The 72,089-nt window shown below is 38.5% G+C and overlaps 2 protein-coding genes and 2 long non-coding RNA genes across 6 annotated transcripts in view; 3 read left to right on the plus strand and 1 right to left on the minus strand.

Annotated features, from left to right (window-relative positions):
- Nucleotides 1-3,365: 3,365 nt before the first annotated feature.
- On the minus strand, nt 3,366-7,592 carry LOC119701712. Of its 2 annotated transcripts, XR_005257153.1 has the most exons (3): nt 7,348-7,549; nt 4,856-5,196; nt 3,366-3,953 (listed from the first exon to the last, which is right to left on the minus strand). It is a non-coding gene; the product is annotated as an uncharacterized LOC119701712 (long non-coding RNA). The 2 variants fall into 2 exon arrangements; XR_005257152.1 differs by having other exon boundaries at nt 3,366-5,196; nt 7,348-7,592.
- A 1,256-nt stretch (nt 7,593-8,848) lies between these two features.
- Nucleotides 8,849-14,070, plus strand: ACTC1 (actin alpha cardiac muscle 1). Its single transcript, XM_038138784.1, has 7 exons — nt 8,849-9,004; nt 9,568-9,716; nt 10,541-10,865; nt 11,530-11,691; nt 11,804-11,995; nt 13,215-13,396; nt 13,741-14,070. Exons 2-7 carry the CDS (start codon nt 9,588-9,590, stop codon nt 13,882-13,884), a joined length of 1,134 nt encoding a protein of 377 aa, XP_037994712.1. The 5' UTR covers nt 8,849-9,004; nt 9,568-9,587; the 3' UTR covers nt 13,885-14,070.
- Nucleotides 14,071-33,103: 19,033 nt separating this feature from the next.
- Nucleotides 33,104-35,655, plus strand: GJD2 (gap junction protein delta 2). The gene is made up of 2 exons (XM_038139367.1): nt 33,104-33,775; nt 34,447-35,655. Exons 1-2 carry the CDS (start codon nt 33,705-33,707, stop codon nt 35,288-35,290), a joined length of 915 nt encoding a protein of 304 aa, XP_037995295.1. The 5' UTR covers nt 33,104-33,704; the 3' UTR covers nt 35,291-35,655.
- A 25,058-nt stretch (nt 35,656-60,713) lies between these two features.
- The window catches only part of LOC119702101, a 23,110-nt gene continuing 11,734 nt past the window's right edge, over nt 60,714-72,089 (plus strand). For both annotated transcript variants that reach the window (XR_005257251.1, XR_005257252.1), the window contains exon 1: nt 60,714-63,022. This is a non-coding gene — a long non-coding RNA (uncharacterized LOC119702101). The remainder of the gene's footprint in view (nt 63,023-72,089) is intronic.

The raw sequence follows: 72,089 nt of genomic DNA on the forward strand, positions 1-72,089 counted from the left end.
TTTTTGTCTTAATGTTCAGGCTTTGAGAACTCATTTAGTTTATATGTAAACTTCTTAGTGTATATGCTTCCAGGCCAACAGGAATTTTCAGAGTATATTTAGACATGATATTTTCAATATTCATCCTATTATTTATTTAATATTGAATTTATTTTATGCTTGTATAGAAATGCATCTCCTTCCTGGTGTTATGGAAATTGACTCAGCAAAATAATGTGTCAGCTGCTTAGTTCAACACTTTCTGCTGTGGTTTGAACTCTTCCAATATTCTTTCAAGGTGACAACCTAAATTAACAGTTTTGTAGGGTACACAATGATTCATAATTAATGGCCAGAGTAAATATGCTAGTTATATTTCTATCAAACAAATATTTCTTTATCCTTGGGCATTTATGCCTTCTATTTAACTATAAATAGTTGTTGTGTCCTTCTCAAATTGATATGAAAGCAATATACCCTAGACAATTCTTGGGCTTATTCCAAAGCAAATAAATTCAGTGAGAGTGTATTAAGAATTTTGGTGCAGTTTTTATGAGCTCCTTAAGCTTTCTTCTAAAGATTTTCTCTCAAACATATCTGGTTTTGGAATTTCCTGGAGTTAATTCCCATTTTTCTTGGACTGGAGTACTTAGAAGCTGCATTCTGAGTGCAGTAGTTAAATTCTTACAGCAGCCATTCTTACAGCAGACAACTCAGATAGTTTCCATCTGAGTTGTCATAGAGTTCTCACTGGGAATCAGCTTGACCATGAATGACAGAAAAAGGAAACGATGCAGATGAGTCTTACAGAAGACAAAGTATTTCTTTTCAGTTTCGAAAAGCTTTAATAAAATTTACATTTCAGAAGAGATTCTGTATTTAAGGCCTTTACCTTCAAAATGGTATCATTTTTGAAAGCATCATAGATTTTAACTGTTACTTTCAAAAAAATATGTGTAGTGTGCTAAATGTAAGGAAGGCTGGAGGTTCTGCATACCTAATTCTGTTGCCTCTCACTCAGCAGGAGTCTAGAGAATTGGCAAAGGTGTGTTGGTTCCACCTGCAATATGTGAGATGGCTTGGAACCCTCAGCAAGCAACTTCTTTTTTACTAGTTTTTGCTGAATCCTTTGTCTTAAGGCCATTTTCTCTCATTTTGAAATGCAGTATGCTTTATTTGAAATTTTCTTCATGAAAAGCTATGCCATGAAGACAATACAACCCAAGACAAGACATTTTGGCACTGTGAAACAACTGCTTATTATGAGAGCCATTCCTCTGAGGGCAACCTTGTGGCCTGGTAGTTTAGATACCATTTTGCAAAGTAGGAAAACATTTAGATTTTCCTTGTGGTCACTGCCTTTGGTTGTACTATGTGTATTATTTTTGAAAATATTTTGTGGGGAAATAATTGCTTTATGAACCATTGAATTGACCTTTTTTTTTTCCCCCGAACATCTACTCTGCTTAAGGCAACCTATTAAAACTGTGTTTTCAGCAACACTTTCCCCAGTTGACTAAAATGATGAACTTTTGCCAGTGAGATTTTACTGAGTTCCATCTGGTACTTTCTCTGATCTTGAATTACTGAGATTTTAGGTGGATTACCTGCTCCTTGAATATGCATTTAACCTTTCAATTTTGACCCTTTTTCCCCAGAAGTTTTCCAGGGTTTTGAAATGATTCAAACCCCCATCAGCAATGGATCATTGTTTCTAAGCTTAGAATACTTCCTGTTTGTCAATTCTTTACTGGATGACTGACAATCAATAGAAATTTTAGCTGTGCCTTAACAGTATTTTAAATAGAAAATTCTATTGCTGCTGTCTACAACTCCTACCTGCAGTACATACTCGACAACTTTATACAAAATGTTAATTGAAATTTGAATTTTAGATACCTTTGTAGCAAGCATTAATAATTACTTAGTTTGATGAGCCAATAAGAAAACTTCCTATGCTAAGGATGACAGTACCTCAAATAAAGTATCCCAATACACTGGAAATCCAGTATTCTGTTCTACAATTAACTCAGAAATGCCTCGTTTTCTAGCATGTTAATGAAATCTTGGTAAATGCTTAGTCTTACATAAAACAGGGCTTTTTAGCAAGAAAAATGAGGGACATCCTGACTTTTTTTTTCTATAGTTTGGACCTTGAAAAAATAAGTGACAAAATAAGTACTGGTAGGAAATATTTCCCACTGTCATCCTAGAATACTATTTAGAAAGTTATTGAACCCTGGATGTAATCCCCTTTTAGTCCACTGAAATTGCTTTCATCACCAAGCATTCTATAATGGCTTAAAATGTGGGTTTGCTATTCTCATTTCACTCTGATTTTCTGTTGTGGTATTGGTTTTCTTAGCCTGTAGGTACTTAATAGGAGTAACTTAATAAATGCTGTCTGAGATGTTAAAAGTCTGTCAGTACGGTTAAAATGTTGCACATATATTTTATTGGTAAAATGAAAAATGTCAGTCTGCCATGGATTCTTATTAGTTGTACTGAATATATTACGGAAATTCTGGACTGGAATTAAGATTGCCTTACTGAAGACAGCTCATTGTAGGACATGGATTTTGTAAATATTTGGGTGTTCCTTATAAAACACACTATGCAAGTAACCATTGATAAAATCTGGTAAAAAGCCTAAGCCATACCTGCACAAAAAATGTAGCCATATTATAGGTTCCCTGTGAAAACAAAATTTGTGATCCAGTGGCTGAGTGAAAATTCAGGAAATGGAACTCATATTACATAATGATTCCTTCCCTGGTAAGTGAAGATTTTTGAATTATGCTTTCTCTCTCAATCTCTCTTTCTCTCTCTCTCACTAGGCATAAAGAGAAATGAATGGCAAAAGTTGGATAAAATTTACATTTGTAACATGATATGCAACCACAATATATGAATTTACTCTTACAAGATTTTGGTTTTCTATTATATTTCTCTTTATAGGTAACATTGTGGAAGCTTCTTCAATCTTGTAGCCAGTTCCTTAATTGCTGATTGCTCAATTTTCAAGGGAATTTAATGGTCAGCAAGATTCCAGGGAATTTTCATTTTGGTTATCAGAGTTTTAGTTTTGCTTAATAAATATTAATGTTTATTATTAGTAATTATTATTAATTATTATTTTCATCTTTTGAAAACAGTGAGACAAAAATAATTTTTCTACTGAATTTTTCCGGGGGACAAAAAATACTGAAAATACTTAGAAACAAAATTTGGCAAAAATAGTTCCCATCAAATAAGTGTTTTTCTTCGTAATCCAGATAGTGTTTTTCTGCAAAGTAAATCTGTAGCTTTGTGGATTTTTTTAAACTGTAAGAAAGTAAAATGGGCTGACTTGAGAGCATTCTTTGAAAAATGGAGTAGCAAACTTCTGGGGTAAATGTATTTTAATGCAGCTTTGGTTTTCTAGCAAGATAAATAATTTTTACAAAAAGTTCCAAGACAGTCTCTGCATCATCCGGTTCTACACCTGAATCCAGTTACTTCAACTCCATGTAACACAGTGCAGCTACACCATCTGTTAGTAATTGAGAAACTACACTCCCTGTTATTAATTGAGATTTTTAAATCTAAATCATCTCACAGCTTTGCAAAATTCTATGTGGGAACCATCGCAATTTTATAAGACTCATCAAATATCTTTGTATTCCTCATAGCATCAGCAGTGTCCATGGGTCTTGTAACACAACACTTCTTCAGAAAGATGTATCTGTGAACTGTGGCAAAGCAAACTCTTTGCATAGACCACAGATTCAGAAAATCTTATGTACTCATATCTGAGAGCAATGGAGTGCTTCTTATTCCATGGCAGAACTGGTCTTCAGGAGCAGGATTCAATTCTCACAGAAAATGCTAATTTCCAGGGTGACTTCATCCTGCTGAAGCTTAGCTTCTCATCTGTAAAGCATCGCTTCCTTCTCTTCTTAGTCTGTGCAGATTAAGAAATGTTGGTCCTCCTGCTTTCACACACAGCATAAGCAAATGCACGTAAAAAAGGTTAACACAAAAGAAAGGATTTAATGGTTTCCTCTATTAAAGGGTAATTCATTAGTGAGAATGCAATTAAAATAGACTGTTAAATTGCTGCTTTTGTTGTAATCATGAGACATCTGTCTCTGATTCTGGAAAACTAAAAAGCAGCTGAGAAACAATCTGGATACTCTCACCTTACTTTGCAGCAGCTGGTAGATTCAGGGTCCTTTCGTTTCAAATTAAAATAATTTCTTCCTAATGTCTAATCTAAATCTACTCTCTTTCACTTTGAAGCCATTCCCCCTGTCCTGTCACTCCAGGCCCTTTTAAGAAGTCCCTCTCCGTTTTTCTTGTAGCCTACTTCCAGGTACTGGAAGGCCACAATTAGGTCACCCAAAGCCTTCCTTTTTCCAGGATGAACACTCCAAATTCTCTCAGCTTTTCCTCACAGGAGAGATGCAGAATGGATGTAAGAATCTCATTCTTTCTTTGGAACAGACATGTGGCAAATAATACTCCTGGAGAGTGAGAGACTTAGAAGAACAAACTCCTTTGACTGCCACTCATCTCCACTTACGCTGCCCGTGCCTAAACCTCTCAGCTTCGTAACAAGATGTTTTAGCTGCACGTCTGACTCCCCGTGCCCACCATGATTTTTACCCTTTCAGCGCACACTTAAGATGTTTTAGGTTAATTATAGAAGTGCAGCAGCACATGAGTGAGTGAGAGAGACTGGCAGGGAGATGATAAGAGCCTGCAATTATGCGAAGGGTTTAAATGCTGAGGAGACAAGGAATATATAAAGCATGAAACATGGGCTAGTACTAGGGTGGATGAGCATAACTAAGAAAAGGGAACACCCAGTAAATTCTCTGGAAAAGTTTACCACACAATGTAATTATTAAACTGGGAGACTCTTCTAGGAGAAAGATTTCTTGCTTAGAAGGTTCAAGACTTCAATAGTTTCACAGAGAATAACTTCAGATTTGTGGTGACTGCAGAACTGTCTTCTCTGGCTTCTCTTGGTATGTCTGCATACACAGGGAGATTCATAACTGCACAGACACTGAAAACAACACATGGCTCCTTCGTGACAGTGACTCCTTCATGACAGTGATTTTCATCATATATTGCATGTTTGGCATTCTTATCTCATCAGGACTTCTGCCCATCAACAAGACTCTGCTGCAATACTGCTTATATTTCTAAAGACCATATAGCTCCAAACAGCTGTTGTGAGACAAAAGAGACAAAAGAAAACCTGTCAGAATGGCATTTGCTTTTTATTCTTGAAAATGTTAAGTTTCTTTCAAAGACTACACTGGCCTGAGGCTTAAGAGAGGTAACATTTGGCTCTGTGCTAGGACAGATTTTATATGTCAACTTCCATTGGATTTAGAAATAGCAGATTTTAAGTGAGAAGTTGCTGTAGAATCTGATAGGTCAGGATATACTGCATATAAAATTGTTTGGTATATTATGAAACATTTTTTGATTTTATTGGGAAATTTACAGAAAAAAAAATCATAAATTGAAAGGCTAAACTAAAAAATACGCAGAGGACCTGATCCTACATATTTCTAATTTCTGAATGCATTGCTAAATACTGTAAATAACCTGGAGACTGTTGTAATAAGTGTTCTATGCTTTAAAGCTTTTAAAGAATCCTGGCTATATTTTTAAGCTTTTGTATTTTTTTTAGTCAAAAGCTGAATAGCAGTTGTGAGGATTTCTAGGCATCATAAGATCACAGTGTGATTTTTGCGTTCACATTTTTACCATGCAGAGGTAAAGCCTCATGTTCTGATTTTGGCTGTAGCCACAACCGTGTCTTGTTGGTTGAACAACACATTCAATATTGCCTATATGCATATGTCTCCTATATATATATATATATATATATATATATATATATATATATATATATATATACACATCTCTCTACATATATATACAGACATACATATATTTAATTTTGCTTTTTAATTTTGCTTTCCTATTAATAATCATGCACATTGAGGCTTCATGCTCCTGTGTGTTCAGGCTGTTCTAGGGACATGCAGATCACGTCCACTGCAGATCTGTCTGCTCTCCAACACCCTGTACTGCCTGTGTTTCCCTTGTCCCTGGGGTCACTCCCAACAGCTAAGTCATGAGAAATGTACACAGCATGTGGGGGCCCTGGTCAGTCAGAGCTCAAGTGTTATTCCTGTACATGACATTGCATAACATACCTCAGTAGGTTTTTGCTTCTCTGGTTTACTTGAGTCCACGATGACACTTTAGGGCAGAAAGCAGAATTATTTTGGCCTAAGGAATAACTTTAGCTGGGCAATTTTCAAGTGGCTGCAAGGAAGGAAATGATATTTTGGAATTACGTACATTGTGTGGCGCCCTTTTCATTTGACCTTGCAATATATGGGAGTGTGTTGGTGTGTGGACTCATGAGTTCTCAAGTGCACCAGGATCCTAACTGTGAGTCCTGCTGGATTAGAAATGTAAAACTTGAGGAGATAGTAGAGAAAGCAAAAATTTAGTTAGGTAGTAAACAAGAAAATACAAACAGTTGCATAGATTTTTCAGTGAGAGCTGGCTCTGTCTCAGTTTCAGGAGAGTCTGTCTCTCCCTAGCCAGAGGGAATGTAGGATGTGTCAGAGAGGGTCTGATTGGGGAGGAATTCAATGCAGCTATCAGCAGTGGACTTCTATGTAAATACTGCAACACCTCTGAACAGAGCAACAGCTGAGATAACACTGTAAACTAATCTCTAGTGCTGGCAAAGCTGGTCAATCCCTCACATTATATGGTTTCTGTAGGAAAGATGTGCTGGGGAAAAAAAATAAGCAGATTTAAACTATATATGGCAACTTACCATGGGGTAAAATATGCTGACTTTTTAAAATTGAAAGCAGCATATGGTGTTTTTTTTCTTTGAAAGGGTGCTCTGTGCCAGGATGTATATGCTTAGAAATCCTTGGATCTGTATGAATTATTGTATAAACAGGCATCGCTATCACCAAAGCATTTCCAAGTGTCTGTTACGTGGGCCTGATCAATTTAGATAAACATATACATGCTTGGGGTCCTTATCCCGCCAGTATTGATTTTGGTTGATTTTCCATCAAGACAAAGCAAACAAAGAGCCAAAGCTCAGAGCATTGAATCACAGTGTTTTGCTGCTTTGACCTTTTGAGGTCACTGCATTTCACAGCCCTACACAGCTTTTCTTAGGTAGCTAAGAAAAAGAAAAAAGCAATATATAAATAAATACATATACACACAGATAAATACATGCATATAAAATATTTATGGGCATATATATTTATAAATACTGATGTATTAAATACACATACGCAGCTCTATACAAAAATAGTGTCTCACCTGGAACAGGTTCTCTTTCCTCGCAGCACTTAAAGAAAAGCAGGAGCTTATCCAAGAAGTTTGCTGCTGCCATCTCTTTCAGAGCTGTGCTCACAATTTGGCACAAACCCAAGATAAACTGGGGTTGGGGTGGAGCTAACCACCTCATTAATTGTGCTAGAAAAAAAGGAAACTGACTCCACAATCTCTGATTTCAGAAGAAATTAAAGTCTTAGGGTCTCTGATGCCCCCTTTGGATATAGTTTAGAAACAAACAGTGATTTCCAGTTGTCACATGCTTTGTCAGAGCTAAACCACTGTGCAGATTGCTCTTCCCTGAATGCTTCTCAAAGCCCCCAGACTGTAGGTTGTGTAGCATTCACAAGCTCTTTCCTTACACATAATTTAAGATGTGATGTCTGCCAGTCTTTGTATGGCGTCTCATAAACTGGACCTACGTTTAAGCAGCTGAGCCACTTGAGTGTTACTCTCTTGACTTTGAATCTTACCATTCCCTCCTGTCCTGAACCTCAGCTCTCCCTGCTGCATCCTACCATTGTTTCACAGGCAGGCATGGGGCATTTTACAAGATGAGCTCCTGGAGGACACTGTACTCCACATTATAATGAGTTTCTCTGGGACATGAGTTGACAATCTCTGCTTTCACATACCAGGCCAAACCCACTCAAGGGATGCCTCTTCAGTCTTTCTATTTTTAACAAACAAAAAAAAAGTCCTGAAGACACATGGATTTTCTAGGTTCCACCGCTGGAACAAATTATCAATGTGGATGTTTCAACAACTGAGCAGGAAAACAACTGTCACATTACATTAATACCATAGCTGGGTTTTGTCCAAGCTATTTCCATATCTTGTCCTCTGCCCTAGACATATCACCATCTCTTATTGATCTGATGTGCATTAAATGAGCAAAGATGAGGAGTTTACATATATGCATATTAACATAAGTGAGCACATCCCATTTTGTGCTATAGGTGTCAGCCAAAAGCAGAGAAACAGGCGATTTTGCTCATCAAAGTTTAAAAGAAATTGAGTGTGCACTGCTCCTTCCTAAGGCAATACAGAAGAGCAGATGCCGCCCCCGTGCAAGAGAGGAGCCTCAGTTGTTGGCACCGAAGTAACCTCATCACTCGTTGATTAAACAGAAGCTCGACTGGCCTTTTCTTTTCGGTGGAAAAATGAAAAGCCGGGGGAGAAAACACCCGTCCGGCTTCCCTCGCACCCTCCGCCAAGCCCGAGCATCACGAGTTTGAGGCGCCGCACCCGGTCGGGCACCGGCGGGTGCTGACCCCGGGGCCGAGCCGGGCTGCGGGCGCGGCGGCCCCTTCCCGGCCCCAGCGCAGCCCCTGCCCGGCGGCGCTGACCCCCGGGGGCTGCGCTGGGCTCCCTATTTGGCCATGCGGCGGCCGGGGCCGCGCTGCCCCGCGCCTGCCTTACATGGGCCGGGCGGCCGCGCCGCGCCGGGGCTGGCCCGGCTCCATTCATGGCTGCGCGGCCGCTCAGTGGCGCGGAGCCGACCAAATAAGGAGAAGGTGGCTGCCCCGGCCCGCCGCGGCCCCGGACGACGCTGCCCCTCGGGGGGTATAAATTGGGGCGTCTCCGCCGAGCCAGCACCCAGGGTCTCCTCCGCTGCCCCCCCGCCGCCGGTGCTGGTCTGGTGAGTGGCGCGGCGGCACCCGCAGCCCCGAGGGGCGGGCCGGGAGGCTTTGGGTGGGACGGGACGGGACGGGACGGAATACATGGGAGGGATGGAATACACGGGAGGGGTGGACGGGAGGCACGCCGGACGGCGGACGCCGGTCGTGCAGCTCCCGGCTGAGCGCTGCTCCTGCCCGGGACGCCGCCCGCCCCCCGCGCAGCATCGGCCGCCGCGCTCCGACGGGGCGCGCCGCTTCGCCGCCCGCCAAACGCTCGGGGCAGGACACATCTCTGCGATTTAAAAAGCTTTCCCTCCCTTTTCGATCTGCGGCCAGAGGGATCCGCTAATGACGCCCTAATTGAGCGTCTTGCAAGCTGCGGCGGCTTTTAAAGCGCGGAGAAGAAAGCGGCTGACGGATCCCGTTTAGAGCCCTGCCCACGAGCCGTCGAGCATCCTCCCGGGACGACTCAAATTTCCCGCTCCCGCCGCAGCGATCCGGCCGTGCCCTCCGGGATGGCGGGCGGGAGGGCGCGGAGGGGCTGCCCGCGGGGCTCTGAACGTGCCACCGTGCTGTTTTCCAGATTCGTGCTTCCTTCCGAAGATGTGTGACGACGAGGAAACCACCGCACTGGTGTGCGACAATGGCTCGGGGCTGGTCAAGGCGGGCTTTGCCGGAGACGATGCCCCCAGGGCCGTTTTCCCGTCCATCGTCGGTCGCCCGAGGCACCAGGTAAATTCAGAGGCAGGACCGAGGCAGGACACTCCATAAAAAATGTTTTTTAAATGAAAACATTTGCAAATTATATTTTTCTTATCCTGGATAAATTACTGCTAAGTTTGCATAGTAATGTGAAGTATCTTCGATCACTAGAATGCTAATTTCCCTCTGAATCGTCCTGTTTACAAACTACTTTTCCTGCTCATGATATTGTGCAGTTTACTTTGAGTCAAATTTTTGGAAATCAGAAAGAAACAAATAAGAAAAAATATTAATATAAGAGGTGTATTATAAATGGGGGAAAATCCATTAATCTCATGGAAGGAAAAAAAAAGATTTTATGAGAACACCTCAGATTCTGTTGACTTAATATTTTAATAATGTTAAATTTATTTTCCTAAACAGCCTTTCAGGGGTGTGACTGCTGGTACTTTTCTTGAAAATAAGATAGTTGGAATTGCAGAATCTTAGAATATCCTGTCTTGGAAGGCACCAGCAAGGATCATCAAGGTCCAATTCCTGGCCCTGCATGGGACAGTCCTGGGAGTCACACCATGTGCCTCAGACAGTCGCCCAAATTCTTCTTGAACCCTGTCAGGGTTGTTGCTGTGACCACTTTCATGGGGAGCCTGTTCAGTGCCCAGTCACCCTCTGGGGGAAGAACCTTTTTCTAATATCCAGCCTAAACCTCTCCTGACTAAGCTTCAGGCCAGTTGTCTGTGATGAGCTGTTTGGGCTCTGTACTAAGCTTCAGGCCAGTTGTCTGTGATGTAGCTGTTTGGGCTCTGTGATGTCATCTTCCTCAAAGAGTGCTTTTCTGTGTTTTCTTCTCTTAGGGTGTTATGGTTGGTATGGGTCAAAAAGATTCCTATGTGGGTGATGAAGCTCAGAGCAAAAGAGGTATCCTTACTTTGAAATACCCGATTGAACACGGCATCATCACCAACTGGGATGATATGGAAAAGATCTGGCACCACACTTTCTACAATGAACTCCGTGTGGCCCCTGAGGAACACCCTACTTTGCTCACAGAAGCCCCCTTGAACCCTAAAGCTAATCGTGAAAAGATGACCCAGATAATGTTTGAGACCTTCAACGTACCTGCTATGTATGTGGCAATCCAGGCTGTCCTCTCCCTCTATGCTTCTGGTCGTACAACAGGTAAAACAAACAAATATACACCATTTAGATTCTGTTTTCTTTCAGGAACTCTCCTTCCTTTCCATTCCAAATAGGAAAACACACTATAACTCATTCAATTTACAGAAAAAATAGGTCTTTTTGGTTTATAGCAATAAAAAAAAAAAAGATAACAGTTGCATAAAAGCCAGTACGAAATATGTCCACACTGGTCTTTCCGCAGACAATTTGCATTGCTTTTGGAGAAGCACCATAGAACTGACTTTGCCACTGCTTGTTGCAGTGCTAATGAGGAGACGTTCTTGTAGGGATACTGCAGTCACAAAAGTGTTACACCAGTTTAAGGGTTTAAACTGGACCAAAAGATGCCCATTATCAGACCAAGACAGTCACTATTGCCAATATTCTTACTGCTCTGTATGGTAGCGGTAGAAGACAGGTTTTATGGATTATCCTAAAATATGTATGGAACAACTATTCTGTGTGAAAATTCACACCCCTCACGAATGTCCAGGCAAGCAAAGGCAGAAAGAATTGGAAAGATCTTTGTGACTGAAAAAGAATGATGCTACTTTATACGCCTGAAAAATCCTTTATTTTGTTGTGTTTCTTGTTGCTTCCTGTGTGTAAGGGCTCTAAGCATTCTCTAGGTGATTCCAGCTGCTCTCTGACATTTCTCTCCCAGGTATTGTTCTTGATTCCGGAGATGGTGTCACCCACAATGTACCTATTTATGAAGGGTATGCCTTGCCTCATGCTATCATGCGTCTGGATCTGGCTGGCAGGGATCTGACTGACTACCTCATGAAGATCCTCACGGAGCGTGGCTACTCCTTTGTGACAACAGGTTAGTGCTTCAGCTTTTCTCTGCTGTGAAAATCCTCACATCTCTCTTGGCCGATCATCTTCTCTAGTATTGTGCTTATCCAGAGCTTGATTTGATTCTCCTATGTCTACAGCGGAACGTGAGATTGTTCGTGACATCAAAGAGAAATTGTGCTATGTTGCACTGGACTTTGAAAATGAAATGGCCACTGCTGCCTCTTCCTCCTCTCTGGAAAAGAGCTATGAATTGCCTGATGGTCAAGTGATCACAATTGGTAACGAACGTTTCCGCTGCCCTGAAACCTTATTCCAGCCATCCTTTATTGGTAAGTGTTCCCAGGAAATTCTCCTTTCTGTAGGAGGTATCAGAAGATTTGGAAGGTGCCCTGCTCCTCTTTCTGATTACCTAAATTTGGCACGAAATCTGACATGAATGAATAATAATTTAGATCATTTGGTTCCTGTAAGATGGGCTTGATGTGAGCTCATCTGGTAATTAGCTGAGTTCTAGGCTCCTGCTGCAAGGTTTAGATCAAGTTTTAGGGTCATATTATTTTAATGATAAAACACACAGTTACAATACCATCATTAAGGAGTTGGACTCTGTGATCTTTATGGGTCCCTTTCAACTCAAGACATTTTATGATTCTGTGTCACTGATGGCAAAAACAGCCTTCAGAGCTGTATTTGTAAGCCTTACACTCGAAAGGGTATCTATTTCCATGAAGAAGTAAAGTGTCAGAGAGGGAAAGGAGATGGAGTGAAGGTGTGTGTATATTTATATACACTGTAATTAACATTGCCATGGTCAAGATGGTAAGCCTTGCTGGTTGTGCATGCAGCTGACGGATACAGCAAATGTTCATACTCTTAAGTCCCAAGTAGTACATGCAGTTGTTCATCAGCTGACTTCTTACTGTGGATCCTGTGTCAGCCCTTTCAGGAAGCACCTGTTAAAATTAACAAATTGGAATGCAACCCACAAACACTTGCTTCTTGTTTCTTTTTTCTTACCATCAAGTACTAATATCTTATTCTGTGTCACAGTTGTGTCTCGCCTTGATGATTCTGAGTAGTACAGAATACATTCTGAGTAGACTGAAGAAGTTACTATTGTCTTCTTTAGTTCTATTTCAACTATTTTTATTGTCTTCATTTTCTGTCTTTACTATATTCAGCTAATGCTTTCAGTGAGACTGACAGAAACCAATACTCGTGTTTTCTGTTCTTGATACCCTTCTTCCATTGCCATATACTAAATGAGTTTATCTCACATTTTTACTTATCTTACTGTATATTTTGAATCTCTTGCCTTTGCACATGCATTATGATTCTTACCTTTTCTAACAAATAATGTTCACTTCCTAAATTAGTTTTGTAATTGTATTTTTTTAATATTTTTCTGTAACACTTTATAATCAGGAAACATTTTTTACAAGAAAAAGGCCAAAGAAGTTCATGTTAATGATGATCAGGAATGCCAACAATTCATGTAATGGAGGCCTCTTGTATAATTCACTGGCCTACTGTCTTTTTTTTCTCAAGGTATGGAATCTGCTGGTATCCATGAAACTACCTATAACAGCATCATGAAGTGTGATATTGATATCCGTAAGGACCTCTATGCTAACAACGTCCTCTCAGGTGGTACAACAATGTACCCTGGCATTGCTGATCGCATGCAAAAAGAAATCACTGCTCTTGCTCCTAGCACTATGAAGATCAAGGTAAGGAATTTGACTCTGTGTTATAAAATGTGGATAAAGATGGAGACAATGTCCGCTTCATTAAACTGGGATATGGGAACAACTCAGAAATGAGATCAACAGCTGATGGGCAGATAAGCAGAAATTCCATTTAATCAGAGTAATTATGTTGGTCAGAAGCAAGTGTTAGAAAAGAAGGGAATATTATTACAGTTTTTTTAACATTACATATATTGTAAGAGCTGTTGAAGATCAATACCTTTACAGAAATGTTCTTGCTTGAGGAAATATTTAGTGGTGTGTAGCATTGACAATATGGATTCATAGTTCAAAAATGAGGATTTTGTTGTTTTTCTTTATCCTAGATCATTGCTCCTCCTGAACGCAAGTACTCTGTCTGGATTGGTGGCTCCATTCTAGCATCTCTGTCCACCTTCCAGCAAATGTGGATCAGCAAACAGGAGTATGATGAAGCTGGTCCATCCATTGTACACCGCAAGTGCTTCTAGGCACTCTCCCCCTCAATTTACTTCCCACTCAGGATGACGACAATATGCTTCTTGGAGTCTTCTGGCAAACCTTCCCGAACTCTTCAGTCATTGTACAGTTTGTTTACACACCCGTGCAATTTATTTGTGCTTCTAATATTTATTGCTTTATAAATAAACGAGATCTGGGACTTGCAACCTACAAAATACTGTCCTTTGTTTTATTTCAAGTATTTTTTGGTCAGAAAATTGAGACTAAACCTCTGGGATTTGGAAACTCCCATCAGACCTATGAATACTTTTACTGCATCCATGTCCTAACTGATGTAGGCATGTTAGGTCATGGTTTTCTATTAGTAAGAATTTACACTTTATAGTTTTAATTTTAAAACTTGGGACAAAAGAAGCAATATATTTCAAGGCTTATAAAGAAAAAGCCTTAGGGTAGACCCAGTAAGTGGAACAAGTAAAAGGAAACCTCTCATACTCACTCACTCAGTTTGGAAAGATTCTTCTATCCCATTTATTGTAACCCAGACATTTTAATATTCATTTATTAAAAGCCAAAGCTTCTGTAAAAGAATTATGTTAATACATTTAGAATATGATTTATAAATAATTAGCTCAATCCTAAAGAGTCGTGCAATTGTTTTCCATGGGCTATAAATATTTATGACAAAACATTAATTGAAACTGACAGCTTACTCATCTTCCCCTATCTCTTTAAAGCCAGAGATAAAGTGAAGTCTTTATTGTACTAATGCACAAGAATCAAACTTTTGTTGGATAAATCCAGAATGGTTACAATTGCAATTATTTTCACATCATCATTTGTATGTCTTAGGCAATTTCTAATCCTTAATCTTTGCTATCCTTTCTTTGCTATTTGACCCAGATACTACAATCATAAACTGCACACTTTCCAGGGGCGTTTGTGTTCCTCACCAAGACTTCTTATAACTGGGCTCTTTGAGTTTTTTTCAAAAAGTAGTATCTAAAAAAGGAAGTACAGAATGATCTGGGACATTTTCATAAAAGAAACGGAACTCGTCAGTGTCTTAGTTTGAACTATGGAGAGTTTGGAATATACCCAAGTTTGATTTAGGAAATCAGTTAAAGCATGTATCAAATTGTGTATGTAGTTAGCTGAGTTTCATTGGACTTGTTTGAAAATATAAGACTTTATGCTAACTTTATAATCCAATGTTTATTTAAAAAATAATTTGCACATTTATTGGGAAACTTTCTTTTCCTCTTTGCAATTATTTTCTTGAAAGGCATTAAAAATAGTCATTAGTTGTGATCTGTAATTATATAGAACCAATTTTTCAAAAAGATGAAGATATATTTAATGTTTGTCTCCAGTTTACTTATCATGAGGAGGCATTTTACTGGGGGGGGGCACTGTAATTTCCTACCATCCCCTTACAATCAAAATATTAAAATATTTCTAGATATTTTTGGGGTGGGGCAGAGAAATTGGATGGAATTGTCAAATATAAAGAACTTTAAACATAAACATGACATGTAAAACATTTTACAATATGGACATTCATTTAAGTATTTTAGGCAAACAAAAATGAAATTTTAATGGTATGAACATTTAAACATAAATGTGAAATACTCATTTTAATAGAGCATACAGTATTACTGAGATGTTGCTGCAAATAGGCCTTTTCATAATAAAATACAACTTTATTAACCTGTAAATCTGTTAAGGCAAAGTCAACAGCCTACACTGCTCTCAAGAAGGTTCCCACCAAATTATTAAAGGTAATTATTCTGAAATTCACACCATGGAGAAATTTTTTATGTCTTGAAAACAAGGGAAGCCTTCCAGATGCCTGACCAACACAGATGTTTGCAAATGACTTTTGCGTATCGTTGTTTAGAACCATTGCACTTTTTTCACTTGCTTGCTAATTTGAAAGATTTGGCTGGGCAGAAGGGTTATCTCAGGTATTAGTGTGAATTAATAGGGTGATACTGGACATAAATTGCAACTAATTGGAGCTTAAAATGTTAAGCAAGTATGCAAAGGGCGTGCTAAGTCAGCCCTAGTGGATGCCTGCCTTGACTGGCTCTGACTGACAGGTCAGGAGTGGCAGGCAACAGTTGGCACCACACTCACAGCTCTGATCAGGGATTCCCTGCTGGGCATGTGGGCATGAGCAGGGAATTGAAGGAAGCCACTGACTACAGGACTGATGGAAAAATTCCTTCCACGGGCATTTCGGGGTTTGTAATTCGCAGTTTGTGGAAATGGATAGGAGCAGCAAGGATTGTACAAAGTAGTCATGAACTTGCATATAGCTAGGACAGGACTGAAAACACGATCAATGCCTTACCCTTTTCCTCTTACAGAGTTTTTCCAGATGCATTAAGTTTTAGTGCAATTATCCTATATTTGGCCATTGAAAATTATGTATTCCCACTCAATGCCGTGAAAATTAGTAATTCATTCATGTGGGAATTATAATAACTATTTCTGGAAGCAAAGCTAGATCTAAATTGATTGAGAGAAATTTGAATGTTAAGTCATAATCTAGGATTCAAAATACTGATACGACAGGCTACTGTTAAACTTTGCCTTCTGTTTACATTTTACAAGAATTAATGTATTATACATTTTGCATGCAAAATGAAGATGGTGAAATGGCATGCAGAAACTAACTGCAGAGCACCTATATGATAGGTAAAACTACTTTGGATATTTCCTTGAAAAAGGTGTATTAAAAAATATCTGTACCCAAGATTGCTGTGGTAAACAATCTTCACCTCTAAAACACCTCACCTAATGAAGACATTGACATTAATTTGAAGACTAAAGGAACCCAGCCAACCTTCACTGCTTCTGATGAGATGCCCTTTCAGTGGAAGAACAAGAATAAATGTTTAGCCAAATTATAGATTCAACACACATATTTTGAAAAGCAGCGTGAATACGTGGCAAAAGGTCTGTCTGCCACACTGAAGGGTGTCTGGTTATTTGACTTTGCAGCTCCTTGCTGCTCTGTATGTAAAGTGGAGAGGAAGGAATTCTGTGGAAGTCAGTATGATGTGATTTTTAAGCTACATAAAGAAGCTTTATTCAGTAGGAAGGGCTAAATAGTATTAAGAAGTACTGACATACATCAGTAAGAGCTGAGACAAAATCTTATTGCCTGTTCTGGCAGCCAGAAAAACACCGCCCAGTACTTATGCTCTTGACTGAAAGGCACTGAGGTATTACCACTGCTGGCTGACCCTCAGATCTTACAGAAAACTTTCCTTGTAGACTGATAAGCATGTTGGCATTTGAGGAGAATTGAGAATTACCATCAAAACACAATGCTTTTAATATCTGTACTAAGTATCTGCTAAGGAATCATTGTGATTCATCCATCTTTAAAAAGATGGATGATTTTTTTTTTTTTTAAACAGGAAATAAAGAGATATTTCAGATGTTTGTGCTTAAAGTTTCCTTAAAAATGGTAGCAAAGTCATAAATTTGATAGAGTTGTCTACTTTGTACTAATCTTTTCTTAAAAGGCTGTTTTAGCTAAAGCTTTAAGAAAGTCAGCCTGAGGGATAGCACTAATAGGAAAAATTTTGGCTTGAATAATTGAGTTCTGTAGAGTGATAATTTTTTTATGTAGAATGAGAGGGTTTTATACTTAGTCACATCAAGTGACTCTAAATATATGTGACAGTCAGATTAACCTACAATACTAACACTAAAATAGAAGACAATAGATAAGTTTCTCCTGTTTGGATAACTATATATGAGGCCTGGGCAGAGAATGATGCTTGCTTCCAGCAACAGCTGAATCCTGTCCTATCCTGAAGCAACCTGTGACAGAAGTCTCTGTCATTATCAAGACACAAGAAAGAGAATAAAATACTATGCAATTGAGTGATTATTAAATCTCACTCGTTACCCTTCAGAAAGAAGCAATTCAGGCAGTTAATGTACTACCAATTACCTTTGCTTTTTATCCTGAGGATGGCTACAATTGCTGAAACATAAAAAATAAGCAATCAGAAATGTTAATTATTGGAAGAATATTCTAATGCTGTTATATATTTAAAGGATGGATTTAATTTATGATTAAGCTGTCTGTTGTGAATAATATTGGATTAAATTAATATAGTAGGCATTAGCACAAATTAATATATCTGGTGGCAATTTTATGTTGCCATTATCATAAAGGTAGAATTCACAAATACAGGAAAGAACTCGCAAATGTTGTCTACCAAATACAGGGTAGTATGCTCTTGTAGAGGAGATGAATTGTATTTTAGAAACATTTTTTTAACCAGTAGATATTTATTCATAAAGAGGAAAAAGTGGATGAGGCATAGCTTAAAGCTTTACTGACATAGATTTGTGTAACATGTAAATGATATAATAAGTCTGGGAAGGTACCAAACAAGATGAAGGTTGCAAGGCAGTAAGAAAGAGCTTAAAGATTAGTTCTGAATCTCTAAGCCCCTCAGGTTTAGATCACCAGAAAGAGTGATTAACATTGTCATTGACATTATCATTGTCAATGATAATGAGGGCTACATGAGCTTTCTTTCCAAAGGATCCTGAATACCTTGGGAGTTACAATGTGGCTTCTGGACATGCTTTTGCAAAAAAAAAAAAAAAAAAAAAAAAAAAAAAAAAAAAAAAAAAAAAAGGTGGCACTCAAAGGGAAATCAAGGAGCTCCTGAATGTTAGAGGGGTCCTCCAACTCCAGCTCTTCTAGAGAGAGTGGAAATGCAGCAGCACAGCGACTCCTGCCACACAGGTATCCCCCTCCGCAGCACTCTGCAGCTGCTTGAGACAGCAAACAGGTGAAACAGGGAGCTGATTGCCTTCTGGGAAGGAAAGGGCCTGGGAGGCACATATTGCTGGGGCAGTAGTTGCGGGGACATCTTCCACAGCATCCAGAAGCACAGTGATTTTACAGTATCTGCTATCAAGGAAAAATCAACATTTAGGGAATATAAGCCATATCCTCATGTAATAGATGCGTTCTGACACTAAATTTCACATTAAATCTTATTTATGTTTAATTTTGATTATATAAATTATTTCCAAGACACAGACTTCTGTCTTCAAAAACAGTCACTATTTTATATTAAAAAAATCAAACCCCAAACCTAAAGAGAATAAGAACCATTGACCTTAAACAAGAAAATTGTCTACTTTAGGTCTGTGTGTGTATGTGTGGTTACAATGCTCTGATTCTCTGATACGTCAGCAAGAAGAGTTCTTGCAGAACTAGAAATCTCAGCAGATTTTAAAGACAAACCACTGAAGAAATCATAAGAAAAAACCACTTTACGTCTTATATGTATATATTAGAAGTATATATATATACATATATATACAGACACATAGACACACACATGCACACAGAAGCATATTTTTCCATATTTGTGCAAATATATGCATAGAAATATTTTCCCTAAGCCTTCTCTTTAACTGTGCTATGGAAGAGCATCTCTGACTTGGTAACAAGTTTCAGAGATCACGTCTATACCACACAGCAAATGGAAAGGAAAATATTTCTGGTCAGAAGCATCCCAGAGGTATTTTAGTAAGACAAAACTGTGAATATTTTGTAGCCTTGTTCCTAAGACAGAAGTAAATTCTTGATTTTTTTTTGTGCTCAGAGGAAAACCTCAGAACTTTGGAATTCTGAGATCAGAGCTTGAGTGTTTTTAGTGACAATGTGAAATACTCTTTCCTTACAATCTACAACTAAAAAGTGCCACGGAGATACTATACTGCTGAAAGTGCAAAAAACGGACAGAGAAAACTTTTGTGATGTCTGGTGTCACATTCTGCATTTTAATGGCTGCAGCAATGGTTTTGCAGATTTTTCCTTCTGATGGAACATATTGTCACCTGTTGTCATCAAACTTTTTCTGCCATTTCAACTAAGATCGTGAATTCTGTCCATCGTACTGGCACCTAACAGAAATAGGAAACTACGTTCTGACTTTATTTTTGTAAATAAAAAGCAAGTGAAATCATCGGGAAGAGTAAGTATCCTGCAGGCTCTTCTTTTTGCAGGAGATACTCAAAGAGTCCCATTGCTTATACAAAGCAAATATCTTGCCATTGAAAGTGCTGTAAGGCTATTTTTTGTATAAGAAATTATACAGAGATAGTGATTGTGCAATCTCCTAATAGGGTCATGTGGTGACAGAGGGACAGTGGGTGCTATTAAAAGCTTGACATTTATCACTCACAGTGTTTAAATTTATCATGGAATTTGTGGCATTTGCCAATCTAAGTATAGAGAATGCCACAAATACCACAGAACAGATAAATACTGCTATGCAAAACCCAACAAACTGCTGGTGCTTCTTTGCTAAATCTACAGCACTCCCCATTCTGGAAATGCAGTGCAGGTGCTACTGGCTGGAATTTCTCTGTATGAAAAAAGAAAAAAAAATGCTTGTTATGATTTTCTTTTCCTTTGACTATTTAGACTAAAAGGTTTTAGGTATAGAAAATTTTTCTGTATGTCTGTCTATAGCCTCCAGAGAAATTGAGTCCCTATCTAAGTTTTAGTTTCCTAAAGCTAACATAAAACAGATCATGGAGTAACCCTTTGTTTTATAGTTTAGTGGTGATATTTGGGCAAAGGCTGTATTTGATGATCTTGGGAGTCATTTCCATCGCTTCTGATTCTATGATGCTATGGCATATCATTTACACAGACAAAAATACATGACAGCACATGAATTTTATGAAATGTTCCTTTGGAATATATTACTTGTGATGAACAATTCTGGAATTCCTGATGGAAAAAATGACTTTTCTGCAGGTAGTTGTTTTCTAGGACTCTGAACTTTAGAGCTCTAAATCCTTAAGGACAGAATTGATATAATCAATCACACTGTACACTTGCTCTAAGAAGCACACAAAAGGCATCATTATTTTCTTTGCAATAACTGCAGAAAAGACATTAAGATAATATAGTGCTTAAAGGAGCTATATTTTCTTCATCTAACAAAGCAGCTTTAATGGTTGGTGGTAGAGGAGATAAAGGCTTTGCTGTTGTCTTATGAGTTTAGGTTTATGGAGTCTAGGCACCCAAATCCAACTTGTGCCTTGGAAGATATTGTTTCTTGACTTCTCTTTCCCAAGCTCTTAGGGTGAACATGAAATTGACAGTTGTTCTCAAGTCACACCAGCAGGTGCAGTTCTGTCCCTGCTTGGCTGGAGGAGGTGTTGTGGTGTGAAAGCAACAATTCTCATGGGTGCAAATTGTGTAAAGGGTTTTTTGCTACAGATTAAGAAATTGAGGCAAAATTTTGAAAGAATGTGTCCATACTTGAGACCAAGTTCTTCATCTTTGACAATGATGTGTGCTTCATTCCTTAATGGGATTCCAGCCTCACAGAACAACCCTAAGCCTAGAGTTCGCTGCCATGCAGCTATTGAGACTGGCTATTGGATTATCTCTTAAATTTTTGAATGCATCTGGTTACAGCAGATGGCACTGAAGAGTATATAATGAAATTCCTGGGCTATCAGCAAGACCTGTGTGTCACAAGTCATTCCTGCTGTTAGTTCATGACATGAACTCTTCACGTTCATTTGCTATTCTCTTCTAAATTCCCTGGTCTTTCTAAAACCACAATTTGCCTGGTGAAAGCAATGGAGGGATTTGGCTAGGGAAAGAGGGTACTGTATCCAACTTCAGCCATTTCTATAATGATTAAAAATTTACACAAATTTACTTTTTGAAAAATGTCTTGAAGAGTCTAATGTATTTTGCTTCAGTGAGTATTTCTTTGGAGGACTAGAACTTCAGATATAACTTAAATGTGGAACAAAAAGGCTGCACTATATGCTTAGGTCCATTAAAAAAAAAAAAAAAGAAAAAAGGCCCAAAATCTCAGGTCATATAAATCTCTGACCTTGCAAACACTGCTCTTGTTTTGAAGCTGACGATACTAGTAAGGCTGTCTAAAGTAGGTGAGGGCATGGCTATTTTCCAAAACAGTTTTTTCCTTCCTATGATGTAAATCTCCAGTGCATGCTTCCAATCAACCACTGAATATGGCAGCTAAAAACAAACAAGTGGATTTTTGTCTCTGTGAAAGGGCATTTTGTGTGGGTATTTCAAACTGTGTGATTCAACCTAGATGCTAGTGCTACCTGATGCATGCCTCTGAATATACTTTTTGACTTCCGAGAAAATTATTTTCATAATAAATATCATACATAAGAAACACTTTTGTGCTCTCTTATATAAGAAGGCAATAATACCCAGTCACAGAAGATCATTTGGAATTTGGGTTATGTACTTCTTTAACTTTGCCTTTTCTGTTTGTATTGTAATTTGGTTTTCTTATCTACACATTCACTTAATGAAAAATAAAAATATTTTAACAAGTTAATTACAGCCATTTTGGCAGCAAGCTTGATTTGTTTCAGGGGCAGCTATGATAGGTCTCTGCAGGACAAACATCATACCTTACCTGAAGTAAGTATGTTGGCATCTTCTAGTTCTGGAAAGACTGTTTTTTCCCCGCTGCTGGGAAAAGAACAATTAAATATATTTAATTTAATTCTTTTGATATATACACTTGATATATTTCTCTGACCAACCCTCCCAGTGAAAAGAAAGCATAGCATCTTATTTATGAGGTCAAAATCAACGTCTTTACATTATACTTCCTCCCGCCCCCACCCCAATCTTAAATACTGAAGAAAATGCCATTATTGAGAAGTGCTGAAGCATGACCTTTCAAAAGGGGAAACTCAGACTCTGCTTCCTCTTTGAGAATGTTTCTACAGTCATGGTACAGGTAGGAGTCTTGCTACCCAATTTAGTTTATCTTGTTGGCCTCATTGTCTTTCAGAGTGAAGGATGTGGTGTTAAGTCGTATTTTCCATTCAGCAGAAGCTGTGCTTACACTGTGTGTATGACTCATCCACCTGTCTAGTTGGTGCTCTTTGGATTAATTGATCTATCTTTGAGCTCATGTTTTCTCTCATGTTTTGTTTGTTTTTGTGGCAGTCATATTTGGATTTCACACATCTTTTTTTGCTGTGCATTGTGCCTTCAAGCCCAAGGTACAGTTTGCACTGACATTTCAGGTAGCATGGCTTGGGACTTTGATAACTAGTTGGTGTAATTAAACTAAATATGCTTCACAAATATTTATTAAAGCCCTGTGGGACTGGTTGGCATTTTTTTCTCTTCCCCATTGCATTAGCATTCCTGTGAGCCTTTTCCCTTTGTAATACAGTTCTGTTCCAAGGCTGATCCCTCATGGCAAGCATATAGTTAAAATGATGAAATGTATCAAAAAACACTAGTGCAACAAAGCAGACCACTAATATATGCTTGCTTTTTTTGACATATTACTGATTGAAATGCATTTTAAAGAGATGGAGCCTTTACGTGCTTATCAGAAAATACTTGAATCACCTTGCCTGATTTTTGTCCACTAAAACTGTAGGATGGATAGACTTATACAGTGAAACCAGGGCTGGAAATCAACTGATTTCTATTTTTTAAGATCAGGAGAGGGTCTGTTTTGAGAAAACACTGGGGAACTATGTCTCACCATGGCATCTTGAAACTCCCATCTGAAAGTTGTGTGTAATTTTCATCTATTTTAAGTGCTGAAAAATCTTAATTAAATCAAAAGCTTTGGAGCCCTAGTCCTTCTGGATTTTTGATTCACTGTGAACCCTCTTTTCTTTTTAGGCAAAGGGAAGTCTCCGAGATGCAACAAGTCCTTCACAGATTCATTCTTAGAAGTTTTCACTAGGAAGAATGTGTTTCATCCTGCCTCTGAGCAGTAAATCAGGATGGGGAAAGGGAGAGTTGCTGTCCCATGTTAGGAGGTGGGATATGACCTCCTTATGGGCTTGAATACAGTCTGAGTGACTCTGTCATCAGGAATTTGTGTGTGAAATGAAGATATTATGTAGAGGGTTATTGAAGAAAATATATTTCTTTTATTCTGTTTTTGGCAGGTATAGACATACAAACACATATAAGTGTAAGAGATGCCTGAAAACCTGAAAAAAAACCAAGAAAACATAGGTAAAACCTGATGCATTATTGGCAATATATCTTAGCAACTGGTGAAAATCAATAGTTGGTAAAAATGTTTACGATATAAAATATTTATCCATTTGCATGGGAATATAAATACATGACATTCACACCCTGTTGCCTTCTTTGAAGTTCAACTGACAAATGTTTTAAAGACTCTGTGGTTCAGGCTCTGGTTTAGGTGTTTAGCCTCACAAGAAGTGTGTAATCTAGGGTGTGTAATGTAGCCCTTCAGTTTCCTTTGATCCTCAGGAAGGTGTGGAGCTGGGCAAGCACAAGTGGGAAACGTATCCAGGGGTGACTCAAAGAGATGCTTGGTGCTGCTGGTAGGGTGAGCCAGCCTGCCCAACCCAGGCCCCAGCTCCTGGGAATGTGGTAAAGGTGTGGACAGCGTAATGGAAGATACATCTCTCCATGTTCTTTCATACTTGTAGAACAGACACAGCTTTAGATTAGTGATGTCATGAAGCAAGGTACCATGACAAATTTTCCTTTTCTTTTTTTTTCCTATAAATCAGTGATAGCTTGGTTGATCAGAGGAAAACAATCCTCAGGTTCTTGCAGGAAATGTGTGAAAAGGGTTGCAAACTCTGCAGAGCAGAATTTCTAAATCTCAAATGCCAAGTAAATACTTGATTCAAACAAGGACAGATTTGCATAAGGTGTACATAAATCAGACCAGCCCTTGAGCAGCTCTAACCTATGCAAGAAATTATGTGGGTTTCAGTATCATCTAGAAAAATAAACTGTAACTTCCAATCTACATAATGCTGATTTATCCTTTTCTTAAAAACACATAAATAAATCACACACATTTGCAGCTGTCCTACAGTGTTTCATAAATGATTGAATTTATCTTTTTCTCTTGTTGTGTCACAGATTCCTGCATTATAGTTGAAAGTACACCATTTCTAATTGATTCTGAAAAATATAGTTATGACTTGAATATTTCAGAACATGAAATATTTTGCAGAATCTATAGGTAAGCATTCAATTTCCTGTGGGATAAGAGAAATTGATATTCTGAATTTGATTTTGCTCCATTTTGAAATGGAAACATTACAAAAATTTACTTCAATACTCATCCTGGAAATTTTTTTCTTTAGGAAAGATTAACAAATGGTGTTATGAAAACAAAGCATGTTGCACAGTACGGAGCAGATGCTGTTTGCTACTAACAGTTGTGGAACTCACTAAAATGCCAGTTTTAATCACCACCTGCGAAATTTCAGATGTGCATGATTGAGATGGGTCTGAGAAAGCATTCTGGCTCTATAAATTGGTAATTTCCAGTAAAAGTGCATAGGTCTAAATTCTACATTAAAGATTCTAGACTAAAAAACTGATACTACTGAATATTTATAAACTTACATTAATTAGAAAATAATTTAAAAAATATTTAATGAACTCCACAAAGTATGTAAGATTTTTTTTTTTTCTCAAATCCATGACTATATATTCTTGGTCCATATGTACTAATGTCACTGAAAGCCAAAATTCAATAGCTTTCACCTAGGATCTTGGAACAAAGTCTAAAACCTTGTGGAATTTAAATATATTTTCCCCACAGAACCAATTTAACTCACTTCAGTAATCTCATAGAAGAGGATTCCTGGAGAATTCCTATGGATGGATTTGCCTTTGCCTAATCCAGACACTTTGCCCCAACACATTCCTCATATGCACTATGGGGGACTTTCTCCCCTTCTGTGGTAAGCAGGATCTGACTGAGCAGGGCCAGATTGAGAGGTAGAACCTGTAGTGTTGACTAATCAGGTGTTAACTAATTAGGTATTAACTAATTTCCACTAAAATGTAAATCTCAATGTTTGAAAGTTTCACCACCCACTACTTTCAGTGTGGTTTTTCACACTCCATTGTACCGCTCAATTTTCCCAGAGGCTGGAGCATGATAGAGAGTATACACCCCCTGTCAATACCGTTTTCTCTGGCCCAGCTGTCTATGAGGTTATTTTGAAAATGAGTCCCATTGTCCAGCTCAATTCTTTCTGGAGTTCCATGTCTACACAGGACTTGCTTTTCGAGGCCCAGGATGGTGTTCTGGGCAGTGGCATGAGGCGCAGGGTAGGTCTCCAACCAACCTGTGGTTGCTTCTATCATGGTCAGCACATAGTACTTGCTTTGGCCGGTTTGGGGAAGGGTGATGTAATCAATCTGCCAGGCCTCCCCATACTTATGTTTTTACCATGGTCCCCCACACCACAGGGCTTTACCCACTTGGCCTGATTGATTCCAGTGCATGTTTCACAGTTATGGATAATCTGGGAGATACCGTCCATGGTCAAATTCACCCCTCAGTCATGAGACCCATCTGGATTATGCGTCTCTTCCCTGATGACCTGAGGTGTCATGGGCCCACCAAGCCAGAAATATTCACCCTTATGTTGTCAGTCCAGATCCACCTGGGACACTTTAATCTTGGCAGCCCAATCCATTGTGGTGTTTTTCCATAGCCCAGCTCTTGGGCACACATTCATCTCTTGATGTACTTTTACAGCCAGCTTCTCTACCCAGGCGCCGACATCTTGCCACAATTCAGTAGCCCAGAAGGTTTCCCTCTGTGCTGCCAATTGGTCTTTTTCCATCCATCCAGCCACCCCCCCAGAACATTTGCTACTATTTATGGCACAGTGTAGAGGTGGAGCACTGGCCATTTATCTTATTCAGTGATGTGCAAATCCCGCTGGATGGCTTTCAGCTCTGCACCCTGACTTGATCCACCTTGCACCTCAACAGTTTCTGTCTCACCACCTAGGACTCCCCAGCCAGGACACACATGCATAAATACATACATTCGAGCACCCATGAATATGTATTTATACCTTATGTATCTGGAATAGAATTAATATCAAATATATTTCACAATTTTTTTGTTACAACTGTAGAATCTTTGAATGACAGAAGAATTAAAAACCCTCTGCATTTCTTACTGAGATCCTGCTTTTTCACTCCCGTTCACTGACATAGTTTACTTTCAAGTCAATCACTTGAATGCCCCAGTTATTTCAAGGGATTGTTTCAGCCTGGCTTCTGAAGGGAAGCTTTAATGTAATGTGAATTCCCTTCTGTGACTGGTGAGATGGGGAGGGAGAGGACAAGAGTGGGGGCACCAGGAATGCTGAAGACATATGGTGGTGTAGCAATCAAAACAAAGGAAAACAACTCCTCAGTAAATCACGTCATCGGACTGAAAGCAGCTGGGAGTACAGAGATTCAGCATTTGGCTGAAGACAAATGTAGACAGGGCAGAGATAAGCAGTAGGTCTGAAAAAAGTGCTTGATGTAATGCATTCATGCTGAAATACTGAAGCATGATTTCTCAGACTTTATTTTCTTTTCTTTTCTTTTTTTTTTTTTTTTTTTTTTTTTTGGTATGTAATAGGAAATGCATCAAAATGAAATGCTGCCAGGAATTCCAGTAGAGAGGACTCTTTCTTATTACTGGATCTTATTTTTCTGTTGTTCTGGATATTCTGAAGCATTCAATAATTTTCTCAAAATTCATATTCTGTCATAGGAACTGTAAAATATTCTAGTATAAATATCTTCAAGATTTTAAAATTCTGGCTCATCTAAAGCCAGTGGGAATTGCTATTATGACAATGAAAATTTACTACCACAGGATGGAGATATTATGACACAATATAAATTTTTAAAGGTATTATTAAAGTGAATTTAATTATGTTTCTTCTGATGAAAATTTATAACTCTTTTTGATGGAAAAGGGAAAAATAAGGTTTGCCAAGCTGAGTCTAACAATATTCTGCATTGGCTCTAGCATACTGATGGTATAATTGGCTAGTATTTTACCACAATGCCCTAATCAGTTATTTTAAGCTACATTTATTTTGTAATATGTGTCTTTGAAAGAATAGACTCTAGGAATAAAATAATTTGTTCAACAGCAAAAAATTTTTACTCTCATATTGAATTAATTATTATATTAGTATGTAGATATATTTTCATCCTTAAAATGTGTACTAAATCTGTTTGTAGAGGAATCCTTCATACTCTTTTCTGTCCATGGTATTTTTGAAAGGCTCTTTCATTAGTGTTTATGAAAACTTAAAAAGAAAACTGAAGCAAAACCTCACATAAGATTGACTTACAAATTTACACTTAGGTCATCATAATCCATGAAATTGCATTAATGGATGTTTGGATGCTTTAGCACAATGTGAGTACTTTTTTGAGATTGGTGAGAGTCAGAAAGGAAACTCAACAGACTGGCAGCAGATGACCTGGTCAGTAGAATATTTTACTTATTTTGTATTTCTTTGCAGAGCCTGTCGAGTAATAAGTATTTGTTTCAAAGATATTTTCCTTCCCCTGGCTGCATCCTACCTGCAAATAAATCTGAGTTTGCAAGAAGTGCAAATGCTGCTGCATTAGGAGCTGTAAATATGCCAGAAGTAAATGCAAGCGTAATTCACTATATAGGTCCAAGGTATTTCCTAGGAAATTGATTTGAGCTGTTAATTTCTGCATAGAAAGGTCCCTGTGGACAGCTTACAAGAGCCCCATAAAACTTGGGTGATTTTTTTCTGTCAGGAAATAAAATATTCTGTAACTAGGAAAATATGATACTTTTTTTTTTTTTGTTAAAGCAGTTATATTTGGATATTTTAAATGCCCTTAGTTCAGAAGATTGTGGAATATTTACTTAGTACCTGCACCCATTGGGAGTGTTTCTTATGGTAGCCCTCTTACCCCCCTCACAAGAATAGTTATGGAGTTTCAACATGACTTATGAACCCTCACTTTCAAAGTTCATGACTATTCATAGATTTATTCCTTCTTCACTGATTACATTCTTTGTTTTCCTGAATAGTTTTCCATTCATTGCAATCTTCATTTGTAGATGTAGACCTCTGATGCATAATACAGTCTTAATTTGATTATTAAGTTAACTGTTTTGTCTGTTTGTGCATTACAGGAAACCCTGAATTCTGTGCACTTGACACTGCTACTGTCAAGCATGCAACATATAAATGCAGGCTCTATTCCATGCTCACAACAAGGACCACAGGAGCCCACCCTGCAACTGACAGCTTTGACACAAACGCTGCTGACTGGATGGGAAGAGTGTGCTACCCATTTCTTGGCAGCAAAAAGAGTATTATTGCAATGTTGCTTTCTCTTGTGAAGGACTGAAGCCATTAGCACATCCAAATATTTTATCTTTTGGGAAGTCATTACTTTCAAAACTGCAGAAAAAATACACTTTCTCTGCTGTGATATACCAGAGTTATCTTTTGAGGGAATTTCATTTGAGAAAAAGACACGGAGAGGGATTTCTTATTAAGATTTACATTCAGCAGCTAATTGCTGGAATTGTACTCATACAGTGGGGAGGCAATGTACACACAAATGCTCATTTTAATGAGAGAGAAACTGTAGGTAGAAGCAGATGACCTAGATGATTTTATGAATAAAAGATTTAATCTGATGCAATCATTTCATTAATACACACATGGCACCAAATGGAAACAGAGCATAGCAGATGGCTATGAGAGGTCTTAAAAAGACATTTTCAGTTTAGTAGCTAATGACTTAGATTTCATGGACTACACTAAATACTGTCAGGAGTGAAACATTTATCATACCAGTCTTCCAAAGAATTTTCTAAAGCTTTATGAAAGTAATGCTGAAAAATCTCTCTTTTGTGACATTAGTTAGAAAATGCAGTCACATTATATATTATACAGCTATAGGGCAACATAATTTTTTCACAAAAACTGTTGAAAGAAAATTCCATTATTTTCTTTATTAATAGCCTATATTTATTTAATTTGATTTAATTTTAATTTATTTCATTTATTTGCTTCAAGTTTGCTACAAATGGTGGAAATAGTGGTTTCCAATGTAACAATAAAATACAGTCATTTGCCATGCAATTTTAGAATAGAAATATGACATACATTCATACGTTATGATGATGGATCCACTGCAAGCAGCCGCAAAAATTGTTGGCATAGTACTAATAATTGATTTGATTTATTTTAAGATAAAATATTTGGAGTAAATTTAGAATGAATGTATAATTTTAAAAGGAGGCAGTGAGTGTGGAAGGCTCATGTAAAGTCTGTATTGTGTTTTTACATTAGTAAACGTCAGCAGAGAAAGCAGTGAGGCAGGGGAATAATGCTGTTTAGCACACTGTTTTACAGCACTGGCCACGTGGCTACCTCAACCTGACCCTGTCATGTCATCCACATCCAGGTTGCAGGGGGGTCTGACAGACAAGCCAAATGTGTCAGTTCTGCTCTCAGTCTGTTCCGCTCCATCCTGGAGGAATGTGCATCCTGCAAGACTTGATTGCTCTCCAGACCCTTTACAAAACCAGATCAGGGCAAAAGGGCTGGATTTCTTAGAGAGAATCTGGCCTACAGCTTCTTACAGACAGATTAACCTCAGTTTGGCTTCAAACTGAGGACACACACAGTCTCATTCTTCAGACCTAATCCAAGATCAACTTAGTCTATATTACTTCATCAGAAATTAATATCACAGCACTGGCATCTTTGAACACATGCAGACTGAATTTTCTTTTTGCAAAGCTTGTTTGAGATCCTGTTAGGAATGACAGAGTTTATACTGAATTTGGATGGATCAGGAATACTTATTCTCTTTGACTGCAAAGCAAGAGGAACAAAAATACACCGTACCACCCAAAAGCCTATGTATGGAATAGCAAGTTGATTTTGTTTCCTTCCTATGCAACAGATAAAAATATTGAACAAGAACAAGCTTAGCCCTGTTGCAAACTGTTATTGCTGTTTCATTAGGAAACCGTTCTTCGTAAGCCAGGAGATATAAAGTTTTGATAATCCTGAATGCTTTTGAATGAAATGTAAGCATGGGTTTCCAGTCTGAATATGTACGCTGTGCAATATACATCCACAGCATCTTTGTCAGCCTGCTGCTCTGCAAATCCTGGCTTTACCATCGGCTGAAGCATTCAGGGGAATGGTGTAAAAACTAAGATGAACCTTTAGAAGCTGAAAATCTTCTTACGTCTACAACTTACAGTCATGACTATACATAGTCTGAGTACTTTTTGATTTAGACAATTTGTCAGATAAGTCCAGAGGTTGCTGTAACTCACATAAAGGATAATGGAAATGCAGTTAGTTGCATTCTTCATACACTTTTCACCGATGTGTAAAACATTCAGAGAACATCATGTTGATTCTTATTACTTCTATTTTGACAGCAAGTCAGGCCTCAGATAAAGGACAGAAATTCATAGCCTCAGAAATCATATATGTAAATTTGAGGTATAGAAACTTCCTTTGATTTTTTTAGCCACATAAAATGAATGTTGGCCTTCTCACTGAATTTTTTTTTTAAACCTCACCAAGGTCCGAAGTCCTGTAAATTTTCTCAAGAGAAAGTATCGTAGTGTGAATGTGGTTGCAGGGTGTCATATGAGGTTACTGCTGAAAAAGGAGATGTCAGGTATTCCAGAATGAGATGTTCTTCCTGTAAAAGAAGGTCTGAAAGAATTTAACTTTAAACCATTTTTAAATCAAAAGCAATTTAATAACAATGCTTATATGTTTGCAGAATTCATTTATGATATTTCACCTCCTTGTCTTCATGACTGGGCTGTCAGGAACACAGCAAACATTAACTCTTAACTAATAGACCAGTTTTTGATATGATCAGTATGTAATTCTTTTCATTTAAGGGTCCTAAAAGCTCAGATAAAGCAGTTTTCTATCCCAGTATCAGAGAACAGCTTTCCTTTGTAGAAATTCTGTTATTTCTCTATGGACCAAAATCTTCTCTCCTCTCTTCAGTAACTTCTATTGTGGGTTTTCCCTCTGTTTGGTGTGGTAAATAGGATTATCATCATTAGCTTCTTAGCATATTCCCTGCCCTCTCTCTACACATGCCTTACTGCTTCCCTTACTGCTTTAATTTCTCTCTTCTTCAGATCCATCTGCAAACAGACAATTTTGGTCTATATGAGACATCCAGTAGTCAGGGTAGCTGGATAGATACCACAGTCCTCTTGAAACCAACCAAACCAAACTCCAACTTCTTCTTTTTAGCTTTGGTGTGGTAGCAGCAATTTTTAGAAATAATATACAAAAAGCCAAAGACTCTTGACTGGGAGAGAATAAAAATCTCTCCATTTCTGTGCAAAAGTTCTGTGTATTCACTGATCCTCTCTTGTTTGATACTTTCCTAATTCAATCAGTCAACTGACCCAGTATCACGTGAAGCAGAGACCATCTGCATAGTCCAAATGAAAAGACAGCAAACCTTGGGGAGTCTAAAGCATACAGATGCCTTCTTGCACAGATGAAGCATGGTCCCACTTACTCAGAAAACACTTAACATCTTTAATGTAGCATGGAATTGGTTCATTAGCTAAAAAAAAACAAAAAAAAAAGACTACACTATTTATTATGACCTATGCAGTTCTGCTTTAGAAAAAATTTGATTTTACTGAGTTCACTGGTAGGAATATTATGATAAGACCGATAAGAATTTTTCTTATATTGTTCTTTAATGAGATTAGTTGAGCAGGTGTGAAGGTTCACTTGATTATTTTGTAAATATGCAGAATATGAGAATGTATTTTACACTGCTTCACGGGGGAAGTCAATTCCAATTGGTACCAATATTTTGTGTGGAAATGTTTGGTGATGTCTCAGGTACAGTCTGTAAGGGTATCTGTAAAATGAAAAAAACTATTTTAAACACAGTTGTTTATGAGAGCAAAATGTGTGGACTGATTATAATGCAGGGATTTAGTCAAGATACTTTTTTCCTGTGCTGTTTAGAGATGCTTTTCATGAAGATTTGGTGTCTTTTGTAGCATAAATACAATCTTAGTCTCAGAATTCTCTGAAATCGGAACAAATGAGCTTCATTTCCCCGCAGTGATTCTTATAACTGTGATCAGGGGAGAATAAGGATGCAATTTGAATTCAAATATCTTCCGGAGCTTAGCAGTTCTAACAAGTAAGGTCACTGCTGTATTCCACCGCTGTTTTGATCTCCAGGAGCGAGGCAAAGCCCAGCAACCCCTTGGGACTTCCGTGGCTGGAGGGGCTGCCGTGTCACCCTGCCGCCCCGGAGCAGCGTTGCGGACGCTGGCGGGGCTGCGCTCCCGGGCGGAGCGCGGGGTGTGCCGGCGGGCGGGGGCGGAGGGGCAGCGGGCGCCCGGCCGGGGCGCTCCGGCAAGGAGGCACTGGGCTGCACAATGAGCCTCGTGCCTGCCGGGGCAGCCCTTCCTCCGCCCTTCCTCCTCCTCCTCCGTTTATTTATTTCATTTATTTTTATTGCATTTACTTGTTTGTATTCGCCGGAATAATAAAAATGGGAAAATCCGAGCGCTGCTTTTGGCTGCTCTCCACCAACCTGTCAGTGACGCAAGCGGAGACTACTTAAAGGCAGATTAGAGGCAGCAAGACATTAAAGCCAACCTTCCTCCCTCCACGCCGCCGGTCCGCCCGCCGCGGCGCGCTACGAGTCGAGCGGGCCGGGCCGGTGGCGGCTGCCGAGCGGCCCCAAGCCCCGCAGAGCCGAGCCGAGCCGAGCCGAGCCGGGAGCCCCCGGCAGGGCTGCTGCCTCCAGCCGCCCTCCCGCCACCGGACTGCGGGCAGTAGAGACGGGCTGCTCTTCGGTTTGTTTTCCCTCCCCCTGAAAAAAAAAAAAAAAAAATAGGAGGGGTGAAAGAAGGCAGAAGTGAAGAGATCCCCTACGCTTGCCAAAGTCTTTGTCTCCGGATGAACAGCGATGGGGGAATGGACTATTCTAGAGAGGCTACTGGAAGCTGCCGTGCAGCAGCATTCTACTATGATAGGGAGGTAAGGGTCGCGGGAGAGCTACGGGGAGCACGGGGGGGATCCTCTCCTGTCCGGCCGGGCGGTCGGCGGCGCACGGTCGGTCCCGGCTGCGCGGTGCCCTTCGGCCGGGCTCTTTCGGGGTGCGCCCGGAGCTCGCGTGTGCTGTGTGTGTGAGTGTGTTTGCGTGTGTTTATGCGTGTGTGTTGGGGAGGCTGGTATGCGGCACGGGGCGCGGAGGCGCGGGGACACCGCAAGCGCCGCCGTCCTTGTCCCCGAGGAGCCACGGGGCACCGGACGGTCGTCGGGGAGACCCCACTGCCATCGGGGTCCCGCTGCCGGCGCAGCCCCGCTCCTTTCCCGGCCGTGCTCTCGGGGGCCCCAGGGCCCGTGTGATCGGCCGAAGGGGCCGGGCGGGGGCCAGCGCTGACGGCCGGCCGCGGTCTGTGGCACACGGCCGCGCCGCGGCGATGCCGCACAGCCTGCGCGCCCCCCGCGCGGGACCGGGGCCGGCTCGAGCCGCCGGGGCCGGGGCCGGGGCCGGTGCCGGTGTCGGGGCCGGTGCCCGTGTCGGTGCCCGTGCCCGTGCCGGGGCCGGTGCCGGTCCGCGGTGCGGCGGCGCCGGGGCCCGGTCAGCACTGGACAGCTCCCGGCCGCGCGGCGGCGGCGCGCACTGACGGGCTTCTCTGTTGCAGGATCCTGCTGACCGTGGTGGTGATCTTCAGAATTCTCATTGTGGCCATTGTAGGGGAGACGGTGTACGATGACGAGCAAACGATGTTTGTCTGTAACACGCTGCAGCCAGGCTGCAACCAGGCTTGTTATGACCAGGCTTTCCCCATTTCTCACATAAGGTACTGGGTGTTCCAGATCATCATGGTGTGCACTCCCAGCCTGTGCTTCATAACGTACTCCGTTCACCAGTCTGCTAAACAAAGGGAACGGAGGTACTCCACTGTCTTCCTTACCTTGGAAAGGGACCAGGATTCAATGAAGCGTGAGGACAGTAAGAAAATCAAGAACACGATTGTCAATGGGGTGCTGCAAAACACTGAGAACTCCACCAAAGAGGCAGAACCAGACTGCTTAGAAGTGAAGGAAATCCCCAATCCTGCTATCAGAACTACAAAATCAAAGATGAGGAGGCAAGAAGGCATTTCTCGATTTTATATCATCCAAGTGGTCTTTCGAAATGCCCTAGAGATTGGATTCTTAGTGGGACAGTATTTTCTGTACGGATTCAATGTCCCTTCCATGTACGAATGTGACAGATACCCTTGCATTAAAGAAGTAGAGTGCTATGTTTCTAGACCCACTGAGAAGACTGTATTCTTGGTATTCATGTTTGCTGTCAGTGGGATTTGTGTGGTGCTTAATTTGGCAGAACTGAACCACTTGGGCTGGAGAAAGATCAAAATGGCAGTGAGAGGAGTACAGGCAAAAAGGAAATCCATATATGAAATCAGAAATAAGGACCTGCCAAGAATGAGCATGCCTAACTTCGGCAGGACTCAGTCAAGTGACTCAGCTTATGTGTGAGGCTGTGACAGAACTGAAACACTGTGCCAGGTGGAACAGACCCAGATACCATTAGAGAAAGGTACATTGCTTAGGCAAGCATTTTATCAAGCCACCAAGAAAGCCATTAAGGTATTGGATCTCCACTTACTGAACTAGCTGCAAAATGCAGCGCTATATAAAAGACTGAAAAAACAGCTATAAAACCATGCTTGACCTAGCCTTACAGCACAGCTACTATTATTCCTACTTTTCTTTCTAATGATTGGGTTTTATCTGTCAGTGAAGCAGCTTTTTGGTCATCATTAGGATGTTTACAGTTTGAACTGTCTGACTAATTGTTGTAAATGTGTAGAATGTTCATATCAAAAACTCTGCAAGGATACTCTATATGGGGTGGGGTGGGGTGGGGGACACTGTTGCAATGTGCAGGCATAAGCATGTTTTAAAAGGAGGGTAAGCACACTGTAAGGAACCTAACTACAGCTCAGTCAGGATATCTGCGTTCACGTATCTCACAGATGTCTTATTTTGTTTGTCTAAATTACAGACTTTATTCCTGGTGTGTATTACTAGCTATTTTCTATCATGGTTTGTGCATCAATTAGTCATGCTAAAAATAAATGCTGAATATAATTTTGCCATTTTTTCTTTGCCTGTCCGCACACACACACACACACACACACACACACACACACACCAGAGACCTTAAACATCTTGCATTAGTTGCGATCTGCAGAATATATCAGTACATTTTGATTGATTCCCTAATATGTGCATGAATAAGATGGAGTTGGTTCATGCCAGCCAAGTTATGCATTTACCTACAATCACCTATGATGACACACATACCAAAGGAAGAGAGTTCATTGCATTTAACTGTGAATATATCATCTTTTCTCTGCTCTTATTTATATAAGTGCCATACTTGAAACATCTAACTCTGTACTTAGTCAAAAGGTGTCTTGGGATACCAACTGGAGTGAAATGATTTTGTACTCTCTTTTGTTTATTTTATGCTATTTGTTTAGTCATTGCAATGGTGTAAAAAGCAGCTAAAGTATCTATTGATAAATAAATACTTGCCTTTTTTTTTTTTTGTAAGCCAGAGAAATTTGTTCTTTATTCTTGTATACAATTGTAAAAAAAACATACAGGGTTATAATAATTGACTTACTACGATTATTCTTCAGGGTTTAAAATGTCTTGTTGGTATTCTAAACTCTAAGCGACAAAACCTGGGAAATCAGGACTGTTTTTTCTGCCTGTTTTCCTCCTTAAGCAAGCTTCCTCTGTCTTTAATGCCTGATCCAAAGCCCACTGACACCAACAGCCTTCTTTCTGCTGACACTAAGGGCAACACAGTCGGCTGCCAAGGTCACTCTAGGAAAGCCAGAATACATTTACCCATAAATGAAACAATTGCAGCTTTTCATCAGGGAATTGAAATAGTAACCTCAGCTTTTCTGCCTTACAGCTGGTTTAAGAAATATGTTATTCATGTCCCATCAACTTACTGGTAAGCCACTGGGGCAGTCTCAAATGAATCTCTGTTAACAGCAATTATCTTAATACAGAATAGAATACTAAGGTTTACTCCATGATTTTTTAAAACATTTTTAAAATTCAACAGAAATATTTCTCTGGCAACAGTAGGAGTTGGATCAGGACTAAAAAACATACAAGTGCATTTCTAACTAAATAGTATCAGCCCTTTAAAGAAAAGGGCCAAAATGGTGCTGGAAAATCTAGGGGTACTTTATAACATAAGAAAGAGACGTGGGCTCAGAGTCACAAATGGCCTTTTGATTGTATTTTTTGTCAAGCCTGAAAATGGATTTTATTATATATTGGCTTGGAGATGATGCATATAGATTTTTTCCTCTTGGCTTACAACAAATACCTTAACATTCCATTCTTGTCGTTTGCCAGCATTGTCACTTTAAAAAGTGTTGATTAATTCTTAGATAGTCTATCCATTATCACATTCATCTGTTGTCTTTTTTCTTCCACTGTGAAGCATTAAAGATGTGTCATGTTTTTAAAGATTTTAAAAATATTTTTCCTTATGTATAAATTTCAGAGTTTTCCTGATTTGATTATAGAAACCTCTAAAGATGGATTTCTCAAATTCTTTGTGATAAAAACGCACACTGATATTGCTAGTTGACTGCATGCTCACTGGAAAACTGCATGTTATTTTTAGAAGGACAACATGGCAGCTAAAATCTCCATCTGCAAAATAACAAGCTTCTGAAGATTATTATTTGACACACAAATCCAAGTCTGATTTTCATTTTGCAGAGTCCTGGGATGGTTTTCAAAATCTCATTTTGAACAGATATTGAAAGGGAAAATATTCTTTGATGGTCATAAGCACTCCTTTAATGTTTTAGAAACGAGAGATTGTGTGCAAAGCGCTTGATCCAGTGCAAATTTAAGTTGAAAAAACAACTTCATTGGGCTTTGCTTCAGGTTCAGCATATTTTCCTGTTAGGCAGAAGCCCTAATGCAAGTTTTTTCCAGTGGCTGCATAGCAGTTTTCATTCAAACTCTAGTGAAGGTGCATGTCTTGAAAGCGATAAGATTTTAATACTTTAAAATTCTAAGGTACTATTTAGAAAGCATCTGTTTATATTAGTCAACACAAATTACTCAGTTAATTTAATTTTTTTAATGTAGTTGCACATTTGTACTCCAGTAAGTTTGGATTCTTTGGATTTGTCCAAAGAGAAGAATATCAGGAAATGTAAATGCTGATTTATGTAACAGGATCAGTGATAAAGTAGGCAAAGACTTATATTTTGATCAACAGAAACATCATCCACCATACTTGGAATATGGCTTTTCATATTTCAGATGAGAGATTAAATGTGTCAAGAGATCAGTTATTCTAACCTTCTTTTTGAATTGTTATTTTTCATTTCTTACCAACTACTCATTTGTCATGGACAAGAGAAATATAGCAAACACGGTTTTTTGTCAATGTATGTGAGAATCATATGATTAATGCTAATGGACTGTTTGCATGAAAGCTGACTATTCATTTACAGAATAAATGCTTTAAAATTGTCACAGCAATGGAAAAGTGTGTTAACTGAACAGAACTGAGTGAACATGAAGCTGAAGAGCACATTACTGGCTACTTAGGTCTTGCTCCTGCCTCAGTGAAATAAATTAGTCTCACCTCACTCCCACGTCTCTGTAAGGATCAGACATTAAACATGAAAATTGAGTTAATGTTTGTTTTCTTCATTGTTTACATTGTTTTGCACACATTATGTGTCATGATAAGTGCAAACATCAATGCTATATTCACTAAGTTCCTATGGAAAATTGCAACAGAATCTAATAAACCATTAGTTTAAAGGAATTTTAAAATGTACATAAAATCCTGACATTATTTAATTTCTATATAGACTTGATCGTCTGCTTTCCACACAAGGACACAACTGTGTGAACTTCAAAAGCTATTTAGATAGAGGTTATGAACCAGATATGTATAAGATACAAGGAGAGTCTATTAAAATATTTTTCAAAAGAGAAAATTTTTTTCATCATGAGAACTAGCTGCATTTTTACGTGTAGCATTTTTGCATGGGGAAGCTGAATTCACTGCTCCCATAAAAAGTTTAGTTTTAGAGACCTCTGACTGAAGAAACATAAGGGTTTTCAGCTTTTTCAAGGGAAAAATAGAGATCAACTGAGATTAATGCATCACAGAAGTGGTCAGATGGATTTTACTTTGTTTTCCACTAAAGGAGTAAGAAACTCTCAGAATCTTCAGAGTGGGTGCAATGCTTTTCTTGCATTATACCCAGCAGGGTAGGACAACACTGCTGCTATGTAGAGAACCGTAGGAAAAGAGGTACATGAAATATTAAATGTGAGGAAGCATTATTTTCCTGCATTTTTAAAAGATTACATTTTTTTCAGGGCAAGAGGTTGGATCAGGTGGACATCGTGCCTGCATTCTTTTGGCTTTATTTTGCTTGAATATAACTGTTTCATCTGGCTCCTTTAGCAAAACAGGTTAGAAGGCTTTGTTTGGTGTACAAGTTTAGAAATGGAAATTTAAAAATTGGATCATGTGAGGAGAACACAGGCATATGTTTTCAGTACTTAGAGTCTGGTCTGGTACTTCATGAATTTAATGACAAGACTTAGTTTTCTGTGGGACCAAGTCAATTCCCAGCTGGGTGAAACGCTTTTATTTCATGAGATTAACAGGAGAGATTACAGCATTTCTGTATTGAACACCCATCCCTGGATATTTTGGAATGTCCTTTCCAGAAATTCTATTTTATTTTAAGCTTTCAGAAAATAGACTAAGTTAGTATCAGCTACTAATATCAGATCCTAAACATCACCATCCTCTCAATGAAAATCTGATAGTATCTCTATGAAGAAAAATTGGACTAGGAAGTTCTTCATATTATGTCTATTAAAATGTACTAAAGAAGTCAATAAAGAGGCAGCAGTCCATTAGATAGGTGCAGATATGGAGTAATTCCTGGCACTGCATTAAAAATAAACCATGCATATAGATATACATATATGAAGCTAAATGTTTGCAAGATTGTTAAAAGATTTTATCTAAACTGAATTAGTGTGTTACAGATTGAATTTCAGAGATGGATACAGAAGTCCTAGATCCAGAGACAGTTAGAAACTGAACTAGATGCAATGACCTAACTGGATATTTAACATGCAAAAACCCCCAACAATCACCCTTTTCCTGTGACTTCTGGGGCTATAGGCTATACCAATTGCTTTAGAGAGTTTAGCTGAGCAGGTGTCTCTCCAAGTGACAGCTTTTAAGAGGCTTGTCTTCACAACATTAAAATCCATCAGCTTCTTCTTGGCGGTCCCTGAAGTACAGATCAATCTCATCTCTAGGTTATGGAGACCCACATAAAAAGTGACTTTCTGATATCCCCTCAATGTGAGAATTACTCTTGTATTCAACAGAATGTGAAAGTAAGGTAATTAATTAAAAATGTGAAAGTAAGTTATTGATCCACCTATTTTTTGCATATGTAGCATGGCAAAAAAGGACATAGAAGGGTTACCAGTACCTGGATAACAATTAATGCACCCTAAAGTGATTACGCAAATCTTGACTTTTGTTTCTTTCACTGAAGACAACATTTTCTGCATATGATTTATCTATAAATATATTTCATGGCACAAAATTAATCAAGTGTAACTTTCATTTTTGAAATATTTTGTGAAGTTTCCAATGAAATCGTGATTGATGTTTTCATTTTCTTTCAGCGAAAGGTTAAAAGATTACTGTTTGAAATCAGCTCTCTATTTTTTGAAACATGTCATAATAATTATTCCTATATTTTAAATCTGCTTACAATTTGGGGTTTTGTTTGAGGAATGCTAAAATAGAAAATTATTTGTGCCAGTAAAGCAGCATTACATTTGGAAGAAATGGTTTCCTTTTCAGTGACAAGCTTTATTTGTCAAATCCTTTTTTTTTTATTTACACTGAGCAGAGATTTTTTTAATGTATTTGAAGTACATATTGTGAAGAGATAACTTTAAGGAAATGTATAGCAGCAAAATTGGGGGAAAAAAGCAGGGACTTGTGGGCATTAAAGAAAAGTAGGTGGGCCATGGACTTACTTTTCCCTACTTATTAACAGTTTAGGGATTAAAGCATATTCAGAACATATTCCGAGCAAATATACAAGATTCTTTGCATTATCTCTTATGTAAGCAAAATGTTTCTAGAAATTATTTCTAGCTATTTTCCAGTTTTACTTTGAATAATTTAAATAGTGCACTACAGTGTCCAAAGCCATCAGGAATAGTGATGTCTCTAGCTTCACCCCTTATTTCAGGGTTTTTTTTGAAAATGCACCACTGCTCTGTAAGGAAAACCATTTTGCCACCAGAAAACCCTTTTGCCGCCAGAAAACCTGACTGCCAGAAAACAGGTGGTACTTGACATGGATATCAAGCAGACTTTAATGGAGCAACCAGCCTTAAAGCTGCATATTAAAGGGTGACTTATGATGAACATGCTATGAATGGAGTTACTGCAAGGCCAAAACGACTTAAATAAAGGGGCAAACGTTTGCACTGCATGTGATATTCAGGTGCAAGAGATTCAGGGGTTCTGAAGGAAGAGAAGGGCTGTAGGAATTCCTTTACTTTCTCCTTTGAAAAAAGAAGACAAAACCTGTTCTAGCAATGTTCTTTGTGTAAGAACATGTATAATTCTATATATGTACATACGTACAACCCTGAGAGAAGTCCACATCCGACATTGTTAAATGCCCACCAGAAAGTGTTAATTGAGCAATATTTAGTTTGCATATATGGAGAGATAACACATTCAAGTCTTTACCACCATTTTCTCACGTGCAAGTGGAAACATCGTGTGTAGGACCAAGGAAATAATTTGTTACATATGCTATATATGTTTGTACCAATTTTCCCAAAGTGAAATTCTTCATATTTCTCTCTCATGAAACTTTTGAAGTTCCTCTGTTTATAGAAAGGTTGAAGCACATTTCAAAAAAAATTTAATATGTTTGTAATAATGACACAACTTGAGGTTTGAGTTTTTTGGTGGTTTTTTTTATTTTTTTAACTCTGTGTGGTGCAAATTTTCTTGATGTATTCTTCAATTTATTATTCTGGTTATTTTTTGGTTTGTGTCTCATACAACTACAGGGAACTGTAATTTTTCTGGTTTTCTTTTTTAATTATTATTATCTCAGATTCTGGACAAATATTAAGGTATTGTAATTCTTAAAGTGTCAGCAAATACAGAATTTTTCAAAAAACATGTACAAGGCATCCAATTATGTTTTATTTAGTTTGTGGGAGTTTTGTTTAAAAAAACTGGCAAAACATGATTTATATATTATTCAATTTTAAAAAATTAAATCTCCTGCATTTATTAATGTAATTTTTTATTTTAGTGGACACTGAAAATTTTATCTGCCTTCATCTATGTGATCTATAGCTCAAATTCCAGCTTACTTTGAAGCAGCAGGACCACAGAGCATGAACAATCAAGAGAATCATAATGCTTAATGAGGCACATTCAACAAGAAATTAATTTTAGAGTGACATTGATCTTATAAACAATATATATTGAATTAAATCTTTATGGTCTAATCACACATAAGTGATTACATTATCATTGTATATTGTTGGGAGTCATATTAAGAAAAAGCCAGTGTTACTAATAAGAAGGATTTCTTTAAAATCATTGCATTTTTAGTTTTTCGAATAGTTGTTTAAAAATCTCTTAAAGTGGTGCAGAGATTGAAATGTAACTGTGACATTTGCCCATCTTAAGTTGCTGAAGCACAAATTACAAATACATCTGTATTGGTAAAATACTTCATGGAATCACAGAATGTGCTGAGTTGGAAGGGATCCATAAGGATCATGCAGTCCAACCCCTGGCCCTGCACGGGACACCCCAAGAGTCACACCCTGTGCCTGAGAGCATTGTCCAAACACTTCTTGGGCTCTGTCAGGCTGGTGCTGTGATCCCTTCCCTGGGCAGCCTGTTCCAGTCCCCAGCCACCCTCTGAGTGAAGAACCTTTTCCTGATACCCAACCTAAGCCTCCCCTCAGTTTCATGATATTCCCTTGGGTTTGTCACTGTCACCACAGAGAAGAGATCAGTGCCTGCCCCTCCTCATCCCCTCACAAGGAAGCTGCAGACTGCAATGAGGTCCCCCCTGAGTCTCCCTTTCTTCAGGCTGAGCAGAACCAGTGACCTCAGCCACTCCTTGTACAGCTGCCCTCCAGAGCCTTCCCCATCCTCGTGGCCTTTCTTTGTACATTCTCTAACAACTTATTGTCTTTTGTATATCGTGGTGCCCAAAACTGCACGCAGGACTCCAGGTGAGGCTGCCCCACTGCAGAGTAGTACTTCTTTGTTCATATGTGTGTACTCCTCAACTTTGCTTAGCAGGTAGTCAAGAGAGAAGGGGCTTTAATTGTACAAGTTTTATTAGACCACAGTAAGAGCATAGACAGATAAAATATTTATAGCGTGATTTTGAATTTGGCAGCATGACTCCTATTAACATTAATGGAGTTTTTACAGCTGAATCTTTGTGCATTGAGTAAAAAATATTCATTCCCGCTGTTTGCTCAACAACTTGACCTTTCTACTGTAAATTAATACAATATTTTGAATTAATTTAAGACTAATTAAACTTTGAGGCCCTCTTGTACTCTTTCATGAAAACACATATCAGGGAGAAGCTAGTTTGTCAGCATGAGCATATGGTTATCTAAATTTAGCCTATTTTATTGAAAAGGTGTCAAATTTGATACATCGAAACTGTGGCACAATTGGAATAGAACCTTATACTTTGCAGTATTAGAGTTTATAGCAATACAGTGTGCCAAGGAACTCTGCAGCATTGGATATTTGATTCCTTTCAGTACTGAAAAGCCTATGAATATTTGTTACAGTGACCTTGCTTTGAAAGAAGGAGAAAGAAAGGAATTCTGCCAATATTATGGTCAGGAGGTCCTTGACCATGCTGTCTCCTTGCAAATGTGAGATCTTCTGAAACAAAAATACAAAAATGGAACACTGTTTAGACTACCAGTCCTTTTCAAACTAGATTTTTGCTTAGAAATGTCCCCTGCTAGACTATGAATGATACCATGGGGCTGTGAGAGCTTCTGCAAGGCCGCTGCAACCCTCACCAAAATTTTTAATTGTAATTAACACCTGAGTTGCCACTGGTTGTCTTGCTGAACTTGTAAGCCACTAGTATGATTTGCTTAACTATTAAAACAGCTAATCTCTCTAATTTGTTTTGGCCAGCATTTCTTCACACAATATCTACCAAGAGGCAAAACTCCCATTCAAGCAAACCTGCTTTCTCAGATTTTACCCTAGGACGGTGGCTCTTATCCTCAGGAACTAAAGAACAAAAAACTGGCTCCAGCCTGTTCAGCAGCATTAAGCAAAACCACGGGGGAGGGAGGGAGAGAGAACAGGAAGAGCTGGCTTTGCCAGTTTTCTGCTGCTAAGGAGAAGTGGGAAGGAAAGCTGTGCTTGTCCTTGCCTTCACCTCGTCCTCACTTCTCAGAGGCGCCTGTCACCTCGCATATGTGACCCTTCCCTGGACCCAGCAGCTCTGGTGAGCTCTGGGACTGTACTTGCTGGTCTCTCCTGCCTGCTGGTGCCTTTGCAGGGGCTGTAATGGGCTCAGCAACTGAAAGACCCTGGCATTTGCTAATTCTTGCTTGTCTAGGGATTCTTTCACCATCCATCAGAACAATATCTCACGTTTTTCTTGTGCAAGACAGCTGAATTATCAAGAGTCCAAGGCAAGCCTTGATAATTCATGTATTCACTCCACAGTGAATAAAAAAAAATAGAGGTTTATTAAACTCAAGGCTTTTAAAGTGAAATGAAGGCTGTAATTTCTCAGTTGCTAAGAGATATACACAGCAAAATTCTTTATGTTGGAACCTTCATTCAGAAATGCTGACTCATTACAGAATTAATACATATTTCACATTAAATTCTACCTAAGGAAATGTGAAGATGGTCCTGTCAATGTCAATTAGAAATCCTTAGACTTGTCTGGAAAAGAACATAATGTCACATGCAAATTAGAGAGAAAATTGAAAAACAATAAGATTAGCATTTTCTAAAAAGTTCCCCTATATTTATTAAAAAAAATCCCACTGTAGGTAAAAACCCTGAACTTCCTTTTTTAGTACTGATGAATATAATATGTAATTGTTCCTGTGCTATTTTAAAAAAATCTTTTTAGAAAACTTTCTTCTCATACTCAGAGCTCCAGGATAGTTCAACATTGAAGATGAAAATACTTAATTAGATAAATACCCTCAAATTTAAAAGTCTTCCAAAGAAGAAAAATATAGTTGCCTGTACACTCCAGAAATACTTTGAATTGTTTTATAAAAAAAGAATTTATCAATGAAATAATTAAACAAGTGCCAGAAGAGAGTAACAAAGTATTTAAAGAACTGGGGCAATGAATTAAGATAGTAACTAAAAAATGTTTAACATATTGTGTGGTGAATTTATACCTTGCTGATCTGATAGCCCTGAGATGGGTAAGCTTCATGCCCCAGGTCCAACCAGTAGTGAGACAGAACAGATATTCTCAGGATGCACACAGACAGAGTGCACACACAGGAACATCACACATAAATGTGGCTGGCTATACAGATCAGACACAGAACACTCACATGGAGCTCATCCCACTTCCATCTGTTGTGTGGGATGGAGATACCCCAGTGAAAATATATATATGTGTGTATATATGTATGTATTTATTGTATATATATATATATATAGACACACATATACAACTTGCCACTAGATCTCAGTCTCCTTGGTTGCTGTCACCTGCACATACAAGCCCCTGAAGCTGCAGCTTCACTGCAGCTGCTGGTGCAGAGCCTGCACTCGCACAGAGACACACACACACACACACACACACACACACACACAGACACACACCCAAAGCTGCCACTGGGTTTCACTCACTCAAGCCTTGCCAGTCGCCTCCACACAGGCACGTGGAATTCCTGACTGCAGTTGCTGGCACCCAGACCCCGGTACAGACACACTCAGTAGAGAGTCCCTCACTGAAAGAAATTTTGAAAGAAAATGGGACGGGCTGACCAGGTCAGGTGCAGCTCTGGCCAGAGAAGCATACCAAGGGGAGAACTGTGCCTGACTGGCCTCTTTGTCTCTTCTTATCCTCACGCTTGGTCCTCCCAAAATTGTCTAGATCTCTTTCTTTCCCCACCTTTGGCTTGTCCCCTAAGCATACCAGAATAAATCTTGAAATGAACTTCTCTTGCATCCCATGATATTTCCCATACACTTCGGCACACTTCCCACACCTCAGCTACGGTAAAACCATGAAATGATGCTGTAGTCATAACTCATGCTGATGGCCTTAATATCCAGACTTTGGTGCTGAGGATCTACTAGGGCAGCTCTGAAAGAAGCCTAGACAGAGCAATCCTTCCTTTGAATCTTCAGTTTGGGTCCTCTCCTTGCTTTTGTACTCCTGCACCTCTCTGGTCTTATAGAGATGAGTATTTTATGGGCTGATGGCTCCTGTGATGGGTGTAGCAGTAATTGGGAAGGGTGCATTTTGTTTCCACGCCTGCCGTCAATCTCTCTCTCTTCTTTTGTGAGTGTGCAGATGAGTTTTGATCACATAAAAATCTTTTGTCAGGTACTAATGCAGGTTTTAGAATCTTTCCTATGATTCTCTGAGAGCTTGTAGCAGAAATGCATGATAGAAAACTGAATTTGTTGCAGCTGTATCTGTGCAATGTCCTCTAAGAGCTTTCAAAGTGCTGAAGGAGATTTAACTACAATGGTGAGATTTTTGAAGACAAAGCTGAGCTGTGCAAATAGGGAAGGTTTATTCTGCTTGTTTTGTAAGGGTAGTAAATTACTTTTTGTCAGTTCTTTCCTCAACTAAGTGGAAGAATTTCACAATAACATGAGTGAAATTTGGCTTGACACTTGAAGAATTCAGTCCTGAGGAGTCTCCTGCAGAGAAGAGGATCTGAGACCTGGCGCCAGTGACTTAAAACATTTTGGCTGGTTCTTTTGCACTCTTAGATCCCATAACTATCAACACTCTTAGGCTCCCATACCAGTCAACATCCTTAGATCCCATTCTCAGCTAAGAAAACAGCTTCTGTCCTTCAAAGTCATGCGCTAAGTTTCTTTCTTAGATTGAGACATTAAGCTCTGTGGCCAAATCGACAGGAAGAATGCCACAATTTCAGTAAAGGCAGCAGGGTTTCTGAGCATTTAGGGTAATTTGCATCTAAAGTTTTCATTTAAAAGGCAAAAGAAATTACCCTTTTATATGTAGTGGAGTTTCCATGATTCTGTTCATTTTGACAGCTGTGTTATTTAAAGTGCAGAACAAAAACTTAAAATCTGGAAAATTTTGACCATCTTTGATTTACACTTTCCTAAAACCATGAAGGAACAGGTAGACTTGTTTTGTTACTTTTTTCTGGTTTCATTAATTTTATTAATCTGCTTAGTTCAAATGATAGACTGCATCTCAGCCCTTGCACTTGTAGCTCTGTCCCTATTTTTCAGCTTGATGGCTGTTGACAGGCACAGGAGGAAGTATTTCAGAGCATATAAAATGTCTCATGAATGTTCTGTTAGAATCCCAGCAATGTCTACTTGAGCAATTTTGCAATGTTCTATTTCAGATGGCAGGTCTGAGATCACTGGGAAGCAGCAGCTCACTGCCTGCCCTCTTGCAAGGGCAGTGCATTAAGTGCAACAGACATGGGAAAGACAAGGACATAAACAGCTAAATGACAAAAAATATGCAGAAATATTTGCAGTATGGGTTGTCCATTGTGGTCTGGACACTTGTCACCTGTGAACACAGGGGATAACTTCACTGAGATTAGTAGAATGTGTAATGTTACATTTTCATCATGTCAACAGAGAACCAAATCTGGCACTGTTTTTACAGCTAGATATTGTCATTGAAAATAATGCAGGTTATTCTTTTGCACAGTTGTTACAGCTTTACAATATGAACTGTAGAACTGTATGACACTTCAAAATGAGTAAGACAGCTTTTAAATTTTTTATCCCATTCATATTTTTGGCCAATTTGCTAGTTCTACATTAAACTCACGTGTGTCAAAAGATTTAAGTATATATATATATATGTGTATAGTAGAGATCTGAGTTTGTATTGACTGTATCTGTATTTAAGTTGTCCTTTAAATCCTTGTGAAAGGAAACATTATAAAAAGTCCTATTCATTGCACAGACATCCTAGGCCTTCCATGTGCACAGTTCTTCGACAGCTGCTTAGCCATAGGCTTCTTTTGACTTCATTCAGGTGACTTTAAAAGCTAATGACAGAAACACTTGTTCAGGAAAGTGAATGGCTCAGCCCCATAGCACAGCAGAATGTCTTGTTATCGCAGTGAGAGAAAATTCAGTCACCTTTATTTAAAGATTATTTTGTACAACCACACATGTGGAATTTGGCAGTTATACTTGTTTAGATACTCTACGGACCTGAGTACTTTGAGGAAATCTGTACATCTCTGTGAGCCATCTAGTCCCTCTACACTTTGCTGTCACTCACTCACTCACTGGGAGTATTCCCATGCTGCAGCTGCACATCTATGCTCAGATGCTGTGATGAGCCTGGCCATCCTGTCACACCACCCTCCTAATGACTGCTGAATGCAATCCTACTAAGGTTCAATGGCCACAGTTTAACAGAACACAGGTTTTGTTATATTCCACTGTGGGCAATCTGGGGACTCTAGCCTCAGTGTTCTGTGGGTTTTCCATGAACCTTTAGATTTTGGTAGGACTACACTATTATAAAAGGGAAAATCGTGAAGTGAAATCCATTTTTTTTAATCTGTTGTTATACAGCCATGATAAAACAAGAGGCCTCAACAGCAGTTTTATGAAAAATGTTGCATGTTATGTCACAAAAATAACAACAATCCTAAATGGTATGTTTTATTGTAGCAACTATTAGTTGCTCCTCTGTGGCTTATTAATTTTGTTTCCTTTCTTGACTGTGTGAGGTTTCTTATTTCTTCAAATACAGCTTTGTTTTCATGTACTATCTTTTGATATCTTACATGCAAATAGCAGTTTGTGGCTGCCAGGTTGGAAAAAAATACGGCAGAGATAAGTTACACAACATCAGGAAAATAATTGCCAGAGTCTAGATTAAAACTTAGAGGGAAACCAAAGGCCTAGCCAATAAAAATCAACATCTGACTGGTTTCTAGTGTTCTGTCCTTAATAGTTGGTGAACCCTTGTTCACAATTAGTAGGAAGTTATTCAAGTATCTATTTGAATCTGTTAACTGATATATCACACATAAATGATATATCATACATATCACATCTAAGTCATTAAGTAACTCAGCTTTGCCAGGTTCATTATCATTTACCTTTGTAGCTCATATATGAACCACATTACTAAATCACATAATCTCTAAATCATTCATCACTAAATCCCATCAATATAACTCGAGGTCTGCTCTTGGCATTCCTATCATAAAGCACAAAGGCCAAAAGACTACTCCTGGTGTTTCTAAGCAGCTAAAGCTGTTTGAGAGAGATTTTTGGCTAATTGGTCCAAAAACTTCCTTAGTGTGGTTTAGCAAGTTAAATTGTTATATTAAAAATTCTTGCTTTGAATGAGTTTATTCCAGGTAAGAACCTGTAATTAAATAGATTTCACACATCTTTCTCTCACCCTCTGTCTTACAGCCCTGCACAAAAAGAAGTATAAGGAAAGCAAAATAGCATCAGTTCTCTCCACTTTCAGGTTCATCTGTTATGCCTACAGAGGTGTTTATGACTCTAAAAATATCCTGGAAAAATAAAGCAAGATCTGGGAGTGAATTAAGCCTGTAGATCAGTGAAAGGGCAGGGCAGAGAGACAGCCAGTACTTCTGGTGCAGGATTAGCCACAGTGGAGGATTGTCTGCTCACCTCAGGTCAGGGATTGCAAACACTTCAAAATCTGACAGCACCTGGAAGTCCTGCTATCAGCACCTAAAAGAGTAGCAGAAACTTTGGATTGTGTAAGAAATGAAAATTTCCCTGAAAATCATGCAACATTTTAATGCATGATGAAATTTTCATATTTGCTATGGCACTTGTGTTCGGAGCCAGCATTTGGTGCTGTTGAAGGCGTTATGATTTAGGACCAAGAACTCATTCAGATGTAGGCCAATTTTATGTCAGAAGGGTCTGATCACTATCTAAAACTCTGGACAAGAAGAAACATTTCTAATTTTTGTTCGTTATTTGGCTTTAATCACTTGAATCCAACCCAAGGATGCTTATAAGAAAGTAATGGGTAATTCATCATCTTTTCTGAGCTAAACCAGATGAATAGAAGTGAATCTCATTATGCAAAAATCTTGAAGGTGAAAGAACTGGGAATTTGAAAAATATTCTCCATATGTAGTGTGGTGACACCTGAAGAGAACTTGATATCAAGGGGAAAAGTGAGATATGCATCTGATTGCAGCCTTCTAGCTTCTGCAAGATTATTTATATGGATTACCAATTACCAGTTTTTCAGGTCCACTTTTTCTAACCACCAAATAGTGTTTTCATTTCAGTAAGGAATGGATTTTAATTTTAAACTTGCTATCTTTATTTCCACAAAAAAAAGTATGCACATATAAATTTGTACTCATTTTTTGAGAAAATTGCAATAATTTCTTTTTATTAAACTACTGTAAAAATCAGTTTTCATTTTTCAAGCTGACCACTCTATTGAATACAGAATATTTCCTTAAAAGTTTTTTTATTTGTTTGGGATACACATTCTACATACTTTTTGCAAATCTGCTTGAAAGAAATTTCAGTCTTTTTTTCACTGGTAAAGAAACCTCTTCAGCATAAGTAATTCCTTTGACCAGTTTGCTTAATTTAGCAATTTGGCTTTGCAAATTAAAACTTTGTACTTAATCTGTTCTAATTTGTTCTTCCATTTAACAAAGACTATTGAACAATGCCTTCATGAGAGGTTAATTTCAATGAACAGCTTTGCTTTCATTATTGCTTGAGATTTAGCAAAGACAATGTAAAAAACTCATTACCTTTTGTCACTTTCTCAATAATTTAGTGGCTATTGCACACAAAGACAGGTGTATGATCAGTGCTGCTACATTTGCACTCTCTACCTGTGAAGCAAATATTTCTGGCTTGTACAAATGTGGAAATTCATAGCAGACTGCTGTCCTGACAGAATATCTCCCAGTAATATTTGGTAACCATAACGATTGTATTTAGTCTGGGTAATCACCCTAATTTTTCCACTGTCATACTTACCTGAATTGTGGTTGCTCAGCCATTATATGCCTTTTCATACTGCGGTTTAAGTCAGGCTCTTCAAACTGTCTGATTTCTCTTTTTTTAGCAACTACCTGTCTGCTTGGGAAAGGAACATGAATGGTGTGAGAACATGACAGGTCTTTCTAATAAGGTGGGCTTGCTTATAAAATAACCACAGAATGCAATGAATCTAGAATGTGATGAAAGTTGAAAACTAATTCACAGTGATTAACACCTCTATGACATGAGCATCTCAGGCCAGATAAAGAAAGGAATCCTGTGGAAATATTACTTTTTGAGCTGAGAGGTAAACATCTCTCTGTACCAAATCTCTGTACCAAAAAATTCTGTGAAGGTGCTTTATCAGTTTTTCAATAAAAAACCCAGCCTATATATATAATTACCTGTTTTTCTATCATTAATTGCAGTAAGAGAGGGCAGAAATCAGTGAAGTGAAGAATGGACAGAACAGGTCATGAAGCAACAGTTCTAAAATTTATTTGTTCTTTGAAAAAATCGTTTAGTGAAACTATCAGAGAAATAGATAAAAGTTCTGTCATTTGAATTTTGACCAGCATCAGAAAAGAAATGTTATTAGACCTATATTGCAGGGAAAAATAGGTTGAAGAATATTGATGCATATCTTTAAAACTGATATTGAGTTAATTTTTATTTACTAACGAAGTAAAGAGGATCAAAATAGAAAAACAGAAGATAGTGCTTTGCCGTGTGGGTAAGATTCTTTTGTTAAACATAGTTATTGTTCATATCTGATTATCCTGTGAGCATTTACATTTGTATAAACCTACCAACTTCCTGTTGGTTATGTGTGTGTATCTAAGAGAGGAATTTGGTCTGGTGACTTTATTTGCTGTCACATAAAGTAACCAGATTACTTTGATAGGAAAAACCATAGGGGGAAAAAGGAATATATCTGTATAAATTAATTTGATTTAACTACTAGAGGATTTGATTTAATGATTAAACACACTCTGTTCTCTGGTAAAAAACAGGTACCAGATGGTATGCATAGCAAAATATGTTTGCTCTCTACCTGCAGGTTTTGAAGTAAAATACAACCTTCCTAACATCTGGCATACCACCTCAGGACATCTGAAAGTGCACAAAGTGGACAGATATTGTCAGACTACAGAAGACTATGTTGAGTAGATTTAATTTTAATTTTATACAGATAGTGGCACAAAATAGTTAGAAACATAAACAGCATACCAAGAAATATCAATTCCATGCAGCATTTTACATCTAATTTGTAGATTGTCAGTTGTGCAATACCAAGTTTCTTAGAATAGCCACAATTGTCATATATAATTTATTCTGTAGTTTCCATTGCTAAAAAGAAAAATGTACAGAGAGTTATCTAAAAATGTGTTGACATGCTGGCTTATATATAAATAATATATACTTTTGTATTATTTCCTAAGGGGGCTGTCAGAGAAGAGCTCCAACAACCTAGGGTATCTTTTCTTTTTCAGTAGGGTTGATATACACGACATTGTTCCAGTCAAACATAGGATCTGAATAAGTCCAGAAGCATCAGTAACTTAATAGAGTTATCTTGTGGAACTGTATGGACACATACAGTCCCATTTGAATTACTGAGAGGTTGTGTTCATAATGCACAATGCAGGAGTACGGAATACTGTAGTGACTTTAAGCCTGGTTTTTGAGCTACTCAGGGCTTTTAGCAAGGGTAGCCTTCCCCTTGAACTTCGAGTGTCTTTTCAGAACACTTCAGAGTGCTGTGAATCTTTTATTTCCAAACTGGTCAATTCCATGGAATATTGAGTGTCTGCTTTAAAGGTCCTAATATATAGAAATTTTGTGGCATATAGAATAATATGCAACTGTGTGATCTTATGAGCTGACATTTTCCATACCTATAAAGTGGACTGAAATATGTATGTTCCTTTTTTTGTTTTTCTTAAATTGGTTAAAGATTTTCTTTTGAATAAAAATTTAGAAAAAAAAAATACTTTTCTTGCATTAGCCTTGAGTTTTTATTGGATCGGCAGCCTAATTAGTCTGCACCCAGAAGTGTGAGAGGAATGAGCAGACTTCCATGCTGGATTGAACTTGACTCCCCATTTCATATAAACATATGAGGCACCTGAATCCAAGGCTTCAGGGACAAAAGGCAGCAGTAGTTCTGCTGCCATGCTGAATAGCCTGGAGGAGCCAGTTGCTTTTCATGCAACTGGCGTTAGACACACATTCCAAACACCATTCAGAGGTCTTGTGCTCTGCTATTAAAGTATCTCAGGTGTTTCAATGAAAAAGACTGAGATAATGTCAGGCATTGAAAATAATGTGTCAAAATAATGTTTCAAAATCAGAATCACCAGATTATGCCATACCTAAACTGATCAAATACTTAAATGGCAGTCTGAATCTGAATACTTTCCTAAAACGGTATGGTTAAGTACTTTTCCATGCTGCAGCCTATGACTTTGGATATTTATTTGTCCAATTTTATTAAGCTTAGTAGGAACTAAAGTCTACAGTGTGTTTCATTTTTCAATTTTGCTCAATGTATTTTTTCAGAGGAATTGCTTCTTTGTGCAAACCTTTTTCCAATGTTCAATCTAAAAACTAAAAGCTTGACAACTGTCTTGTCTTTAGGCATGCATTTCTCAGAACCTTAAGTATTACTCAGAACAGTTGATTTTTATTTTTCTTCTCTATCATGAGTATCTGAAATGATATTTGAAGCAAAACAGATCTATATATCGGAATGTTCTTCCCTCTTTCTTGTATTCTCAGGGAATGACACTTCTTGAGAAATTTTGTGGAGAGCACCTGTCTCAGATATTGTATAATATCTGTATTCCTAAGAATGACTATGTGACATTTGCACTAAATAATGTGCCATTTACAAAGGGATCAGAACAGTTCAGCTCAGTACAGAACCAAATCAATATAGAAAGAAGCATTGCACTCAGAAACCTTGTTCTGATTCTGACTCTACATGGAGCAGCAGTTTTCCTTTATAATGATAGGGAAAAGAATGTGTGTCAGATATATACTAAGTGAATACCTCTAGTCTTTTTACATTTCCTCAAATCCACTATGCAGAATAGTCTGCAACAGTTATGACATTTTAAGGATTAAAATCAAGGCTGATCCATCTGAAGCCTTGTTCTGCTGAGTGCAGTTATTTATATTTTGGTCTCATTTCCATTTAATGTAAAAGAAGAGGGATTCACATGAGCATTGTCTGTCCTTCACCACAGCTGGAAGTGTAGGCATTGTCAGCTGCAGTCCATTGTCAATCTGGAAACCTGCCATTCTGCTGAGAAAAGGCTTCTGGCTGGTCTAACCTTGCAACTTCTTGGGGGCAGGTGGACTTATGGCCAGAACACTGGCCTGCTGAATGTCAAGCGTTGACTCTCTGTGAGTCATTTCAAAAACTTGTTTCAACACATTGCTTATTCAAGCAAATTATGTAAATAACTGGCAAAAAAAAAAAAAAAAAGGAATGGGTGAATGAGGGCATGGACAATGGGTGAATGAGGTAGTAGACTGAGCAATTTTGCTGTCTTGACAGTCATTGTCAAGACAGCAAAACTAAGTGGGAGACAGAGATGCAGTCTGACTCCTCTTCAGGGTTCTTTGCATCTTGACCCTCACAAGCCGTGCTCTGAGTATGGGCAGAGTGGAATGCTGATGCTTTGCACATCTCAAATGCACTTCTGTGTCTGCTCCCATTTGAAGAATATGAGCTCATTTGATATTGCAAGTTGTCCTGTCTCCTCTGAGCTGTGGAGAAGACTTGTGACATTGCAGGTGTGTAAGAGACCTGGTCTGATGACAGCATGTGATTGAAGGAGGACAATCAAAGAGGTAATGGCAGGCTCATCTGAAAAATATGTATCTTTCCATTGGGAAAATATCTCTGTGGGGTGGAAATGTTAACTGTTGTTCATTGCAATTTTGAAACTGTAGACCAGGATTCATAACATCTCTGTTTTATCATTAACTGGACAAAAATACTGTGAGGGTGATATCATAAATGACTGTCCCTGCACTTTATCTCTGTGTGAATAATAAGGTTGCTATACTTAATTATTGAGCTAACATGCTCCTGGCAGGCCAAAGAATGAAGGTAAGGCATATTTAGTAGGTTAGGGTTGACATATTTTCTGTGGTTAAAAAAAGAGAAATTCATTATCTCAATCCATGCTTCTGGACAGAAATAAACTGGTGTGTCTGTGAGTTTTAATAATAGATGACACAAGTGCATATTTACTGGGTAATTCCCACCTCATCTATTATCTAAAAGATGCAAAAGTATCCCCAAGTAAGAGTGGCCCGAAGTAGGTCTGGGGAAATTCAGCTTTTCTGTAATAAAAATAGCAAGGCCACGTGAAGAAGTATGGGTTCTGTGGTGTTTAGCAGGAGAGATTTAGCATCCTCTTGATCTAAGACACATTTTTAATGACTTGGATTGGAGGAAAAATTCTACTACATTGTACTCAAACAAAACACCACTGCAAACATAAGCAAAATGTTACAGTAGAGGCTGAACTGGAAGAACACCTAGAAATTAATAGTCTGACATATGAAGAATAACCTAATAAGGTTAAGAATGAACTCTGTTTGAATTGAAGATACAGGAAGAGTACGTGGACCATTCTGGCTTTATCAGCTTTCCTCCAGTAATTCTAAAATCTTATCTGAACATATTTGCCTGACTTCTCTTTTATTCCAGTTATTCTTTTTATGACAGGACATATGTCTAGAAGTTGAGATACTTTCCCAGACCATGGTGAAAATGTAAGTTTTTAGAGCAATACACCTTTCAACATTCTGAATTTAGCATCTGGACTAAAAATCATAAAGGTAAGCTATTTATAGGGATCTGGAACTTAAGGGAATCAGAGGTTTGAAGAATTATATGTACACAATAAAAAATAAAAAATAAAGCAGAAAGTAAATTGCACTAGTGTTTCTCATTGAGATCATAAGAAATTCAAGATTATGAAAATCAGGTCGTGATTTTGTAAAAGATCAGAAGTGAGGCACAATGGATTGCACCTCAGCATTAGGCATTGTGGGGGCCTCAGCTCAGAGCAGCTAATGCAAAGAGCAAGGAAAAGAAGACAGTAAATGGATATTTCTATATGTGAGCCATATTAACAGATTGCATCAAATCACATAGTCAAAATCTGCCTCATCTCTTAGTAGCCAAAACATAAAGAAATTGAATGCTGATAAAATGTAACATGAATTTATAGCGAGAAATTCTTCCTTTCCATAATATTTTAGAGAAATGCATGAGCAAAAGATATATATTTTTAATATATTTTAAATATATTTAAGTTAAGATTTAAAAACACTGAAATTTAATACTGAAAATTTAATACTGAAAAATTACTTGAAAGCTAAACTGAACACAGTAAATTAATTAGAAAGCAAAGGGGCAAGGAATACATAACATCCTGGCTCAGGATAATGGATAGTCCAGGGACAAAAAAGAGGATGGTATAAGCTCCTTAAAATCCCTGGATTACAGAATAAACATCTTTTTCCTCTCCTTTAAAATTGCTGATTCACAAAAGTAAGTACATATTAAACTTCTTCTATAGTTTAAAATTATCCTATGTGCTATTTAACAATTTCAACTAGCTCTTGCAAGCTCTTTGTAAACCTCCCTGACTGAAACAGATGGATGTGTAATTCAAATAATGAGCTGGATTCACTCCCTGTAGCAGTCAATTATGCAGGGTTTTTACAGTGTAGTATTCAGGAGAGTAAGATCTTTCTCTAAATATAGATCACCTGAAATGACCTTGCTTATGCAGTGTCAGAGCCAAAACAGAACAGTAGGATATATATCTTGCTGCATTTTTAAAAGCTCAAACTGATGGTTTAAGAACTATTAGATATGACATTTGCACTTAAATTGTTCCCAGTACTTAGCACTCTGATCTTTTAATGTGATACTTTCTCTCTAGGTAAACTGCCCAGAGACATCTATGTCTGAGCATTGAATGCCATGCAAGGACTCCTAATAGCCCTCTATTGTGCTGAGGAAATGACGACAGTGAGGGAATGCATGCTCATCTCATTAACAATAAGTGATAATCTCTTAATAGTGAGAACTCATGGACAAGATTTAATTTGCTTCTAGCACTGAAAATGAAATCATCTGAAGACCTGGCAAGTGGTGTGTGCACAGTGCTCATCAAAAGTATTTCACAGAGACTGCTCTTCCTCTGTGCTTGTCAACATGCACTCTGGGCCAGGTAAAACCGTAAAAACCGTTATGTGTAAAAGCATTTGACTAAGTGCTGTGGGAATTTTTCTTGATCTCCTGTAAGGTATCAATGACAAAACTCTAGCAAACTGTGTCATAGGATTTGAACACTTCATTAACAAACGAAATGAAAGTGTTGAGGTTGGCTAGGGGCCTCACTACTGCTTACAGACATTATATTCATCAGGAATTATCAAGGAAAAGAGACATGCTTGCCCGCCTTGGACTTGCCAAGCTCCATCGATGGTTGATTGTGTGAGTTTCTGAGGTAAAACCCAGAAAGCCTCATGAAGCTGTGTGGTGGGCTGGAACTATACTGCACTCATGAAACAACTTGGCTGCTGCTTAAAGGAAAACTTCTTGCCCATTGCAGAGCAGCTTGAAAAGTGAGAAGCACAATTATTTCTATTCTGTTTTGTATGACTTGTTGGTATGTGAATATAAGCACTGATTGCATGTGGCTGCAGTCAAAATGATGTGAAACTGAAGAATGAGAGGGAGCTGAAATCTGGATCTGCAGTTAAAAACAGCCTTGAAGTGCAGCTTTTGCAGAGAGATAGGATATAATATGCTAGAATTCATAACCTGATGAGTTTAAATCCTTCATTTTCTGCATGTTGAGACATAGAAAGTCTGGAATTCCTGTGTTACATTATATCAATGAAGTAACTTGTCTGTATAACTTACAGTTTTCAAGTATTTTGCCATATATTAAGTGGTCAAATGTGCTTTGTTGATTAAACAAAGATACTGTCATGCTCTGACTTACCATATAAATGCAATTAACAATTGTATTGGTGCATTTTGAAAGTATTATGATTTATTTGTTGCTTGTATTCAAAAGAAAATTTACAGCAAATGGAAGGAAAAGCATTGCAAATAAGACAGAAAATATTTTTATTCCTCTTTATTTTGGAATGAGAGGCATCACTTTCATTTTTGGCTTCCTATGGAACCATTACTTTATTCTTGTTCCCTCAATAGTGTTCCATCATTCAGAGTAATTAGCACTTTTAGAGCATTTTAAGTGTTTTCATCCTTGTCAAGTTGTGCTTTTCACTTTTTAAATCAAAACTTAGAATTTTTCAGACAGGGCATCAAGAAATTTAAAAACAATCAACATTTCTCCATTGAAAAAGTGGGTTAGAAAAAGAGTATTTCCTCATTATCTGCATTCCTATCCTTTGTTCTTCCCTGTGCCTGAGGAAGGGTTGATTCATATCCCAGAACTATCCTGCACTGGAAGGGCTCTCCTCTGTGAGCACTAAATTCAACCCACATGAGAGAGAGTTCACTTGAAGGAGATTGCTTCATTCCACCTTACTCTGCAGTCTCTGCTCTGGAGATGGGCCAGAAGCTTAATGTGGGAAAGAAGAGGGGACTAGGAGCATGTGTGTGACTTTAAGAGGGGGGCATAAAAAGGTCAGAGTTTGGAACATCTAAATCAGGAGGATACAAATTCTTGCTCTTGTATTATTTCTGACAGTTTTGACATACTAGTTCAGGAGGACAGATTAGTTAAGCATTCTCTGCTCTAAGTATTTACACAATGAGAGGGGGGAAACCCAGAGCTCTAAACTCTGTTTGCAGTAAACTGCATGGACTATGACAATTTATTTCTGCTCCAATTTGCTTCTGACAATCTCTTTACTTTTCCTGGAGAAGATAGAGACATGTACTAACAATTTCAACCTTATATGATCTCTACCAGAAGGAAAAAGTTATCTAGTATGTTTGAGAAACAGAGCCTGTTTGAGTGACTTTTTATTATGAATGGTCAGTTATAAAAAAATGGTGGGCCTAGAATAACTGTGACCTTTTTCACTACCTGTGAGGCTGATGCTGATTAAATAAAAAGTGACAAAAATTAAAAATTTTGCTAACATCTTTCTTGCAAAGAAAATAGAATTTCAGGAGGTGTAAAAAAGTACATTTGCTCACTGTTTCATCACCCTTCAGGCCTGCTTTCAATTTTATACATCTGTGCTAAGGGTTTGTAGTTCTCATATGCTGATGGTGCTTTTTATGCTTTAAATCCCATATGCTTTCAGTTTCTTTTAGTTTGGATGGGGTGCTGCTCCTCCCATAGTAAACGACATGGAACTTGATGATGTGCCACACTCCTTCTGCATTTGTATCACATAAATAGAACAACACAGATGGATTTATGCTGCCTTATGATACAGTCTTTTGCCTAACAATAGATTTTTTTCTTAGCAGCTGGTAAAGCAGGAGTTTCATTGTCATATCTGCTTATGCTCATTTATGTAAAGTGGCATAACTAAGGTCTGCTGGGGACTGTGCCATCTAAATGTTAGCTAAATCACATCCCTTGTATGCTCCCTGCGACACTGAATGTCAATGCATAGATAACCATCTTGGTAATATAGGCTGTGAGGCTCCAACAGTCCACCTGTTGGTGCCAAAAAATGACCAGTATAAGAATAAATAATTAAATGCACCTAGAAAATTCATTATTTAGATTTTTGTTCTCATATTAGCCTATGATTTGAAAAGTAAAACTAAAAACCCTTCTGTGATTTTTTGTTGTTTTTATGTAGACTTCTGTCTACAGAATCTTCATCTGAAGATCCAGGGTTGTCAGATGAAGAGATCATTAGTGCAACCTATGTCCACCACTGTTTTTATTTGAGATAGGAGACAACTCCTCCTTTTTATTGCTTAGGGTATTGTCATAAAGTAAGAGGAAGTTCTATTATGGAGTCCAGTGAGATCAGTCATAAAACATTGGTTATTGCTTTCTATTTATTCTTCATTGTTTCACACCTGTGCATTTTCTGAAATTTCCTGTGACTGGGGTAAAGTCTTTGGATTAGATTTAGCTTTACGGTCCCCATATCCTTGATTGACCCCTTGTATTCACAACATTTGAATTTCATTTTTGAAGCAAATGACTCTCAGATTCTTCCCTCCATCTAATTTTATAGCTCTGACTGTCTCTTGGGCATCCCTTAAGAAGTCGCTGATTTTGTTTTTTCCATATTCTTTCTCACCATTATAGCTAAGAATTCCATAAACTCAGGAGAGTATGCTTCCAACATCTATTTGCCTTCCACATTATTATGCTGTTCTTATTTTTAAGTGCCTGCAGCTGATTTCTAGATGTAAAAAGGAATATTATAAATATGTGAAAATGTTTTCTTTTTTTAATAAACATTTTCCCAGAATGTTTATAAAACATTTTAGAACATTTGACTGAGTTTTCTCCACACCGAAAAAAAAAAAAGCTTTTATTTTAACAGCAAAATGTAAACTGTTATGACACAGCATTGTTTACCTTATTCATCAATGCCTTGGATGAAAGTGCAGATCCCTCCTCAGCAAGTTCACTGGTGACACCAATCTGGGAGGAGTGGTCAACACCCAGAGGGCTGTGCAGCCCTGCAGAAGGACCTCAACAGGTTGGAGAGGGGCAGAGAAGAACTTCCTGAAATTCAGCAAAGGTAGGTGCAGGGTCCTGCACATGGGGAAGAAAAACCCCTGCACCAGTAGTGGCTGGGGGCTGAGCTTCTGTGAAGCAGCTCTGTGGAGAAGGACCTGGGTGTCCTGGTGGATGACAAACTGTCCCTGAGCCAGCAGTGTGCCCTGGTGACCAAGAAGGCCAATGATCAGATTTGCTGCTTTAGAAGGACCATGGCCAGCAGGTGGACAGAGGTGATCCTGCCACTGTTCTCAGCCCCGGTAAGGCCACATCTGGAAAGCTGTGTCCAGTTCTGGGCTCCTCAGGACAAGAGAGACGTGTACCTACTGGAGCAGGTCCAGTGAAGGACTGTGAAGATGATGAGGGGTCTGGAGTGTCTCTCTTACAGGCTGAGGCAGCTGAGCCTGCTCAGCCTCAACAAAAGGCAGCTGAGAGGGGACCTCATCAATGGACCTCTGTGAGTATCTGAAGGGAGGGTGTCAGGAGGATTGTGCCAGGCTCATATTGGTGCCAAGCAGCAGGACAAGATGCAATGGGAAGAAAGTTTTGCATGAATAATAAGAAAAACACTTTACTCTGTGTGTGTGACTAAGCACTGGAACCAGTTGCACAGAGAGGTTGTGAGGTTTCCCTCACTGAAGATATTTAAGAACCACCTGGAAGCAATCCCATGCAACGTGCTCTGGGATGTCCCTGCATGCGCAGGCAGGTTGGACCAGATGACCTGCTGTGGTCCCTTCCAACCTTACCCAGCTTGTGATTCTGTGAAAAAAAGTATTCTTGAAATATGTTTCCTCAAACTGTGACAGCTATTGAAAATTTAAATGTTCCCCCAGTTCAGTCAGCACGAACCTTAGAATAGTTAAATGCAACAGTAAAGGAAACACTAACAGAACATAGTAAGAGGAAAATTGTTTTAAAATATTTTTTCTTTAAGTTTATTGCTTATTATTGATTTCACATCAAAAGCAACATATTTAAAATGATCACATTAGGTAATTGTACATTTTTCAATGGAATTTTAGGACTGTTTTTTCTAAGAAACATTTTCATGCCCTAAGTGAAAAACCCTCAATTTGACAGATTTGTGAAAGCAAAGTTGCTAGGGATTTTGAAGACAATCATCTCAGTCTAACCCGTGGTTCAGGACATCTTAGAAGTGTAGACTGCTGGAAGCTGAGATGACACATTGGGAAAGTGCAGCTTTTGTATTCATGGCTTGTACATTTTGTAAAGGTCATGTATTTAGGTTAACAAAGTTTTACTTGGGGCAGTATCTGTATTTACTCTTTTAAGGATTATCCTTACATATGTGCATATGTTCGGATGTATAACCCGGTTCCAATATGATATTTTGTAATGAAAACTAATATCAACATTACTGTCCCACAATTTATGATCTCTCTATTCCTGTCATGGCCTTCATCCGAAACTCAGTCTCCTGTGCTATAAATTACATGATACATTATAAGATTTGTGCTTCTTTCTGTCTCCAGGTCCTTGATACTAATCATGAAATCTTTTAGACTACTCTTCATTCTTCCCTGCTATTTCAGCTTCCTCCTCCAGTTTCTGTCTTCTCAGTCTTCAAAGTCTTATACTTTCCTTCAGTCTGTCTTTCATTAGAAGCCCTTTGGATTCCATCTCTTTCAACATGCATTTCCATAAGTCACTTCACTCTGTATGTTGATCTACTCCTAGAATTACTTTTGAGCCTGTATATGTTAAGTTACTTGATGTACCAGATCACTGCCTACTACCTTTGATCGTCTTTTGACATTGAAGCAAATTTGTGCTGTCTTTTGAGTCAAGAAAGATAGTGAAATGGAGCTCATACAAGATATGTACCTCAAATTTACACAGTGTAAGCTACTTTTCAGAAGTCAGTGCACAGCCTTGCCTTCTTCTGGGCCATGACTGGCTTAAAATAAATGTCTCTTGCTCTAGAGCATGACACAGCTTTGACAACAGAAGTGAAGTTCGTGCTGGCTGCAGGAGTGATGAATATCAAGCTGTATCAGAGGAGCAATATGCGTCACATCCTTTAAACTGATCCTCATGGATTATGCTTGGCTCTACCACCAGTCCATGTGCATGCCCTCTGTTCTTGTTGGAAAATCACAAGAAGCTGGATCACTCTCAATTCTTTGGTGAAAGGTAAGAATTCTTAAGCACTACTAGTGACACTGGCTATGTTATTTAACTTCATTTTACCCTATTCAAACAATAGATTGACATTTCTATAAGATTTGTATTGAAGTTCTGTTACTCTCTGTCTCTGTTTATATGAATAAGATAAATTAGGAATACTGATCTCTGTACTGTTCAAAATAGAATAGCAAAATTCTAGGTGACTACTGGAAATTATTTTTGTGAAGTTTAACTCCTGAACCATTCCAGTTTAACAGTGCTGTAGCTGTCTTGCCAAGAAAAAAAAGTAACATTTCTTAGACTGGTTTCCTAAAGACAATGGGCTCATGCAAGCAGAATGTTTATCTACTGAGCCTATTCCTCCCCTGACTGTTTTCTAGCCTAAAAAAGGATAGGAAAAATCCCAGTGACAATTAACATCCTTGAAGTTTTAAGAAAATTAATAGAGGGAAGACAAGAGCTCCCAAGACAAGAGCTCCAGACTTACTGTCTGTTTAAGAATAACTCCATTGCCAATTGGTGAAAATGCAGCTGGTAACAGGCCTCAGCTCATGCTGTCTCTTCCCCAGTGGAGGGTTCAAAGGAAGACAGAAGGAGCTGTATACATCATAATAAGGTAAGCAGCAGGAGAGAGATTGGGGAAAAGGTTACAAATCTACAGGAAATCGTGCTTTTGCAGTTCTGCTGCTCCTGGAGTAAATTGTCTTCCAGCTTTTCAGAGTCTTTTTTTTTTCAGAAGAAGTGTATTATTTCTCTGAGTGCTTCTATCACAGTTTCTCTCACTATTCTAGGCGTCAAGGCTTAGGTGTCAGTACCTATTTCTTTCATCAGAGTTTTCATGTAGACATTTTCATTCTGACTGATAGCCCTAATATATCTGTAATACAAGTAGAGGAAACATTCTTATGATACCATGGCATAATAATCAGTGCGAGCCTGGACTGCAAGCAGCTGCTGTCATGATTCTTAACTGTAAACAAATGATACTGTTTCTTGAGGACACAAGATGGTTTCTTAACCTATTTTTATTTATTGCTTTAAAATGAACCTTACAGAAACATCAAGAAGTGTTGCTGTTTAAAGTGAACACACTGCAGATAATGCAAGAAATGAATGAAAAATACGAGTAACTAAAGTATAGAAGGCATACAAACCAGCTTATAAAATACTAAAATGTATTGGTTACAAATTCATTCAGTAGAAAATTTCTTCAAACTGGAGAGAAACACAGGAATTAGAGAAATGAAAAAGGATCAGTGGATCATATACTGCAGAATATAAAATGGAATTGCTGCAATGTGCTAATAACATTGTTTCTAATAATTCTTAAAAATTACATTAATGTAGCAGCAAGAAGTCTTTGCCAGGAGTGGAACCTCAGGTTGAACCATAGGGAATGGAGTCTGTTGCTATCTCAAAGCCTTTCAGTGGAAGATAAAAATGCAACAGGGCTACTGGGGGTGTGCAAGGTAAAAACCCCAGCACAGCCCAGCCTTGAGTGAGTAATGTGCAAGGAGAGCCCATGTAGACAGGTTCCACGGCGCTCGTTTGTTCTGCGGCACTGCCTCCTGCAGCCAGCACCCTGGCAGCTGTGAAACCACACAGCTGGGCTGTCTTTGTGTGCCTGATATTTTAAGTCATTTGTATATCAGCTTTATGATGGATGAGGAAATTGAGGAAAGTACAGCAGTCATTTTGAGAAGATGCTTAGCTATTTATTTACTCTTTTTTCACTACATGCAAAAGAAATCTAATAGTCATTATCTTTGGCTAGGAACAAGGGAAAATAACTGTCAAGTACACACATTTTCAAGTATTGCTGTCTTCAATGGTAGAAAATATAATTTTGAGTCTTGAGATACTTTTAAAGATTCTTTGGGTGCTTTCAGAAGCTTTTGGAGATGACAAGGGATTCACATCTTTTTCAAGGTTATGTTACAGACAAGGATGTTGGGCTAGAAAGCAAAGTACAGCTTTGAGTAATGATAGTTACACGTGACGCATCTCTTTGGTTTGAGTGTGTTTCTGTAGGTAGCTTATGCCACTAAGGAAAAATAAGCAAGGTTAAACAAAACAATTTCCACTTTTAGATATCAGCTTCTGCATCAGTTGTAACTAAGTATATTTTCAGAAATACAGAACCAGAAAGTATTAGAAAATTTTAGCTGTCAGAAAGACTGCTAGAAGTCAGAGTTACAGTTGGGAGCATGTTGTGGTCATCGTCATTCATTGTCCAGCTGGATCCTGGAGAGAAAGTAAAACCCTGATTTTGTAGTCACATACTGCTGAGCAGAGGTTCAGTTTAGTAGCTGTTCAATAAATGGCTGAAAATAAAATCGTTTTTATAAAAAAATACTTACACATATATAACGGGTTTTGTGATGATTAGTAAATATGCCTATCCCCATCTGCTCTGAAGGAATGGTTGGCATGACATTTTCTGTGCACTTTGCCTCACAAACCCACAGGAGCAGCTGAAAGCTGCAAATCTTGGCTCTGCTAAGCAATCCACTGAAATCCATGTGGAGTTGTGGAATGCTTTTTTTTAGCTACCCCAGGCAGCTTGGCCTGGTGTATTGATAGCAGGTGGAAAAATCATTTCTCTTGTCTCATCTCTGAACGTGAGAGCCTTTCTCAAAAGGGGAAAAAAATATGGCCTCAGAATTTTATTTTATTTTTAAACATCTATTTTTTTTAAACATTTTATTTATAAGATTTTAGGACAACAAGCACAACTTGGATTGGGATTTCTAGACTGTGTGTCAAAATATAGCAAGCTGTAGCCAAAAAGATCAGGGCACTAGGATTTGTGTTTCTGTTCAGCAAGGGCAATCTTTCCACCCACGCAATGAAATTTTGTATATTTTTAACAACTTTGCAGCTGCTGTCGTCATGAATATCCTTAGCTGCTGTTCTGAGATGGATTTGTTGATAACCATAGTCAAAGAGGAGGGGCAGTGTTAGTCTCATGAGGAGCCTAAGGAGAAAGAAAGGCATGGGCCTCTCCCTCCTTTCACCCACATACTGAATGATTTGGATTTCTTCGTAACTTAATCCAGCAGGAACATAGCCACGTACTGGGGGCCCAGACTGGCTCCTTTTTTTTTCTAACACCTGCTCTGCCTAAGAAGATGCTTCTCTTTTCATTATCAGTAGGCAGTGAGACTAGAATAGCATGACAGCTGGATTTATTTATTGGGAGTTTATGAACCAGGTTTTTGATTTGAAAAAAACCCAAAATCTCAGGCCAAACTGCTGAGTTGGCCTTATTTTGATCCAGATTTGATGGCCCTTTTTTGAATAGTTTCTTAAACTATCAAGGCTTTTTTGCTGAGCTCTGTGTTTGTAAACCTACACCTTTGAAATGAATGAGGGAAGACAAGGAATGTAATGTGTATCTTAATGTTAATTGCAATTGTTAATGTTTAATTGTATTATTGTAATAATGCAATTGTTAATGTTTAACTATTAATGATATGAAAAGTTTCCATAGAGAGAAAAATAAAGGAATTTTGGCTGAGAGGTAATGCAGGTGAACCAGCAACACAGTAAAGCAAGTTGGGCCAGATTTCATTTTGTGAATTCATGCAATATGGCCTTTAGAATAAATTAACAGATAATAATTAAGAGAGCCTTATCAAATATATTTGCTGCCTTATGTAAAAAGCATACATGATGGCAATCCAGCTATGAATAACAGCTTCCTATTCAAGCAGTACATTTTATATTCTAGATAATGAATTAAGATATTATCTCTGTTCTAAAACCAGATCACTGTGTCAGCTTTGCCTTTGTCATTGCGCAGCTCAGCTGTAGCTCTCATGTGTTCAAGCATTTCTCTGTAAGACACAGTTGGAGTTGAGGATCACGTTGACAGAAACATATGCGGAACCGGCAGCCATTAAATCCCCCAGTCAGAGTTTTCTGGCAGACACAGATGAAAGTTGTAGCAGGCTCTCTGCATTTTTCAGGGAAACAGACTTCCAGTTTCATGTTGGGCTAAGGGCACTGAGTGGCACATGACAGACTGCAAGAAAAATTACTTGGATTTCAAACACTTTTCCAGACATATTGTTATTAACCCACTTTTTCAGTAGCAGCTGTTTACATTTAGGGAACTAAATCCCTGTATTTTAATGCTGAATGGAAAACTCTTCTGTGTGCAAAATACTGAATCATGTGCTGGTTAAAGCTTCCTTAAAGCTTTATGTTTATGCTTGCATGTTTCTCTGGTATTCCTGAGAGTCCTGAGGAGTAGAGCTCCTTTGTTGACTCTGAAAAAATCACCAAATATTGCTTAAAAAAAGGAATTCCCATGCTTGTCTCCCACTTAAATGGCTGAAATAAATTTATGATGAGATCCTGGCCATATTTGGTTTGGTAGGGTGCTTTTTGCCATTGTCAGTAACAGAATGACATTTGATTATTTTATCAGGTTATTCATATGGCATACTGTGTCTCTGTCAGCCAGCTGCTGAATACTAGCTGAGTGTTCTGTGTTAGCTAGTGAACTTTGCTTCTTTGGGGGATAAACCATAGTATCTCTGAACAGTTGTGCATTGCATGATGTGAAAATACAGATTTACAGAAGTATGAGTTTTGGGTCAGATTAGGAAGGTGGGTGATTATTACCAATAAACAAGACCAAGTACAAGATGGTACGCTGATGAAAACTCAGGGATCAGCCATGAATCAGAAAGGCAGAGTATCCTCCCCTAGTGTGCAGCAGGAAGACAGTTTGGATTTACACTGCTGTTAAGGTTTTTTGAGATGCTGCAGAAGAAGGTCACATTGCTGTCCTCTTGCTGTACTTGTTTCTTTGCTCTTATATTTCCTGCAAAAGTAAAAAGCCATGCAGGGTTGTTTTTAGGTATCAGCAGCTGACCAGAGCAAACCAGAACCAGAGCAAATTTTGCTGTGACATTGCATACTAAGGCAGTTCTGGTATTGACTTTCAATGGAACAGGAAGAGGCTGGTAAATGGATGCTCTGATTAATGGCTGTTGTGCATTCTCAGACTGACAGTGGAACAGCCAAGTAACACCTTGGAATGGAAGGGCTTGTTTGTTTCTAAATCAGAAAGGAAAGCTCAGCTTTTGCTAGACATTTATCACTGGGTAGTCTGATGGTAATGCCAGTTACAAAGCAAAGCAGACAATGGGTTTTTACTACTCTGTAGAATATATAAATGGCTCCCATATTTGATGGGTGACAAGGTTCAGAACTGGACACCCTTCATATAAAGAAACCAGTATGTACTGAGGCAACTGTTTCAAAGAAAATGTGGGGGTTTTTTTGGGGGGAGGAGGGTACAACTTGTACTACAGACAACAGGTGGTTTTTACCTTCAGGTTTTTCCATCTCTCTTTTTTTAGGGAATCTTTAGAAACTTCTACACAGTCTCCAAACCAGCTATTCAAATTTTAACATAATGCCATGTCAGTCACATCAAAACAAAGAGAAGTAAAAGAGGGCTCCAAGCCAAGCAGTTGCTACTGCAGTTGGTACAGCAACTGGATATTAAGTAGAGAGTGAAGTTAAAAACAACTTTGGGTCTCAACTTTCTGTACACACGTTCAACCTTCTTTTCATGCTTCTTTCAATACAGATTGACATTAGAAAATTGTGGACATAGCTTTAAAAAAATCTGAACATAGCTTAAAAAAAAAGCTTTATATGGATGTAGCTTTAAAAATAATTATGCCTTTTAGATGTCTACACTGTGAGTATATCTGATTTTTTCTCTGCTTTGTCTTCAGTGCAGAGTTAGACTACTTGGGGGCTAGAGATATATGCAGATACTTGGCATATGTAATATTTATTCATAATTTTTTTGGAAAGGTGAATATATGCACTCCAACTCTGAAACTCATTAAATGTGTTAAATATTCTGAAAGTGCTGAAGCTCAATTGAATTCAATGGAGTATATTTTCCTTTATGTCAGTTGAGGTTGAATACTTCTTTTACTCACAGTCAAATCTTTGATTTCAAGATGGTTAGAGTATATGCCTATGTGCCTATGGCTGATTTAGAAACACAGAATGTACATAGTTCTTAATTAAAATTATCTCTTCACCAAAACCTGTCTTTAAATAATGCTGATGCAAGTGTTACTTTATCTGGGTCATTGTCTGGTCCACAGTTTCTGGTCCACATTTCTACTGAGTAACAAAAAAAAGAAAATAATAGGCTATGAGTCTGTAATAACTCAAGATGTATGATTCTCCCAAGGTCTGGTGGTTCCATACACAATAGCTTAGCTTCCAGATAACACCAGAAAAGTTAAGCTCCTCTGTACATAATTAATTCTATACCAGGTGCCATACAGGAAGAATCAAGGGTCACAGAAAACCCTTGTATAATATAGAAAAAAAAGAATCTAACCCTTAAAAAAAGCTTCATCTAAACTGCTTGTCACATTGGTCAGAACCCAAAGCTAGGTTTTGCATATTGAGCTAAGACAAGCTGCCAGCACCAGTGACACAGTGACTTTTAGATGTGTGCTAGGGTGATGATTGGAAAACACCTAAAACTCTGGTCTCGAAAGAATCTTTGTGTGCATGGATGGCCCCCTAAGCTTGTAGTATACAGCTTCATGCACAGTGTGCCATTAAAGGATATATATATCAGGAACAAATACTAGCTTTAAAATTCACCTACTGATAGTTAAGGCATTACCCAGTTGGATTAAAAAATAAATGTTTTCTCTTATGACAGATACATGAAATACATTTTTCCTTGGCTCCAAAGGTTTTTCTGTATATTGCTAACCATTGATTCTCTGAACACTGAATGTCAAATTCATTAGCATGGGCTTATCCACTGGAAATGGGTGAGGAGGAGGAGATATGCTCTCCCTAATAGAATTAGTAACTACACAGTGGTTTTCAACATGAGCTCAGAATATATGATGCTGCTATTTGGCCTAATCTTTTGGGACATGGCAAGTTCCAGGGTATTGATAATTTCAGATTAAATTTAGCTCTTAAATTTGAATTGGTCCCTCCAGCACTGCTGTCAGACTAATAGCAGCAATAAGAAAGATCTCTTCCTTCTCAGATAAGAAACATTCAGGCAGGGCTTTAGCCCATCCCCCAAACACAGCACTGTTACTTTCACAGCATTAACTGCATGATTACTGTGGGTAAAATATACTGCAGGCTTTATGCTGGCCATTTCCATTTGATTTTGCAAATCATCTGCGTAGTTGGGATCAAACTTCTTGGCTGATTGGATTAAAAGATGAGACATTTGGATGAGGGAAATAGATTATGTACTCTCTCAGATATGAAAAATGTCTAACTATTCAATTCCAGCTTTACTCAAATGTGCCTGAAAGCAAGATTTGGCCCACAGTTGCAAGCTTTGATGAATGTTATGATACTTTCTATGTACAACTTTACAGGAAATCAGGCACCTAGAGGTAAAACTAGTGCCCTTAGGCATGCAGGATGAGAGCTGTCTGGCTGAGCAAGCCTGAGGCACAGAGCACACATTGTATGACACAGCCTGGCACCTTGGGCATAGGGGGCAGATGTGGTGTGGAAGGCAGTAGAGGCAGGTACTCTGCTGCTTCCTCTGCTCCCAAAGTGTTGCCTTCTGTTGATGGAACTACAGCAGACCTACCCATCCAGCTGATGCAGAGAGCAGTAGGGATTCCTTCTGTTCTTTGCTTAGGGCTCAATCCACCCTATTCTGATCAGACACCGACACACATAATTAAATTATATTTAATACATAGGGAGATTGCCAAGTTTTAGTGCTCTTTATTTACAATCAACAGGGAAACATTCTGTCTATCAGACACCTCCTTTGGTGAGGCGATTAATAACCAGTAATTAATATAGTGGCATTGGTAATTAATATAGTGGCCTTGGTGTTTGTCACTAAAATGGGTAAGTGCCATAGAAACAGTACTTAGCCTGTAAGTAAATAATGTAGCAAAATAATTATGGAAGTAAGTTTTGTTCCAAGGAACATGTACCATGACATGAGAACACGGTAACCATCACATGGAGAGAATAAAGCATAATAAACCTCCCTTTCTGCTTCTGTCCAAGCTCCCTCTTTCCCAGCTGTAAACACAGCCCTCTATCCCACCCTTCACTGCCCCACAAATGACGTACCTTAATCTCTGGTGACAATGCTTCCACAGCCTCCCTTCCCTGGCATCTAGGACAGTGAGACAACATGGTCGCCTCACTGGCACACTACAAAGCCAGTACTTTACGCACCCCAGAGGGAAGGAAATTGAATCAGGAGGATATTTATAGATCATTCAGATGGACTTTCTGATTGCTTTGGAAAAAACAGCAACCAGGAATTAAACATGAAATAGTTGTACCCTTTTTCCTCTCTCGAAAAAAGATCTACACTGCAAAAAGAGGCATTCAAAATTGTGGACTGTCAGAATGAAAGTTGCTTACACATTTTTAATTCTGTTCCTCTGTACTTATGCATTATGAAAGCAGAATTCATTCTGAGCCGTTCCCATGGCCTGTTCCTATAAAGGTTGTCAGACTAGATGATCAAGATGGGCCCTTCTAGTTTTGTAATCTATGGAGTTCTGATCTAAAATGACATGATCACACACCATTTTCCCCTCAGCCATGCCTACTTCAGTGCACCAGGTAGATCTGTACTGTGGCTGAATTAGTTTGCTATCTCTGGTATAACTGTTCCATTTGTCGGAGAATTTGTGAGATATATAGGGGAATGGGTAAGCTTAAAAAAGTAAAAAAAACAGACAGTCGCTCTAGGGAGCTGGATTCTACCCTTGAGTCTGTCACATAGTTTCTGTGTAGTGTAAATTTAGACTGGCTTTCAACAAGCAGTCATTCATTTCTGAAGATGTGAGTTGTGTTGCTGATCACTTAATTTGAAAGGCTGGGCATTTAAAGTTGTAACTAAAAGCAAAACCTGTCTTTTGTACATACATGCACAGAATTACAATTTCTTTGCAGAAGGACTTGAAGTTGGGACTCCAAATGAGTGTAGAATTCTGATATTTATGTATCTGACAGAAATACCAGCTTCCACAGTAATGAAAATGAATATGAATAACATTTGAGA

Source organism: Motacilla alba, chromosome 5 (assembly GCF_015832195.1).
Source record: "Motacilla alba alba isolate MOTALB_02 chromosome 5, Motacilla_alba_V1.0_pri, whole genome shotgun sequence".
NCBI classification, from domain to species: Eukaryota; Metazoa; Chordata; class Aves; order Passeriformes; family Motacillidae; genus Motacilla; species Motacilla alba.

What these genes read in the sequence shown, in the direction of transcription:
- ACTC1 (XM_038138784.1), top strand. Translation starts at nt 9,588, where the DNA reads ATGTGTGACGACGAGGAAACCACCGCACTGGTGTGCGACAATGGCTCG. An exon ending in ATTCCAGCCATCCTTTATTG is followed by an intron (nt 11,996 to 13,214) that starts GTAAGTGTTCCC and finishes TTTTTTCTCAAG; the next exon opens with GTATGGAATCTGCTGGTATC. An exon ending in CTAGCACTATGAAGATCAAG is followed by an intron (nt 13,397 to 13,740) that starts GTAAGGAATTTG and finishes TCTTTATCCTAG; the next exon opens with ATCATTGCTCCTCCTGAACG.
- GJD2 (XM_038139367.1), top strand. Translation starts at nt 33,705, where the DNA reads ATGGGGGAATGGACTATTCTAGAGAGGCTACTGGAAGCTGCCGTGCAG. An exon ending in CATTCTACTATGATAGGGAG is followed by an intron (nt 33,776 to 34,446) that starts GTAAGGGTCGCG and finishes TCTCTGTTGCAG; the next exon opens with GATCCTGCTGACCGTGGTGG.